Consider the following 72,089-nt stretch of genomic DNA (forward strand, 5'->3'; position numbering starts at 1 on the left):
AACCACTATACATATTGAACTTTTTTAAAAAATTGTAAAAAGAAATGGTCAATTTGACGCATTTTTCTGAACCAGGCAGTTTTACAAATCAACTTCGATTATTTGATTCGAATGGTTTTGGACGTTTTAATCTGTTTTTTTCGATTTTGACTCATTAGCGTTTTTGAAAGGTTGACCCAACCAGATTCATCTCTGGTTCCCGGTCCAAGCAGTTGAACCGGTCAATTCGATCTGATTTTAAACATTGATTATAGGTTTGTGCATTTTGAACTGCTAAATTTACTAATTACTTTTAAACGGTTTGCAAATAAGGGTTGTTCCACCCTTATGAAGATGTATCTCTAGAAGCACATTTTTTTAACATAAACTAAATTATTTTATCATTGTTAAATATAACATATGGGAGGAAATAACACAATAAGAGGTTCAACTCAAGTGGTAAAGTAGGCTATTTATTTCAAGGTGTGGGTTCAAAATTTTTATTTGTTCATTAATATTCATCAATTATTCAAAATTTCTACAATTAATTCATTCTTTAAAATTTATATAAAATAAATAATTTTAAATAATTTAATTGGATAAATAATTCAAATGGAAAATATTAACTTATGTTATTTTAAATAATATTAAGTTAGTATTATTTTTTAATATATATTTAAGAAATAAATAACATAATAATAAATTTTTTAAAAAAACATGAAATTAAATTTGATCATGTGTCATTGACATATAATTACTATCAATGTCACATCATTAAAAATTAGTCCCAAATTTAATAGAGAACTAAAATCCAAAACAAAATTAAAAAAAAAAATCAAAATTGTGATTTTTTAAATGGGGATCAAAACTAAAAAAAAAAAAATAAAGAGACCAAAATTACAATTATATTACTCAACCTTTTATATATCATTAACTATCGTATAATTTTTTTTGTTAGAGCATCAAATAACTAAATTATAAATTGTATTCTTAATCAATTTTTTTTGTCATGTATGTAGCCTAGTGTAGAAATGTAAGCGGGTCGTAGAAAATCGACTGAACCGATAATTCAAACTAAATCAAAACAATCTAATTGTTTTTGGTTTCGTCCAAAAACCCAATCGAACCAATGAAAATTGAGGTGACTCAATTTGATTCTCGATTTTAATTTTTAAAAACCGTCAAAGCGATGACTATAGATATTCACTTAATATTTTATTATTCAAATTTTATTTTGGTCCAACCTTTGTCCATCTTTATTTACGTTTCTTTCCTTCAACAAAACACGTAGCCAAAACCAAACTTAAAACATAAAAAGTAAAAACAACAAGTCAGCAAGTCACAAAAACTTGCCCTTATCGAACTGTTGCCATCACCGGTGAACCACCATTGTTGCTCTCTCCGTCATCGTTTAGATATGTTTTGGTCGCCTTCTTTGTGTTCAAGTTCTCTTCATTAATTTTTATATTTTTTTTTACCTTTTTTGTTTCTTTTTCAAAAATTGTTTCTACTCTTGTGACAAAGTAGTTTTGATTAGGTGTGAATCATGTTAATTTATGTGTATTGAAACCTTTTGTTGATATTGTTGCGTTTTATTTGTTAAGTTTTTGAATCTCTTCCCAACCTTCTGATGTCAACTGTCAACTTTTATATTTGATAGTGAACTTATTTCACGATGAATATAAATCACGTGACTGCTTCGTATCGATTAAAAACAACTTGTTGATTTGAAAAAAATAATAACATAAATACATCGAAAAATACGATAGAGGGTAATACCCAAACGAATTTAATGTTTGAAAAAAAGTATTGTAAACTGATCAACGAAACCAAACTAAACCGATTAATTTGATTTGGTTCCAGTTTTGAAAAATATAAAAAAAATCAAACCAAAACCAAATCGATGGAAATGTTCAAATATTATTTTATCAAAATTTGATCCAAACTAGTGGCCTGTTTGGTTTGGCGGTGGAAATATTAGATGCGTGTTTCACACCCTTTCCACCGTGAAAATGAAGAAGCAACAAAACATAGCTTCTGCTTTGCCGTAAAAATGCACCGTACTTTTAAGAATCCTACCGTATATCCAAACATCCTATAAATTGATTGCACCCCTAACTTAACGACTGAAGTTCCCTTTCTTAAAAATAAACAAGTGAGATGTGACAACTTTGATACAAAATAAAACATTTAATATTTTTGGAAACTTCAAATTAATCTTAAAAATAAAAAGATTTCCTATCAACCAATGAGAAAAATGTATAAATTTTTAAATTATTTACAAAATATAACATATAACATAATCATACATATTTTTATTGAATATCAATGTAAAATAATAATTTGAATTTGTTATTGCAACCACAGTAGTGAAATATGAAAAATGATCCAGCTAAACCCTAATTTACAGTGGTTAATAATAAACAGCACTTCAGCCTGAACCCTAGATTAATTTACACGACACACTAAACTATTTCGTGTTTATGAGATTGAAGAAGAACAACATGGGAAGAAGAAACGGTGGCGGCGGTGGCGGTGGCGGTGGAGGAAGATCTCTGCAATTCGCTCTTCGCCGTCGAGTTGAACTCTGCAAATCAAAGTACAAAACCGCCGAAGAAATCGTCGATCATCTTCGCTCCAATTACCCTGATTACCACCGAACTAAGTCTCAAACCCTAGTTCGATTCGTTGAAGACGCTCTTCAACATTCCAACAATACTCCCACACGGAAGCACAATCCAATCAACAATGCCGATGACGATGATGAGGAAGATGAGAATGAGAATCGAAGCGCTTCTCGAAAGAGACGTAAGGAAAGTAAGGATGAATCTGAAGATAGATTGCAAAAGATGGAAGCGCTTCACATTAAAGCACGGATGAGTAAACAGGTTCCATCAACTTCCTCTTCCTCCGATTCTGCTTCGGCTAGCGATGATGATGAAGAAGGAGCAGTTTCGACTTCGGAGGACGGGATTTACAGCGAGAAAGTTGAACCTGCTTTTGACTTGATGAAGGATATGCTGCGACATTCCTATACTGGAGCAACAAAATCAAAGTCAGTATCCGAGGTGGAAGAAAAAGAAAAAGAAAAGAATGTGGAATTGGATATTGGTAATTCGAGTAAGGCTACTATTACTGTCAATGTGGATGGTGGTAAATCAAAATCGACAGCGACAGAAGGGAAACACTCGAAGGGTTCGGTTTCGAATACCGGTGGTGGTGGTGAGGTTGAGGTGAAAGGGAAAGAGGGGCCGACGTTTAAGGATTTGGGTGGGATGAAGGCTATTTTAGAGGAGTTAATGATGGATATTGTGTCGTTGTGTAATCCTCAGTTGCCTAGACATTTAGGGGTGAGACCAGTTACTGGAATTTTGTTGCATGGACCACCTGGTTGTGGAAAGACTAGACTTGCTCATGCTATAGCGAATGAAACTGGTCTTCCTTTTCATCATATTTCTGCTACGGAGGTGGTTTCTGGAGTCTCAGGTATTGCTGAAACCATTGAACTTTGACTTGTGGATGACTAAATTAGGATCGGTCTGGATTAGGTTTTAGTCTATGCCAATTTTGTAACTCTTAAGCTTGGTTTGGATTAGGTTTTTGTTTGTGAGAGTATTCAATTTAAATAGATTTATGGTTCTTTGCTTATGAAAGTCCTTACAAGTCAGTGTTTATAGATAAGTTTGATGAGAGTTTTTGAATCAATTAAGTTATACCATATGTGAGGTTATTGTTTAAGAAGCTCACTAGTTATTGCGAGATTCCTTTAATGTTGCTTTTTCTATAAGTAATTGTGACTTTATTTATCCCAATTGGTGCTTAGTCTTAGATCACTCTTAACCTAAAGTAAACTGAAATCTGTTCATTAGAATGGACTTTCAATGTATCAATTACTTGTGGATACTTGAATTCCATTTTTGTTATTGTTAGGATCAGTTTGGATTAGCTTTTAGTTTCTGCCATTTCTTTTACTCTTAGGCTTAGTTTGGATTAACTTTAGTTTGTTAGAGTTTTCAATTTAAATTGATTTATGATTCTTTGGTAATGGAAGTCTTTATAAGCCGGTGTTTATAGATAGGGTAAATGAGAGTATTTGAATCAATTGAGTTATATTATACGCAAGGTTATTGTTTAAGAAACTCATAGTTATTGAGAGATTTTTTAATGTTTCTTTTTCAGTTTTTCTACTATTCTGTTCATTATAGAATGAAGTTTCAAATTATTTAGCTGGCAACTGCCGAATGCTTCTGCATTTTTTATTGCCAACTAGTGACTATCATTGCTCCACTTTACTATTGGATGATTTAGAACTGTTTCTTGAATAGTTGTTCCTTTCTTAATTAGGTGCATCTGAAGAATATATTAGAGAGCTTTTTGATAAAGCAAAAAGGACTGCTCCATCAATTGTCTTTATTGATGAGATTGATGCAATTGCTTCAAAAAGAGAGAATTTACAGCGTGAGATGGAGAAACGAATTGTGACCCAGTTAATGACTTCCATGGATGAACCAGAGAGTTCTGAGGAACCTCGTGGCTATGTTCTTGTAATTGGGGCCACAAATAGACCTGATTCTCTTGACCCTGCTCTCAGACGGCCTGGTCGGTTTGATCGTGAGTTTCTTGTTGGTGTTCCGGATGAATCTGCCAGGGTGGAGATCCTTTCCGTGGTTACACGCAATCTTAAACTTGATGGTTCGTTTGATCTGCACAAAATAGCCAGGTCCACGCCAGGATTTGTCGGTGCTGATTTGACTGCTTTGGCTAACAAAGCTGGTAATTTAGCAATGAAGAGGATACTTAATGAAAGGAAGCGTGAATTATCTCAAGATATCACAGATGAGGATACTCAAGAATGGTGGAAAGAACCTTGGTTGCCTGAAGAAATAAATAAGCTTGCTATCAAAATGTCTGATTTTGAGGTGCTTTGTTCACTCATTATCATTATTATTTCCCCCCTGTAGCCTTTTTCTAAATCAGTATTATTCTTATCCTCTAATTCTCTCCAGTTAACATCTTTCTCTATACAAGTCTTGTAATTCTAGTCTTTGATTTTCCTTGAACATTTATATGCCTGAAGAACGTAATCATATATATCTGGGAATTTATACAGGAAGCAGCCAAAATGGTGCAGCCTTCAGCAAGAAGAGAAGGGTTCTCTTCCATTCCTAATGTTAAATGGGAAGATGTTGGCGGGCTTGATTTATTAAGGCATGAGTTTGATCGCTATATTGTAAAGCGTATTAAATATCCTGAGTTGTATGAGGTAATTTTTACGTCTTACTCGTTTTAATGTTATTTCGATTAAGTAAAGTCAACTTGTGGATCAAGCAGTTTAGAGAAAACAAAATATCATCAAGTCAATTTGACTTTTAATATCTTTGTGATTGCCTCCATTATATAGCCAAATCATTCTGTTGGTTTTTTCTGTGTTCTATAAATAGAAAGATGTAGCCGTAAATAAAAAGATGTTGAATGAATTAAGGGGTGTGCATTGCATCTTTTGGATTTATTTATTTCAAAACCATGGGAATTATCCTAGATCAGCAGGTGAAAGTTGAATGTGAGAAAGAAATTCCATTGGACCCAAGACTGTTAGAAGAGATACCATTTGTTTTGGTGAGGCAGTCGTAGTGTACATAGGTTTTTGAGGAAATGTGTGAGCTGAGTTATGGAGTCCATTTTGAGGCTTGAGTTGGGAACTTTTTTTTTCTTTCATCTATGGGTGGTAGTCCTTTGGATGCCAGACCTTCCCGTCTTCTCTGTTTTGATGTAAATTGCAATCACCCAATTTCTACAATAATGCTCCTCGACTGAGTTTTGCTTTAAGTTTGCTTTCTATTACTATTTAATTCATTTTTGGTTATGTTGTCAATGGAGTGCTATAGCGGAATAGTGTAGTGGTAGTAAGGTTTGGTGTGGCGCTTTTGGCCCACGAGCTGCCTTCAACAATAGTGGTGCGCATATTGATTTTTAGTCTTTGCAATACTGTCTGTCCTGCCATCCACTATAGCATTTTAGGGGGTAGCTGTGCTACACGCCACTCTCCAGAATTTTCAACATAGATTTTTAGATGTAATTATTCTCATATGATGTAGGGAAGGGATTGATGGACGCAGGATCTAACATATTTAATTTATTTGTTTTTGTTGTTGTATTGTATGTAATATCTTGGGTCCGTAATACAAAACGATGAAGAACTAATAGAGGATATAAACCATCAAATTCAAGTTGGGTAGTTGGAACGGAGGAGAGCCTCTGGAGTTTTATTATGTAATATCTTGGGTCCGTAATACAGAACGATGGAGATTTAGTAGGGAATATAAACCATCATATTCATGCTGTGTGGTTGAAATGGAGGAAAGCCTCAGGAGTTTATATTAATCAAAAGTACCACTCAAGTTGAATTGAAGGGAAAATTTTATCGGACATGCTATGTTGTACAAGACAGAATGTTGGACGACTAAGAATTAACACGAGAATAAAGTAAGCGTAGCAGAGTTGAGGATGTTGCATTGGATGCGTGGCAAGATTAGACGAGATAAGATTAGAAATGACTATTAAAGTGTTGGAATCACACTTATAGTAGAAAAGATTGTGGAAAATAGACTTAAGTGGTTTGGACATGTAGAGATAAGTCATGTAGATTATGTTGTAAGGAGAGTAAGTAGATAAGATGGAGAAGAGTCAAACAACTAGAGGTAGAGTAAGACTTAGAAGAGTTATAAGAGAAACTATTAAGAAAGATATAAGATTTAATGATTTGGACAGAAACATGGTTTTGGATAGAAACATGGTTTTAAATAGAACATTAAGGCGTAATTTGATCCATGTAGCCGACCCACTTAGTGGGATAATGGCATAATGCTTGGTTGTTGTTGTACATTTGTACAGCCAAGACGATTGCAAATTGCAGCATTATCAATTTTTATATTTTTCTTAACTTAATATTTACTGTTCTTTTTTCGATATTGAACTTGTCAGCTGAAATTATGTTAAATTCAAATGAAGAAAATCTCAAATTACATTGATGAGCTTCCTTTTATTTTTTTATTTTTCAAAAATCTCCTATCAATAATATGGTTATGTTCCCCAATTCTCATACTGAACATTATCTTCTTATCTTAAAAATTGATCATTGATTTTGTCTTAACTATTTAATGAAAAATTATGGCAAGTTGTATGTCACAACTTCACAAGACGATCACTGATCAGTGTTATTGGATTTAACCATTTCAGGGAATTGGGATGAATCTCGAGTCTGGATTTTTACTATATGGACCTCCAGGATGTGGTAAAACACTTATTGCCAAGGCTGTTGCCAATGAGGCGGGAGCTAATTTCATTCATATTAAGGTGGTCTAAATATTCCATCTTTTATCATTAACTGTGGTTTACAGAAATTGTTCCTGTTTTGAATAAAGCATTTTTTTTTGGATATTTGAACTGTTTTTATTGAATTCTTAGGGACCCGAACTTCTAAATAAGTATGTCGGGGAAAGCGAGCTTGCAGTGCGGACATTGTTTAGTCGTGCAAGGACTTGTGCACCATGTGTACTATTTTTTGATGAGGTTTGTCTGTAGTTCTTTTTTCCTAAAAATGTTGTCTATGAAGGCCTGGTTATCCATGATTTATTTCATTTGTCTATGAAGGGCTTTCAATTTGTTGTGAGATAGATTGCAACGTTAACATAAGTTTCAATTCGTGTGAGATTTAACCTTTTCCATTTTCAGGTTGATGCTCTGACTACCGAACGCGGTAAAGAAGGTGGATGGGTTATTGAAAGACTATTGAACCAGGTCAAACAATTTCTAGTTTTTGAAACGGAAAAATGCTATCATAATGACTTATTCTTTATAACAAAATGACTAAAATGAGACAATTATATGAAATTGCAGTTGCTTATTGAGTTAGATGGTGCTGAGAATCGGAGAGGTGTATTTGTGATTGGTGCAACAAATAGGTACATTTGGTTTTTCTTCTCGGATCTCTAATAAGTCATTTGACTTCCACATCATGCTGTATTCACTTAGTTTCGTTCTACAGGCCCGAGGTGATGGACCGTGCTCTCTTGCGGCCTGGTAGATTCGGTAAACTGCTTTATGTTCCTCTTCCAAGCTCAGATGACCGTGTTTTGATATTGAAAGCTCTTGCAAGGAATAAACCTATTGATTCTAGTGTGGATTTGAGTGCCATTGGAAGAATGGAATCATGTGAAAACCTTAGTGGTGCCGATCTTGCCCAATTGGTATGTACTCTTTTTCTTTGTACTTTTGGTATTGTCTTTGCTCTAAGAAAAACAAGAGTACATTTCGGGATTTGCTGATTTTCTTGTGCATTCAGATGGGTGAAGCAGTAATGGCTGCCCTTGATGAGAAATTGAGCTCAACTGAGACAACCTCATTGATCATTAAGGCAAGTCATTTTGAGCTAGCACTAAGTAAAGCTTCTCCGTCTGTGTCGGACAAGGTATGGTTCATTCTGCGAAATTTCTTTTACTCATGATCAGATATCTTATGTTGGATAAATTAGTTTTACAAATTTACATTGTTTTTCCCCCCTTCTTTTTGTGGAGCAGCAAAGACAGTACTATGAGCGTTTGTCAAAGAGCCTAAGAGCAGCATGAACACGCGAAGCATGGTTATGTCTTCTTTTGTTTTATTACAGTAGATGATTATTATCCTGAGGTAAAAATGAGGAAGGAACCCATTTTTGATAGAGGAGTGAACTTAGGTTTGTATTTGCTTATTTATTAAAAGTACATTTTTCATTGTAATTTATTGTTCACTTATTCTTTCATTGTATGGAATTTGTTGCAAACAATGTGTACTAGAATATAAATATGAGAAATTACAGAAGTTGCCTTTTGAGTTTGAATTTGCATTATTTTACTATGCTTTTACCATTCAGAAATCATAGTGTTGTGTTCCAATGCTTTTCTCTTAAAAAAAATCATTTATTTTTTTGTGAAAATTCAAAGTTTTTGTCCATATGGATGGTTATTTATTTCACACGAACTTTGTGATGATGGCAACTAAAAACACAAACTTCATGCTTGGTTGCATTTCCCAAAATAATGCATTTATTTAGGGGGAAAAAAGGGGAACTACAAAAATAGCAAGTGTTTTGATTGCAAAAGCAAGTTTTCTTATTTGGTTTGCAAATTTTTTGTTACATAAGGGGGAATGACATACTGCATGAGAAAGGGATAGAACAGTTGCATTTGAAAACTTCCTTCTACTTAAAATAAAATGGTTCTTTATATTTGAACTAGTATACCAAATTCAAACTTGAAATGGTTAAGTTCAAGCTTATGATCATGAAAACTTTTTTATCCAATTACTTCTCTTTCTTAAACCTACCTGCCATATCCAAATGTTCCATCTCTGTGACACAATCCATTGCAGTGATAGCATTAATTCTCACATTACTTTACATTTGTTTCAAATCAACAAGTGTCTATCTTATTGACTATGTTTGTTATTTACCTCCTGATAATTTGAGAGTCCCTCACTCCCATTTTATAGAACACTTTAAATTGTGTAACTTTGAAAAAGAAACCATAGAGTTTCATACCAAAGTATTGGAGAAATCTGGTATTGGAGTCGAGGCTTGCATGCCAGAATCGGTTCACGAGCTCCCGCCTGATAATTCTATGAAGCATGCACAAGCCGAAACCGAAATGGTTCTTTTCACAATCGTCGATGATCTTCTTTCGAAACACAATGTGCATCCTAATAGCATTGACATCCTTGTGTCAAATTGCAGTCTCTTCTGTCCCACACCATGCATTACCTCAACCATCATTAACAAGTTTGGATTTCGAAGTAATGTGAAGTGTTTCAACTTAAGTGGAATGGGTTGCAGTGCTGGCTTGTTGTCAGTAAGCTTGGTGAAAGATCTTCTAAAAGTTCATAAAAATTCATTGGCTTTAGTTCTAAGCATGGAAGCTGTAGCTCCAAATGGATATAATGGCAATACGAAATCCAAACTTATCGCGAATGTGCTGTTCCGAATGGGAGGAGCAGCCATTTTACTATCCAACAAAAAGCAAGACAAAGGAATAGCCAAGTACAAGCTTCAACATCTTGTGAGAACACATTTGGGATCAAAAGACAAAGCATATCAGTCTGTTTATCAGGAACCCGACGAAAACAATATCGTAGGTGTTTCCCTTTCGCGATCGCTGTTAAGTGTAGCTTCTTCAGCTTTGAGGATCAATATAATAAACTTAGGCCCTCTTGTCTTGCCATATTCTGAGCAACTTCGATACGGGCTCTCAATGATTCGCAGGAAAATATGGGCAGCAGAGGATAAAGAAATGTATGTACCGAATTTCAAGAAGGCTTTTGAACATTTCTGTATACACGCAGGCGGCAAGACAGTAATAGATGGCATAGTGGAAAATCTGAAGCTGCAGAGAGAAGATGGAGAGGCTTCAAGGATGGCATTGTATAGATTTGGAAATACTTCATCTTCTTCTCTGTGGTATGAACTAAGCTATTTGGAAGCAAAAGGAAGAGTAAAGAAAGGACATAAAGTTTGGCAAATTGGGTTTGGAAGTGGATTCAAGTGTAACAGTGCAGTGTGGAAGTGCCTTTCTGATATTGATCCCAATGCAAAGAGTGCATGGTCTGATAGAATCCATATGTATCCAATTGAGATACCTGTGTTTGACTGTTGAAGTTGCTGTAGGTTCAAGAAGTATTAGAAGGGTCAACAAAGATGAAAATCCGGCACTTAATGATTTATGATTTTTCTTGTTTATACCTTATTGTCTTTCCAGCATAATCAGTATTTGCTATAAGTTACTGTTTCTGTCAACAATAATAAACAGCAAGTATTGCAAAAACATTATGCATTAGGTATGTTATACTAATACCATAATCTGAAGGTATGTTTGTTCAAAATCATTTACATCTGTTTATGTACAATCGGCGTTTTGCAACATTAGAATTTTAACAGGCTAAGGGAAAAAATGAACGAGGCAATGTATGGTGCATGGTTCTACAGATCTTGTGAAACTAATAGGATTTAATTATCGGTACAAACAAAGACTAGAATTATATAATCGATGGCAAAATTTCACATACTTTATCTACTGAGATTTTTGGGCTTTTAACTTAACTCGTTGCTTGGACAATACTTCCGCAATGAGCTGTCGACCAAATAAGTGTGAGTTCTTGAGGATTAGGTTCCTTGTTGATGGATCAACCACGTAACCTTGACCCGGCATCCATTGTAGTAAGTGCAGAAGCAAGTCTTTCTTCTCGGGCTGACCTAAATATCGTGATACAGCTATCTCAAATAAATCCTGCAACCAAGGAGAATATAATTAATTTTAGAGTAAACAGTTGAAACAATTAAGTTTAATATTAGATTTTCGTAACACGGTATATAGTTGTAAATGTTAGTGTGGATGAGGTTATTTGAAAAACAAAATAACGAAAAATTAAGCCATGAACTAATTGTGTTACTAATAACAGGAATCAAATTGCTAGACTAGCAATATTATTACCGGATCAATCTTGTAGCCACAACTATGGAGTGCCTTCATAACATCATTGATCAAATTGATGTTACCTGACTTCATAAATGCATATGCAAATTTTTTGGTGGTAGGGCCAGAAATAAATGTTGCATTATCCTGAATACGATAAGATCGATCAAATGAACCACAATGGTACGAGGAAAAAGGAGAGTAATATATTTCTATAAAACCTGCAAGAATACCTTGAATACTACATATGCATCTTTCAAAAGCTTTCCTGCTAGAAGAATGTGTAGAATCTTCTCATGGAGAGCCTTGCATATTGATCTCTTGCTATATTTCAGAATATTGTAAAGAGAAAACGCCTCTGGATAAGCTTTTGCTTGACCAAGGTGAAATATTAAAGACGTACAGAGCTCCTATAAAGAGAAGAACTTTTATTTGGTGACTTAACAAATAATAGATAAGCTTTTTCGCTTTGTTTTAATCAAGTTAGTGCAACTTTACATTTAGAATATTTTATTTTCTCGCTATCATTCGACATCAGTACGTATATAAAACAGCGTACCTCCATTGGTTGATAGCCTTTACTATGCATGTCTTCCACGGTTCGAAAAGCTAATAGATACATGTTTTTACTACAGAAGTATTTGATTAGAATATTGAAGGTATTGTAATCAGGACTGATTGCCAATTCATCCATCTTTCTGAGAGTTTCCATCACACTTTCCATTTCACCTGCTCTGCAGAAAGCACAGAGCATTGAATTCATTATAACCACATCATATTTTTTACCGGTAGTTTGAAAATCCTTGGCCAACTGCTTTGCCTCTTGAAAAAGCTTGGCTCGGCAAAATGCCGATATCATGATACTGTGAGCATAGCCATCTGCAAGTGGGAATTAAATCTGTATATTACTACTAGTCACTTAATCCCTTCAGAATAACGAAACATTTATGTAGATTTCCACATACACAGTGCTTTGTTTCATTGAAGAAAACTTCAAAATGATAACTTACCAGACCTGACTTGTTTTTTCATCATTTCATCAAAAATTACTTTGGCTTCATGTATTTGTCCTGTCTTAGCTAGGCCATCCATCAAAACACAGTACGGCATCTGCATATAGATCCAAACTATTCGGATAAGACACTAAAAAAGAGAAGACGTAGAAAAGGTTTAAAGAATGATATAGAATTTATGATATGAAATAAACTTTAGGCATTATTAACATAGTGTGGATAATGCTAGGAAATGATTTACAAATATTTCAGATGCAGAAAAACCAAAAAATCCTTTCTTTGTTCAATTGAGAGATTACTATTACCTCATCTTCAGCATAGCCCAAAGATTCCAGTTCGGCTACTAGTTCTCTTGACTTCTCAAACAATCCTCCTCTAACATATACCTTCAGCAAGGTTGTCAAAATGACCTGCAACCAATATAAAGCGACATGTATGATAAGCTACTCGTCACAAATTTTCGTCTAAAATTTTGTAACAAGACAAGGAAAACAAACCTTGTTTGGTACTAACCCTTCTGATTTCATATCTTGAATCAGCACATCAGCTTTTTGGAAGTTTCCACATGCCGAATAGGCATTGAGCAAAGAGCTATAGTGGTAAACATTTGGAGTACGACCTTCACTCTTCATCTGGTTAAAATACCATTCTGCTTCTTCCCATTTACCATTGGAAGCACACACTGCCAGAACTGCCCCATAAATTACATCATCCATTCGCAGATTATTGTCCTGCAATTCCTGAATTAGCTCTAGTGTCTTAGGATATCCATCTTTTACTTTAACGCAGCCTGCAATAAGCTGGCAATGTGAAAAAAAGTTAGACCGCAAGAAAGAAGTGAAACAAAAACACGACAAAACAATGGAGGAAAGAATTACATACAGTGCTATAGGTAACGAGATCTGGAACTAGACCATCTTCTTTCATCTGGCGAAAGAGTTTAATAGTGGTATCAAACTTGCCGTTTCGGAGTAGACAACGGAGAACAGAATTACATATATAGACATTGTCTTTGGCCGATGCATCTTCAATGTTGTTATACAGCTTTAGTATCGCGGAAGCATCAAGTTTATTGGCCATGAATTTTATATAATGGGAATAAGAATATGCATCAATCTTCTTGTTCTCTTGCATCCATAAAAAAAGCTGCAGCAAATACAGTAGTCATGGTAAATGAGTTTGGTATGAATACATGAATGATTAAAGACATGTTTGAACTAACTTATTTGAGCTTATCTACTATATAAGCACTTACTAGACTTTTTGGAAGAGCTTATAAAATAGCTTATCTACTATATAACTTATCTACTATATAAGCACTTACTAGAATTTGTAGCTTCTGAGTTTAAATGTGATTTTTACAATGAAATTTACTGTTCAACTCACTTTTACATAAATGTATCCAAACATAAATAAATTCTGCTAAACTCAATTCTGTTAAAATCAATTATACCAAATTAAATTATGTCAAAATCAATTCTGACCACTGACAATCCAAACACACACTAAAATTGTTTGAGAGAACTTATAAAATCGGCTTATGGCTTGTTTGTAAGCCGTTTTTCATGTATGTTTGGTTTAACTTTTGGAAGAGTCAAAAACAATTCTAAAACTGCGGAATTGATTTTGAGGTGTTTAGCTCTTTTAAAAAACAATTGATTCTATCTCCAAAATTGATTTTACTTGAAACTAGAATTGGTAGCTTTTGAGTTTAAACCTGATTTTTACAATGCAATTTCCTGTTCAACTCACTTCTACATAAATTTGTACAGCCATAAATCACTTTAACTTCAACTCACTTTTAACTAGAATAAATTTTACATAATCAATTCATTCAAAATCTATTCCTTTTACCGCAAAACCAAACACACGCTTCAACTTATTTTCATAAAGTCTCCAAGTTAATACAAATAATTGTATCTTTTATTACATGAGTAACTTATATATAAGCGATTATCATGATAAATGATAAACTCTTATGCTATAAGCCACAAATTAAGTTGATTACCCAAACAAGCTTATACATAAACATAAACAAGTGCTTATATTATAAGAACTTAATTTAGCTTAAAAGTTAATCCAAACAAGGACTTAGCAACAAACAAAGAAATGAAGCAAGCAATTACTTACCTGAGAGATATTGTTAAATTTGTTTGAATTACCGAAATGGTTCAAAGTTGCATTAAGTTCTTTCACCGTCAACATTTCACCAACCCTGAAACAATAAATTTGAATTGTGAAGTGAAGAATAGTAGTTATAAATTTGTAAGAAGAAGAAGAAGAGTACCTTGTAAGTGTTGAAGGCAAATCGGAAGCATGTTGAATTTGGAGTTTGGGTGATTTTCTTGCGGAAAAGGATTTGGATTTTGCGAATTTGATTGATTTGGGGGGAAACTGTGTTTGAGAAGATGGTTCAGTTGTTGACGCAGAAGAAGCATAAATGGTTGAATGGCGAAAGGGTATACCAAATGCAACGGTTGTTATCTCCATTTTTCAGTCACAGTTCTAAAGCTTGATTAAAGGAGGGACGTTTTATATATAATTAACATCGAGAGATATCCTATACCATATTTTTAGTGCAAACATGTAACAATATAAATTATATATTTTTAATCAATTTAAAATAATTTAGGGATAAATAATAAAAAAATATTAAAATAAGGCATGTGCCTTTATAATACTATAATTAGAAATATTTAATTAGTAATAAAATCATGTTTAAAATTCTTGTAGTTCAATTTTTTACTAATTTTCTTGCCTTATTTATTTCAGTGAGGACTTGAGGTAAAGACGGTTTCGTTGCAGGCAGAATGACTGATAGGACAGAGGCTCAGGCTCGAAGGGATGAGGCATAAGCTTCCCACCTACGGGATGGAAGACATCCTCCGAACGGTTCTCACTAAAAACGGTTGGTTGAGCATACGCAATATCGCGCACCCAGATGAACATTGGTAATTTGAAGGTCTAAGATTTGGTGAAGATGATTGAAGTTGTGATGAACATTGGTAATTTGATGTTTAGAATAATTAATCCATGTTAGAATTAGGTTAATAGACATTAAATCGCAGGAAATTAGTGTCTAAAACATGTTTTTTGGCAAAAGTTGGGACTGGTATGATGCATGTCACGCAGGATTTTCTGCAGAAATTACAAACCCGCTTAGCATGCTTTTGAGAAAAAAGAGAAAAGTCAAGTCAGTGAGGAACATGTTTAGCGCGACAGAGAGCCTGCTTAACGCGGTATACTGGGACATAAGTTCGAGAAGGACAGAAATCCGACTTGAAATTAGTTGAGCAATTAACACTGATTAACCAAGGTAAAGGAGGTGAATTATGAATTAACAAAAAATAGCGTGATGAGACTTGGTAATATAGTATATATTCTAGATGTTTCAGAAATTAAGAAGAGTATTCTTGAAGAAGGACAAATAAGTGGTTTGAGTATTCATCCGGGTGCTACGAAGATGTATCAGGACTTACAGTGATTATTTTGGTGGCCTGCTATGAAGAAAGATGTTTCTAAGTTTATTTATGCTTGCTTAACTTGTTAGAAGTCAAAGGTTGAACATTAAAAGCCTTATGGGTTAATGCAACTATTGAACATTCCAGAGTGGAAGTGGGATATCATTTCTATGGATTTTATGATGGGTTTAACGAAGACTGCCAAGGGCAATGATTCTCTTTGGGTGATTGTAGATAGGTTGACTAAGTCGTCTCATTTCTTACCGATGAAGATTAACCATCCTATTTATAAGTTGGCTGAGATGTACGTTGAAGAGATTGTGAGGTTGCACGAAATACCGTCGAGTATTGTGTTTGATAGAGATCCAAGGTTTACGTCGAGATTTTGGAAGAGTTTGCAAGATGCCTTGGGCACTACATTGAGGTTCAGTTCGGCGTATTGTCATACCCCAAAATTTACCTCCCACACTTCATCCACAAGGGTTGCATTAAAGAATTCTCTTATACAAGGTCCCCCTAAGACTAGGGTTTGAGTACTCTCCCAAGGAAATGGGATAAGTGAAGCCCAATGAAGTCTCCCCATGGTTCATCAGGCTCTAAGGTATTCACATAACAAAGTTCAAGATTCAACTCCAAAGCCTTGCTCACTCAATGATCCAGATAACCCACAGTCAAAGCATAATCTAAAACTCTCAATTTTGGGTCAACATCAAGTGAATTAAAGTATATCCATCATTTGATCAAAGATTGATCATGATTCCATTAATAGAAACTCAGAGATGAACAAGTGCAAAAAGGTTCAAATTAGGGTTTCTTTAGGAGAAAGTCAACCCAACTTTGACTGGGCATAACTTTCACATGGAACATCAAAAATTCCCCACTCAAAGCCTATTTTGAAGGAAATTGGATTCTCTACAACTTTGTGTCTCACAAGCCAAGGCTAGAAATGCTTCATTTGAGAGGTACAAAGCAAAAGATTACAGGTCATTTTCAGGCATCCTTCAAAAGCAGTTTTTTGTCAAAGAAGATATGATCAAGATAAAAGCTCCAAATGAAAAATATATTCCAAAGTGGCTTATAGAGGACCTCTTGAGGTTTCCAAAAAGTCTTAGAACTCCCTCATAGCTAAAAAATCGAGTGAGATATGCTTGATCAAAGTGGAGCAATTTTTGGGGGCAAAATGTGAAATAAGAAGGTTCAAATTGGAAAATTTTGCAAATGGGCCTATGGTATTAAATGGAAAAAATAATCATATTTTCGTGCATAATTAAATGGAAAAAATTTATGCAATATATGCCAAGCTTAGTAACTTAAAGATCAAGAAATAAATCAAATTTGGAAGATTGGCAAAAGAGATTCTATTGATCAATGGGCCTCCAATTCATGACCTAATAGAAGTCTATAAGTAAGTGAAGCTATGCACATGAATAAGGGTTAGAAAGTCTGGGCAGAACAAGTGCATTCGAGAACAAAAATTTCCTCACGAAGCTCAAACTCGGTTTCAAGGATTTAGGGCGTTTCAAAAGGATTTGAAGATTGCAAACTCTTCCTTGGAGAATTCTGAACGTGTTTGGATACTCACGCGTCATCAGCAACCCTAGAACTTCTCCATATAAGCCCAGGTACGTGGTTCTGAATTTTTGCTCGATGTGCATAATTGTTGCATTCATGTGTTAAATTATGTGTATGTTATGCTTGGTGTGATGACTGTGAACGTTTCTGGGTAATCTAATTAAGGTTTGTGTGGTTTGAGCGTGGTTCGCCATTAACGGCCGTGCTAGGGTTCGTAACTGGATTTTGGGGGTTTTTTGATAGGAGTAAAATTAGGGAGATTTAAGGATGCAGTCTGGTTCGCATGGTGCATACAAAGAGTTTGGATAGGTCGCGCCATGTTTATTGAAGAGCAGGGCCTATTCGTTATTTTTGTGTTTTGGGTTTGCTACGGACGATTCGTAGCTAATTCGTAGCTATAGTTGCAGAGATTTACAGGTCTGGGTGGGGAAGAAGGTGGCGTGGCAACGAGCCACTGGTCCTTTCAAATTTCGCGCGCTTATTTTCTTTTGGTTTTCTTGTTTCACATATTATGCTATGGACGCGCAGGGTAAACGCATATGCATGCGTGGTGTGTTGGTTGTGTGATGCGCTGGTGAGGGGGAGGTCATGGGTTCGAGCCTCCCCTTCGCCTATTTATTTTTCTGGATTTTCTAACAAGATCCTGTACGCCTATTCCCTTAGGGTGTATCATGCGCCCTACAATTCCAGCCATAGGATCACCACTAACACTAGATCTAACGTCCCAGGCCTAATCCTTATACCATAGTCTTTAGTAATAACCACACTGAATCACAACCCTAATAAAACTTGGATAATTTTAATTATTTACTTATTTTAATGGAAATACCTTTTAATATATATTAACCATATAACAATTATTTTTTTAATAAAATAAATATATAATAGTTATATTAAAAGTTTTAATTTGTTGTTCGTGCCGATTAAATCGATTAATCGCTATGGTCAACAATAATTTTAATTAAAATACTATTTAATTAAAATGCAAATTAAGTCATATTCGGTTAAACGGTCGCAACTATTTCATTAGTTGTGATGATTAACTTTTTCTTTTTCTAACTTCAAGTTCGTTATTCTTTTTAATCGAATCAATCGATTGCGAGGGGTAACGGTGCAAATCAATTACTAAGAAATTTATTAAAAAAATATCCTAATTCGTTATTAGTAATAATCAAATTAATTGACTAAAATTGGTAACGGTGCAACTTCTAATCTTTTAACTATGGCGATCGAATCCATCGATCGTTGCGGTTAATAGTGCAAAATTAAACTCGGGTTGTACGCCCAAACTTCAAAACACCTTTCAAAACTTCAAAATCAAACTACGGATAATCACAACTACGATAGGCCATTCAAAAAGCCTCTAAACTCACATACAATCAAATTTCAAACCTTAAGGGCGTACAACCCGTACCCCGAACTACGTAGACTCTGATCCTCCCTAAGGAGGTACGTAGGCACTTGGCAACAAGGCGAGTCCCCTTCCTTCAAATTCTAATCATGTCAATATAATTAAATTCTGTCTGTTACCCTTCTTTATAAACCTTGTCATGAAACCCTTATCTTTGAAATATTAGCCTTTAGGAAAGGGTTGAGGGTGCCTAATACCTTCCCTCAACCTGATTATAATAACTTACCCCGGATCTTTAAAACTGCGTAGGGTTTCCTATTCGCCCTTCAGAATAGGTGGCGACTCTAAACCTTCATTTTTAGGGCAGGTTGCTACAGCTGGCGACTCTGCTGGGGAAACACATTAGGTTAATTATTATGCTCCTAAGGCTTGAGAGGGTTTAGGTTTATGGCACATCTTTAGGGTTTGGCAAGTCTGCCATTTTTAGGGTTTGGGGGGAGGTTTATCTTTATAATAAATATTTAATTGTTTATTTATTTATTTATTGTTTTTTTTTGTTTTCATTAAATGTTATCTGATTGTATATTATATGCACTGTTGGTTATTTTTATGTTTGTGTTAAACCCTAAGTGTGGGAGTTAACCTTGAGATCAGGGGGGAATCGAATCGCCTACGAGTCTCATTGATAACTCCACTCGGAGTGGGTTGAATATTCGGAAATATCCAAAACGAGGCTTGACTTTGTTGAGGGCAGGACTGGATAATCAGCTGATCTCTCCGAGAACCTACCCCAAAAATTCGAACCTCATGGATAAAGTGAGTTGTTCTAAAATCCGAAGAGACAAAAAGTCTCGGAGGCTACGAACGACCACATGAGACCTTCTAGAAAAACCCCTATAAAAAGGTTGGCTCCCAAGAGCCGCCACGTCGAACCTATGAACTTAGGATTCTTGATCTGATTTGTTTTTTTGTGTATTATTTATGCTTGGGTTTTTTTGTTTATTTTTATTTTTGTTTGCTTGTTATTATATTTTGTGTTTGCATGCATCATCCCTCATTTGCATCTTCATCATGTCTCATCCACAAAAAAAATATACATATATAAAATATATACATTTTGTAAAAAAAAAATATATTTTTTGTTGGTGAATGTGTAGGAAGGATGAGTACCAAGAAGACAATTGTCCACCTTACAGTTTCTACTCCAGACATCAAAAAATTGAAGATAATCAAAGAAAAATTACCATCAGGTGCTTTGGATAGGTTTGTGATTCGCTATGGAAATATCTTGGACTTGCTAAGGGTGAAAGTACAAGAGGAAGCTATTACCGCATTGGTTCAATTCTATGATCCGCCGCTTAGATGTTTCACTTTTCAGGATTTTCAGTTGGCTCCGACTTTGGAAGAGATGGATGCTGAGTTGGGTTTCTCAAAAATTAAAAAGGAATTCTATACTGGTGTAGGTAAAGAAGTTGATTTTTCAGATTTGGCAAAAGCTTTGGGAATATCCGATACGGAATTGAAGTCTAATTACAAAACTGATGGAGATGTGCATGGGATCAAGAGATCTTATTTAGAAAATCCAGCTTTGATGTATGCTCAAAAGAAACAATGGGACATTTGTGGACATATGTTAGCTCTCTTGGTTTTTGGTGTTGTTTTGTTGCCAAAAAATATTGATTATATTGATCCTGCCGCCATTCATGTTTTCACCTCTTTTAGGATTTATGGAAAAGATCCAACTCCGACTATCCTCGCTAATATTTATTATGCTATCCATATGAAGTATGAAAAGAAGAGAGGAATGCTATTTTGTTGTATCCACTTGCTATATTCTTGGCTGACTTCTCATCTCTACAAAGCTAGTTGTTTTATCAAAGAATTGACTAGAAATGATTGGGCTCAAAAGCTAAGGGCTCTTAAAGCGGATTCTATTCTATGGTATGCAAAGAAATTAAATTCTGATAGGATTATTTACAAATGCGGAGAATTCGACAATGTGCCATTAATGGGGACTCTTGGTTGTATTAATTATAACCCCGTTTTAGCATTGCGTCAATTAGGTCATTCTATGGATAGTGAACCTTCCGAACAACAAATAGAAGAATTAATCTTGCATGATAATGGGAAAGGTGAACCAAGAACATTGAAGAAAGTAATTCAAGCTTGGAGTCATGTTCAAAGAAAATACTTTGGGCCAAAGAATGTAATTGCTAAAGCACCTTACACCGCATGGGTTCAAGAGAGAGTTGGAAAGATCTTGCTTCCTTTTGTTGTGGATCCCGCATACAAGCCTGATTCTCCTAATCCTGTTCCTCTATCCATCGAAGAGATAGAAGGGATCAAGGCTGCCCTAGAGGCGTCCCGAAAGGAAAAAGAGAAATTAGAACTTGATTTGCATCAACTTACCAACGAAAGGAGCCAACTACGCTTAGACCTTAAAGAAAAGAATCAAGAACTTCAAGCAATGAAGGAGGAGAATGATAGACAAAGGAGTAAAAGGAAACGTGCAACCGAAGGAGTTCTAAGTGCTAATTTTAATCTATAAGCACATAATGAGAGGTTGGCACAAGCGAATATAGAAATTGCAAGGTGGAGAAGGCGCTTTGAAAAGGATTCCCATGACAAAGCGGAACCCGAGAAAAATCTAGAAGCTGTGGTTTTTGAATTAACGGATAGGACTAAAGATCAAGAGGTAGAAATAAGAGACCTCAAATTTGATCTTCAAGAAGCCCGCAATTCTGGACAAGAGGAACACACAAGGAGATTGGCTGCGGAGGAAGCACTCTTACAACGCACCGATGAGCGCCTTAGAGCACTTCAGGCTATGGCCTTGCTTAGGCAATTACTTATAAGGCAAAGGGAGATGTGTGGGGCTGCAAGGGATGAAGGGGATTATTGGAAGAGACAATACACAATTGTTTCTACAGCTTATGAGCATGTGAGCATGGTTCCCAAGATGCTTGAAGACTACGAAAAATGCCGTGATAATTATGACAAGTTGGTTTATTTGTGCAATGACTTAATCCTAGACATTCCAAAGAGTTTGGCAAAGGCGGAATCATCTCTTGTTATCCTTCCTAAAGAAGTCAAGGAGTTCATGGAGCTTTGTAGAGACATGGTGGACAAGTTCAAAGAAGACATCCAAAGGCGTTCTTAGTTTTATTCCATTTTCCTTGTTGCTTTTTATTTTTCTTTCAAGTATTTTGATTTTCAATTTCAATTTCTATTTGTGAACCAACAATGGAGTAGTATTTTCTTTTTAATAAAGTGTGTTTCTTTTCTGTTACTCATTTGTTCCTATAATATTCACTTAAGGATTATTTCTCTAAAGAAAAAACATATATATATATATATATATATATATATATATATATATATATATATATATATATATATATATATATATATATATATATATATATATATATATATATGTATAAAAAAAGAAGAAAAAAAATATTACATATGTATATAAAAAAAATGTACATATATATATAAAAAAAAGAGAAAGGAGAATAAAATAGTATATAAATATATATGTATATTATAATAATGTGGATAAGACGTGAACATTGCATAATCATAACATTCATAGCATACATATCATATTTATTTTTCAAAACATAAAAAAAAACTATCTTCATCTCCAGTCACGCCATTGCAACTCGACCGCTAATCCAGACAAGATCCCAAAAGAAAAAAGCAATGGAACAATTGGAACAGAATCAAGCCGCCCTTCGCGAGGAAATGACCCAGCTGAAAGGCACTGTTGAGGACCTCAAGGGAGGAATGACCCAAATGCTGAGCTTCATGAAAGACCTCAAGGATAAGCAAGACAAGGCTAAGGAGGTTCAGGATCAGTATGAGGAGATACCTAACGATGGCAACCCACTGTTAGGGTATGTTAGAGGATGTGACCCTCATAAGACAAACGCTCGCTCCTTTAAGAAGGTCACCACTACTCAGGAAGAGGGAGAAGCCTCTCAAGAAGGATTTGTTCCTGTTGCTCCGAAGGAAGGGGCATCCCGCACAGTTCGCATTCCTGTCAGCAATCCTCTTAGGGATGAAGACTACTTGGACTTGCAATATGGGGACAATGATGATACAAATCAGGTCCCTCAACCCAAGTTGACTTCCCCTAACTCTGGGGATGATTCTAAAGATAACGGGCAAATCAAGGCGCTGGAAGAAAGGTTAAAGGCTGTGGAGGGATATGATGCCTTCGATGTGGATACCTTCGAGATGAGTTTAGTCCCAGATCTGACTATTCCACACAAGTTCAAAGTTCCTAACTTTGAAAAATACAAGGGGCTCACGTGTCCGAGGAATCACTTGCGCATGTATGTGCGGAAAATGGCTGCTTATGCTCATGATCAGAAGCTGATGATACACTTCTTCCAGGACAGCCTAAGCGGGGCATCCGTTGATTGGTACATGCAATTAGAGAAGTCTCACATCCGAAGCTGGAATGACCTTGCTAATACGTTCCTGAAGCAATACAAATATAATTTGGATATGGCACCTAACCGGATGCAGCTCCAAAATTTGTCGCAAAAGAAAGAGGAATCGTTTAAGGAGTATGCCCAGAGGTGGAGGGAGATGGCTTCCCGAGTCCAACCTCCCTTGTTGGAGAAGGAGCTGGTAGACATGTTTATGGCTACGTTGCAAGGACCATACTACGATAAAATGGTCGGAAGCGTATCTCCAGGGTTTTCAGACTTAGTAGTTATTGGGGAAAGGATCGAGAACGGAATTAAAAATGGGAAGATACAAGGGGCATCGTCTGGATCTTATCAGTCGAAGAGGCCTACTTGTAACACCCTTCTAAACCCCCCTCGAAATTATAATATAATCAGAGTAACTAAACAGCAAGGATGCTACAATTATTAAATAAATAAAACATCAAAGTCGATTGTCATGCTTTTATTGAAAATTAACCAATAACGAACAGGTGTTTAGCACAGCGGAAAACCAACAGTATTAGGAACATCTCCACATAAATACTCCATACATAAATCCATAGCCAAAAGACAACAAAGTTTAACAAGTAACGCTAAGACTAGTCGATCCCAGTGTTACAATCAGAGCATGACTCGACACGAACTACGGGCTAGCCTATAAGCTATCTTCACCCAATCAAAACGCTGCTACATCCTTAATCTGAAATCATCAAAGTAAGGGTGAGTTTCATTCGAATTAACAACCATTATACAATCATAAGCAATAAAATCTCATAGCAACTATCATCCATTCATCATACATATAATCGGAATCATTATAACAAACAAGCATCAGTGTATAAACATCATCTATCACACCACACAATCATCCAATTATATCATGTTATAATGCAATGAATGAAACGACACTTATGCATGTGGTACCAAAATTCGTGAATCATATCACAGGACTTCTCTCTTTGATACTGCCCTCTAGTCGCTCACACCCCACATGGGCACACGACTACTGCCTCATCGCTCACACCCCACATGGGCACACGAGGACTTCCCGCTAATCTCCGCACAATGGGAATTAGCCTTCCAATGCAAATGATTTATGAATAATGCACACATGACACATACTTACATCATCATACATCATCATCATCCCGATGCTTAACATCGCTTATTACCTCTTTCCAATAACGTCACAACAAGTATGTACATGTATAAACATCATTCAATCATTCACATACAACAGCACATCATCACAACAACATACACATCACATCAATGTTAATTGCCATCATACTCCAATTCAACAATATTTTAATTGAATAAATAAACAAGTCGGCAACTGCCCGTATTATCACTTCATCAGATAAAGCATCTCATTAGCTTCGCAACGCCCAAAACGGCACATAAATCGGACACTCAGATCAAAAGTTATGGGTTTTCAAAGATAAAACATTTTCAGAAAAATGCTGCAGAACCCGGGTTGTCCCTACGTGGGAACCGGTTCCTGGCAGCTTCAAAAGTCTCGTCTCTGGTTTTTACTATGGGGAACCGGGTTGTCCCTACATGGGAACCGGTTCCCAGCTGCCCAGAATCCATACTTCTCTGTTTTTACAAGGGGGAACCGGTTCGTCCCACATGGGAACCGGTTCCTACGTACCTGCACAGCAAAAATCACCATTTTGACAGCTTTTACCCTATCCCATAACCCCAATTTCAGGTACATACGAACATAGCACACAATTATCATTGTTTTTCACACAATTACACATTCCCAACAAGTTATTGACATGTATTAACATCATATATCACAAGTATCGACAAAATCATGTCAATTCATACAAGATTATCAAACCTAACAAAATTCCCAACCCGACACGTACAATTGAACTAAACGATAATCCTAATCAATCCTACTACCTACAATCGCATAAGGATCACTAACCCGAAGAATCCCCCCTTACCTCAGAGTCGAATCTTCGAAGTTCTCCTTCCCTTCAGGCTCTTCTCACTTTCACGTGTTCTTCAGTTCCAAAATCTGCTTCTACTGCTTCTTTCCCAATTTCTTTATTTTATGAAAAATAAAATAAAATATTCTTAATGGGCTTGCTTAGTTAACACCCCCCCTTCTACTAACTATCACACTCAGCCCAACACCATATTTTTATTATTTTCCAAATAATTCCCACAGATTATTAATTCTAATAATTTAATTAATAAAATAATTAAATTAATACACTAGAATTAACAGGGTGTTACAACTCTCCCCCACTAAAAGAGTTTTCGTCCTCGAAAACATACCTCAAACGAAGAGTTCGGGATAAGAGTCTTTCATCTGACTTTCCAGCTCCCACGTAACATTTCCACCTGCAGCTCCTCCCCAAGCTACTCGGACTAAAGCTATTTCTTTACCACGTAGTTGCTTTATCTTCCGATCTTCAATCCTCATAGGCAACGCCTCAACTGTCATATTATCTCTCACTTGCACATCATCTGCCTGGATTACATGAGACGAATCCGCAATATATTTCCTCAATTGTGATATATGGAATACGTCATGTAGGTTTGCAAGTGTTGTTGGTAAAGCAATACGATAAGCAACCTCTCCTACTCTTTCTGTAATCTGAAACGGGCCAATGAAACGCGGCGTCAACTTCCTTGACTTCAGTGCTCGACCAACACCCGTCGTAGGAGTTACTCTCAGAAACACATGATCTCCTTCTTGAAATTCAAGTGTTCTCCGCCTCTTGTCATGATAACTCTTCTGACGACTCTGAGAAGCTTTCATCTTCTCCTGAATCATCTTAATCTTTTCCGTCGTCTCTTGAACAATTTCTGGTCCAATCACTGCACTTTCACCAGATTCATACCAACACAGTGGTGTCCTACACCTTCTACCATACAAAGCTTCAAATGGAGCCATACCAATACTCGAATGGTAGCTATTGTTGTAAGTAAATTCAATCAACGGCAAGTAACTATCCCATGTACCACCTTTTTCCAATACACAAGCACGCAATAGATCTTCCAATGATTGAATCGTCCTTTCAGTCTGTCCATCAGTCTGTGGATGATAAGCAGAACTCAACCTCAATTTAGTACCCAAGGCCTTCTGTAACCCTTCCCAAAATCTGGACGTAAATCTTGGATCTCTATCTGATACTATGCTCGAAGGAATACCATGCAAACTTACTATTTTCTCAATGTACAACTGTGCCAACCTTTCCATCGAATAATCCATCCTCATCGGTATGAAATGAGCAGACTTCGTCAGTCGATCCACAATAACCCAAATGGCTTCATAGTTCTTAGCTGTTCTTGGCAATCCAGATACAAAGTCCATGGATATGCTATCCCACTTCCACTCAGGAATAAATAAAGGTTGCATAGTTCCATGCGGCTTCTGATGTTCGATCTTTGACTTCTGACAAGTCAAACAAGAATAAACAAATTCAGCTATTTCCTTTTTCATTCCAGGCCACCAGAATAACTTCTTCAAATCATGGTACATCTTGGTAGCACCAGGGTGGATACTCAATCCACTACGATGTCCTTCTTCCAAGATACTCTTCTTCAGTTCGGTAACATCAGGAACACAAACACGGTCGCCAAACCTCATTATGCCATTCTCATCAATTCTGAATTCACCTCCTTTTCCTTGATTAATCAAAGTCAATTTGTCAACTAGTCCCACATCATCTTTCTGCTTTTCTCTGATCTCATCAAGAATTCCACTAGTCAGCTTTAGCATACCCAACTTGATGCTATTCGAAGTGCCTTCACATACCAAACTTAAATCCCGAAATTGCTCAATCAAATCTAGTTCCCGCACCATCAACATCGACATATGCAAGGACTTCCTACTCAAAGCGTCAGCAACGACATTTGCCTTACCCGGATGGTAATTCAGCTCAAAGTCATAATCTTTAAGGAACTCTAACCACCTCCTCTGTCTCATATTGAGCTCTTTCTGATCAAATAGGTACTTCAGACTCTTATGATCACTAAACACCTCGAACCGTGAACCATAAAGGTAATGTCTCCACAATTTCAACACAAACACCACCGCGGCCAACTCTAAGTCATGAGTCGGGTAGTTCTTCTCATGCACTTTAAGTTGTCTCGACGCATAAGCAACTACCTGCTGATTCTGCATTAGCACACCTCCAAGTCCCATCAATGAAGCATCACAATACACCACAAAAGATTCTGCCGGATTCGGCAAAATTAAAATAGGAGCACTAATCAGCCTCTTCTTTAATTCTTGGAATCCTTCTTCACATTTCAAGTCCCAAACAAACGCTTGACCCTTCCTAGTCAACTTCGTCAATGGTAGAGCTAACTTTGAAAATCCTTCTATAAACTTCCGATAGTAACCTGCAAGACCCAGAAAGCTGCGAATTTCAGTAACGGACTTCGGAGCTTCCCACTGAGACACAGCTTCTACCTTTGCTGGATCTACGGCAATACCATTCTCGGAAATTACATGACCCAGGAAACTCACTTCCTTTAACCAGAAATCACATTTCGACAGTTTGGCATAAAGCTTCTTCTCTTTCAACACTCCCAGTACAATTCTGAGATGCTCTGCATGTTCTTCTTCATTTTTGGAATATATCAGAATGTCGTCAATGAACACCACGACGAACTTATCAAGATAAGGATGAAAAATTCTATTCATATATTCCATGAAAACACCAGGTGCGTTAGTAACTCCAAACGGCATCACAGTGTATTCATAATGACCATACCTCGTTCTGAACGCAGTCTTCTGAATATCATCTGCCTTCACACGAATCTGATGATACCCAGACCTCAAATCAATTTTACTGAATATACTAGCTCCGACCAACTGATCCATCAAATCATCAATCCTCGGCAGTGGATACCGATTCTTGATTGTAACTTTATTCAGTTGTCTGTAGTCTACACACAACCTCATAGATCCTTCCTTCTTCTTTACCAATAACACCGGTGCACCCCACGGTGATACACTTGGACGAATGAACTCCTTCTCCAACAATTCTTCTAATTGACTCTTCAATTCGGTCAATTCAGATGCCGACATTCTATAAGGTGCCATTGATATAGGACTGGTTCCAGGAACTAACTCAATAGCAAACTCTACTTCCCTTTCAGGTGGTAGCTCTCTAACATCTTCTGGAAAAACTTCTGGAAATTCTCGTACCACCGGTAATTCATTACTCACCACTCTTCCTTTCACTTCCATCGACGCAAGGAGCATAAACACGGCTGCCCCGTCTTGAATTGCTTCGCCCACTTGTCTTGCAGTCATTGCCAACTCATCAACATTAACTTCTTCAGGAAAGATGACCGTCTTTGTAAAACAGTTGATATGAACTCGGTTAAATTGCAACCAGTTCATTCCCAAAATAATGTCAAGTTGTTTGAGTGGAAGGCACACTAAGTCCATTCCAAACTTCCTACCAAATATATCAACAGGACAGTTCAAACATGCAGATGAAGTGGTCACTGAACCCGACGCAGGAGTGTCAATAACCATACTTCCACTAATCTTTGATATCTCTAAATTTAGCCTCTTAGCACAATCCAATGAAATAAACGAGTGAGTCGCACCAGTATCAATAATCGCAATTAAAGGTGTGTTATGTATGAAACACGTACCTTTAATCAGTCTATCCTCCGGAGTAGTTTCTGATCCAGACAAAGCAAAGACTTTCCCTCCATCTTGGTCCTTCTTTGGCTTGGTGCACTGCGGACTGATATGACCCTCTTCTCCACAGTTATAGCAAGTCACTGTTCTCATTTTGCAGTCAGCAGCAATATGACCCATTCTGTTACACTTGAAGCACTTCTTCTCTTCTTTCTTGCACTCATTCCTCTTATGTCCTGTTTCACCACAGTTGAAGCACCTAACGGGAGCACCAGAATCTCCCCCACTAGGTCTTTTCCAATTACCAGCTCTTGGGTTTCCCCTACCATATGGTGTACCTCTATCCATAGGCTTTTTGCCCTTCTTGTCAACTAGCTCGCGAGAGTGAGATGATTTCAGCTTAAGATTGTCTTCCTCAAAGATTCTGCTACAGTCCAGTAAATCAGCAAATCGGCGAATCCTTTGATACCTGATACCCTGCTTGATCTCATCACGAAGACCATTCTCAAACTTGATACATTTAGAGAATTCTCCAGCTGCATCGTTGGTGTAGTGCACGTAGTGTTTATCCAATTCCACAAATTTGGAGGCATATTCCGGCACTGTCATACTACCCTGTTTCAGTTCCAAGAACTCAATTTCCTTCTTTCCCCGCACATCTTCAGGAAAGTACTTCCTCAGAAATTCTCTCTTGAATATGGCCCCAGTAATCGCAATCCCATCTGAATCCAATTCAGTCCTAGTAGTAACCCACCAGTCATCAGCTTCTTCTGATAGCATGTGAGTACCGTACCTCACCTTCAGATTCTCTGCACAATCGATCACTCGGAAGATCCTCTCGATCTCTTTCAACCATTTCTGAGCACCATCAGGGTCATGAGTGCCTTTGAACAGTGGAGGATTGTTCCTCTGAAAGCTGTTCAACTGCCTGTCAGCACCAATCGCAGCTCCATTAGCATTCCCTCCCAATACACCAGCAATCATGCCTAGAGCCTCTGCGATAGCATCATCGTTCCTTCCACCTCTTCCAGCCATTGTTCTGCTAAATCACAAAACAATCTCATCAGAATAAAAGTATCGACAGTGTTTACCTTACACTAGTCGCATACAAGGGAACACTGACACTAAGACTCTGACTCTAACGACCGACTATGCTCTGATACCACTATTGTAACACCCTTCTAAACCCCCCTCGGAATTATAATATAATCAGAGTAATTAAACAACAAGGATGCTACAATTATTAAATAAATAAAACATCAAAGTCGATTGTCATGCTTTTATTGAAAATTAACCAATAACGAACAGGTGTTTAGCACAGCGGAACTTAAAACCAACAGTATTAGGAACATCTCCACATAAATACTCCATACATAAATCCATAGCCAAAAGACAACAAAGTTTAACAAGTAACGCTAAGACTAGTCGATCCTAGTGTTACAATCAGAGCATGACTCGACACGAACTACGGGCTAGCCTATAAGCTATCTTCACCCAATCAAAACGCTGCTACATCCTTAATCTGAAATCATCAAAGTAAGGGTGAGTTTCATTCGAATTAACAACCATTATACAATCATAAGCAATAAAATCTCATAGCAACTATCATCCATTCATCATACATATAATCGGAATCATTATAACAAACAAGCATCAGTGTATAAACATCATCTATCACACCACACAATCATCCAATTATATCATGTTATAATGCAATGAATGAAACGACACTTATGCATGTGGTACCAAAATTCGTGAATCATATCACAGGACTTCTCTCTTTGATACTGCCCTCTAGTCGCTCACACCCCACATGGGCACACGACTACTGCCTCATCGCTCACACCCCACATGGGCACACGAGGACTTCCCGCTAATCTCCGCACAATGGGAATTAGCCTTCCAATGCAAATGATTTATGAATAATGCACACATGACACATACTTACATCATCATACATCATCATCATCCCGATGCTTAACATCGCTTATTACCTCTTTCCAATAACGTCACAACAAGTATGTACATGTATAAACATCATTCAATCATTCACATACAACAGCACATCATCACAACAACATACACATCACATCAATGTTAATTGCCATCATACTCCAATTCAACAATATTTTAATTGAATAAATAAACAAGTCGGCAACTGCCCGTATTATCACTTCATCAGATAAAACATCTCATTAGCTTCGCAACGCCCAAAACGGCACATAAATCGGACACTCAGATCAAAAGTTATGGGTTTCAAAGATAAAACATTTTTAGAAAAATGCTGCAGAACCCGGGTTGTCCCTACGTGGGAACCGGTTCCTGGCAGCTTCAAAAGTCTCGTCTCTGGTTTTTACTATGGGGAACCGGGTTGTCCCTACATGGGAACCGGTTCCCAGCTGCCCAGAATCCATACTTCTCTGTTTTTACAAGGGGGAACCGGTTCGTCCCACATGGGAACCGGTTCCTACGTACCTGCACAGCAAAAATCACCATTTTGACAGCTTTTACCCTATCCCATAACCCCAATTTCAGGTACATACGAACATAGCACACAATTATCATTGTTTTTCACACAATTACACATTCCCAACAAGTTATTGACATGTATTAACATCATATATCACAAGTATCGACAGAATCATGTCAATTCATACAAGATTATCAAACCTAACAAAATTCCCAACCCGACACGTACAATTGAACTAAACGATAATCCTAATCAATCCTACTACCTACAATTGCATAAGGATCACTAACCCGAAGAATCCCCCCTTACCTCAGAGTCGAATCTTCGAAGTTCTCCTTCCCTTCAGGCTCTTCTCACTTTCACGTGTTCTTCAGTTCCAAAATCTGCTTCTACTGCTTCTTTCCCAATTTCTTTATTTTATGAAAAATAAAATAAAATATTCTTAATGGGCTTGCTTAGTTAACACCCCCCCTTCTACTAACTATCACACTCAGCCCAACACCATATTTTTATTATTTTCCAAATAATTCCCACAGATTATTAATTCTAATAATTTAATTAATAAAATAATTAAATTAATACACTAGAATTAACGGGGTGTTACACTACTCCCAACTTCCCAAAGAAAAAGGAAGGAGAAACTAATGCAGTGGTGCATCAGGATACTAGACCTCCTATGTCATTCCCACCGCAACAAAATAGGTTTCAAGGACCCCAAAGGAGATTCGATCCGCTACCTACTTCCAAAAAGGAGATACTGAGATACTTGATAAGCGAGTCCTTAGTAGAAGTCAAACCATTGGCGCCTCCTCCTCCAGGCAAAATCACACCTAATTACAAACCAAATGAGAGGTGTGAATATCATGCCAATTCTCCCGGGCATACCTTGGAGAAATGTTGGGCTTTCAAGCACATAGTTCAAGATCTGATTGAGTCAGGGGTAATCGCCTTTGACAAACCCAATGTGAAAACAAACCCGATGCCACACCATGATGGCGCAGTCAATGCAATAGAAGTCGTCAATGAGCAAGAGTTGGTTCAACAACGGAACTCCCCCATAGATGCACTTAAGAGGTATCTTCTTATAAAGGGGTTTATCCTAGAACATAACGAAGCTTTCAAAGACACTTTGCAGAGGCTCATGGATCACGGGTTGATCCAACTGAAGGAACACCCTAAAGAAGAGTATGTGGCTATGGTGGAAAGAAACGAGCCTTTAATGATACCCACACAAGGGGCAAGAAAGCCATTAATCATCCCATGCTCTAGACCACCATTGATGATACCTACGCAAGAACGCACTAAGATCATCCCAATCAGAGGACCATATCCTTTGGACAAGATGAAAGCAGTACCATGGGAGTACGAGGCTGATACCAATACTGCGATGTCGAGCATTGTTGGACCTGGGGGCATGACCCGTAGTGGGCGCATATTCAAAACTGCGCAAGCACAACCGACGTCTAATGAAAACTTGACACAAATCGAGTGAACAAGCTATTATGAGACCGAGTAATGAGGTTGAGCCTAAGGATAAAGAAACTGTTAACAAGGATGCTGTGGAGTTTCTTGCTTTGATTAAGAAGAGTGACTATAGGGTGGTAGATCAGTTGCAACAGACACCGTCTAAAATATCACTCTTATCACTACTGATACACTCCGAGAGGCATCGAGAGGCCTTGATGAAGATTCTGAATGCCGCCCATGTAACTAAGGACATCACAGTTAATCAATTCGATGGGATGGTGGCTAATCTGACTGCTGGGGCATGCCTAGGTTTCAGTGATAGTGATTTGCCTCCACAAGGAAAGACACACAACAAAGCCTTGCATATCTCCATACAATGTGGAAAGGCTCATCTGGCTAGAGTTTTGATTGACACAGGTTCATCATTAAATGTGATGCCAAAAGCTACACTTGACAAAATAGCCTTGGAAGGACTTGTGGTTAGGCCAAGTCGTCTGTTGGTTAAGGCTTTCGATGGATCGCAGAGTCCGGTGTTTGGAGAAGTGGACCTTCCTGTTATAATTGGTCCCCACACCTTCTGCATCAATTTCCAAGTGATGGAAATTGAACCAGCTTATACTTGCCTACTGGGGCGTCCTTGGATTCACGCAGCTGGGGCAGTCACCTCCACCCTCCATCAGAAATTAAAATTCGTGAATGGAAACTCCATAGTGACCGTCAATGGAGAAGAGGATATATTTGTCAGCAACTTGAATTCATACAGATATATTGAGGCTGGAGAAGGAGCATTGGGTACTGCATTCCAAGCACTAGAGATTGCAACCGCTGTTACACTACCTGTGGAGAAGGTGAGAAGGGCGGTAACATCATGGAAAGATCTACAAGACGCGGATATAAAGGGCTGGGGCAAGCTACCAGAGGTCTTGGAGAAGAAAGATCGCCTAGGGTTAGGATACCAACCAGCAAGGATCACAAGCACTAAGAAGGAGGAACAACAATTCCCCCCAATAATGCAGACTTTTGTGACCGGCGGGTATGAACATGTGGCTATGGTGTCCAACAAGGATTCTCAGGAAGGAACGTCCGACTTCATCCGAGAGACCAGACCAGGAGAACAGCTTCAGAATTGGACAAGCCTGGAGATACCGGAGATAGTTTTTATTTCAAAGTAATTTGCTTTTGTGTGTTTTATTTCCCTTTCAAAATAAAGAAAAACAATAACGCTCATGCCTCGCCCAAAGCATAGAGTTGGTTTGTAAGGGCCCCATTTACTTTCAAGTTTAAAAGTTTATTAATAAAATTGTCTTTGCATTTCGGTATTGAAAATATTGTCTCTTCACGCATTTATCTCTTTTCCTTTCAAAATGACAAATAAATTTCTTGCACAAAAAGCACAATCATATCTGCATACTAAAAATAAAACATAAAACATGTGCAGATCACCTTCTAACACTACCGATAATAATACTGCTGAAACTCTATACAAACTCGAGGCTCTCGCTAATCAGTCCGAAGAAGGGGGTGAAGAAGACGATGAACTTTCGGAGGAGTTGTCAAGGTTAATGGATAAGGAATCCAAAAGCATGCTCCCTCCTCAGGAGGCCATTGAAATCATAAATTTGGGTACAGACGAAGAACCCAAGAACATTAAGATTGGGGGAACACTGAACGAGGACGTGAAGGCAACGCTAATCAAGCTCCTCCACGAGTATGCAGAGATATTTGCTTGGTCATACCGTGACATGCCGGGGTTGGATACGGATATCGTGGTACACAGGTTACCTCTCAAAGAGGGATGTGCACCTGTCAGGCAAAAGCACAGAAGAGTTCGACCGGATATGGATAGTAAAATCAGGGAAGAAGTGCTCAAACAGTTCGACGCCGGGTTTCTTGCTGTTGTCGACTATCCACCATGGATTGCCAACATAGTGCCAGTTCCTAAGAAAGACGGGAAGGTACGCATGTGTGTGGATTACAGGGACCTAAACAAAGCAAGCCCAAAAGACGATTTTCCGCTACCACACATAGATAGCTTGGTGGACAATACAGCGCAAGCTTCGGTGTTTTCCTTCATGGATGGGTTCTCTGGGTATAACCAGATCAAGATGGCTCCCGAGGATATGGAAAAGACAACCTTCATGACATCTTGGGGCACCTTCTGCTACAAAGTAATGCCTTTTGGGTTGCGAAACGCAGGGGCAACATATCAAAGAGCCATGGTCACACTATTCCATGATATGATTCACAAGGAGGTCGAAGTATATGTAGACGATATGATCGCCAAGTCTTGCACAGAAGAAGAGCATATCACACACCTACATAAGTTGTTCGAGCGCTTAAAGAAGTTCAAGCTGAGGTTAAACCCAAACAAATGTACATTTGGTGTAAGGTCAGGAAAGCTATTGGGATTCATTGTGAGCCAAAGAGGCATAAAGGTTGATCTCGATAAAGTCAAGGCTATACAAGCAATGCCTGTTCCAAAGACAGAAAAGGAAGTGCGGGGTTTCTTGGGTAGGTTGAATTACATCTCAAGGTTTATTTCACATCTGACGGCTACATGTGAGCCCATATTCAAGCTGCTCAGGAAAGATCAACCTATCAAGTGGAATGACGATTGTCAAATAGCCTTCGAAACTATAAAGAACTACTTACAAGAACCACCGATACTCTTACCTCCCGTGCCAGGAAGACCGCTGATCATGTACCTCACAGTCCTCGAAAGATCCATGGGGTGTGTACTGGGGCAACAAGATGAAACAGGCAGAAAAGAACACGCTATTTACTACCTTAGCAAGAAATTCACGGATTGCGAATCTCGGTATTCACCATTGGAAAAGACATGTTGTGCCCTAGCATGGGCCTCCAAATGTCTAAGGCAGTATATGCTGAACCATTCCACATGGTTGATATCAAGAATGGATCCTTTGAAATACGTGTTCGAAAAACAGGCTCTCACGGGTAGAATCGCGAGATGGCAAATGTTACTGTCAGAATACGACATACAATACGTAACTCAAAAGGCAATAAAAGGGAGTGTACTGGCAGAACATCTTGCTCACCAACCCCTCGAAGAGTACCAATCTATGAAGTTCGATTTCCCCGATGAAGACATTATGCTAGTAAGAGACTACGAAATACCAAGACCCGACGAGGGACCCGAACCGGGTTTGGTATGGAAACTCATGTTCGACGGTGCCTCAAATGCACTAGGACATGGCATAGGGGCAGTATTGACATCTCCCGATGACCGGCACTTACCCTTCACTGCGAGACTATGCTTTGACTGCACCAACAACATCGCAGAATACGAAGCATGCATATTGGGGTTAGAAGCTGCGATCGACCTAAGGATTAAACTACTTGAGGTGTATGGGGATTCAGCGTTGGTAATCCACCAAGTCAATAAAGAATGGGATACTTGAGATGTAAAGCTAATTCCATATCGAGACCTTATACTGGAGTTAATGGCTGAGTTTGATACAATTACTTTTACTCATATCCCGAGGGAAGAAAATCAAATAGCTGACACGTTAGCAACACTTTCCTCCATGTTCAAAGTGACTTGGCCAAATGTTGAGGCGGTAAAGCGGCAAGCAACAAAAGTTTTGGAAATATTTATCCGGGAATTTATCGTGTCCACAGAGATTGGTGATACCGAATTGCCGTTCGACAGATTCTTAGTTATGAGTTTGGTTTTGAATGAATTTAAATAATGAAATGGAAAAGTAAATATCAACACAAAAAGAATACATTCTTCAAATAGAAGAAACTATCAAGTATTGCATATAATCTACTCTTCACAAACTTAAACTTATCGACCAGTTGCACTCAGTTTACTATACTCCTTAAACCATTCACGTGTTGCCCGTTGTCGGCATTCGTGTCCAAACACCGCCACGAGTTCTATCGTATGCTTAGTTGACGATTTCTCCACCAACCAAACATACGGTAGCTTACCGTATTGCTCGATCGACGATCTCTCCACCAATCAAACAACCCGGTAGCATTACGAACCAACACAAAGTGAACATTAACTCTTCATCTATCTCTACAATCAAGAAGCTAATGATTATCTCTCCTAATCAAGATTTGTGAGGTCTATTTCTACAACAACACAAACCCCTAACATCAAGATGCAAAACAACCCACCAAACATAACCCAAACATCAAGATGTAAAAAATCAGGAAAAACAACAAGTTTATATTGTAAAGCAACTTTATACAACACCATGGGCGACAAATATACATGAGATCAAAGTATATATATACAAAACCCACAAATGAAACCATAAAGAGAAGAAAAGAAGAAAAACCCAAAAATCTCACGGTTTGTCGGCTCCGATTGATGAAGGATTCAACCTCGGATCATCCATTTGACAGCTCCAATGTATTTTCTAGCATCTTTCCACTCAAAAAATGATATTGGATGGTTTGGAGCTCTAAAATATCCAATCATGCCCTAAAATATCTGATTTCCGCCTATTTATACAATTCTGGATCTGGTACAGCGCGCGTCGCGCGCAGGAGCGCGCATCGCGCCCAACTCGCTGAGTTGAAAAAAACAGCTTTTAGTAAAAATGGCGTAACTTGAGAACCGTAACTCCGATTTGCGCCCGGTTCGAAGCGTTGGAAAGCTTATTCAATTTCCTATCTAACAATGACAACATATCAACCAAATTGGTGATTTATTATTCTTTGATTTTGAGCTTTATTCCCCGAATGAATTGATTCCGCCGCTCAAAATCGCGCGTTTGAAGCCGTGTCTTCGACACGTTATTGCTCATGCTCCAAATACGCAAGAATACCTACAAAAAGAGTAGAAAACTATCAAAAAGTATAAAAGTGTATGAAAATATATCTATTCACAAAGTATACGTATTTATGCACAAAACGGGGAATTATTCAACGGTATTAACAAAAAGTATCGATAAGTGCCACTATTTACAAACACAAAATAACTACATTTTGGCACTTAACAACTCTCCCCAACTTGAATTTGTTTGTCCTCAAACAAGGCCAAACTCTCAAATCGCAAAAGTAAAAATCCAAAGAATCAAGAATCAACAACGTTTAGAAAAACGAAACAATTGTACGGTTCAAACAAAAATGTACGAACAAAGTAAATACTTACCACAATCCTACAACCACAACATGAAACAAAACGAATCCTAAGTACAAAAATCATACGAAACATTATAAAACAAAACAAGCTCAATCACGAATCACGCCTAGCAAAAACTCATCGGTAGATGAAAAACACCGAAAGGTGAGGACTTTGACACGCACCCAACAATCTTGCAAACAATAGACAAAATTATGCATTCATCCAAAAATAGTATTGAAAATGCAATGGCACGAATCACAAGGGCTTTAAAGGTTGTAATGTGGCTCGGTTAACAAACAAGTGATAAGTCCTAAAGCTAATCGAAACAAAAACTTGCCTAAACCTAAGGGAGTAATTACTTGCACAAAGTTTCAAACAATACAATTCCAATCAAACTTCTTCTTCATCACATGTTTCACACCAAACACAATACTTATTAACACAAATCTTATTCCAAACTCTTTTTGATATTTTTTTCTTCATATTTTTCTCTCTTTTTTTTTTCTTTCTTTTTCACATTTTTTTCTTTCTTTTCTTTTTCTTTTCTTTTCTTTCCACAACCTCATATCAACCACAACATAAGGAAGCAAACATCTTCTCCCAACCTTGAATTCAACCACAACATCAAGTGAATACTGCCTACTTTCTAAGGCAAGGTAAAAATCCAACCAAACATCATAGGTGAAGGTCAAGAAAACAAAGAATCAAACATCCATACACAAATGAAAACCAAACGCTCATAGACAAGCATTAAGCAAAAACAATATGGATATTGACAAAAAGGCTCAAAAGGGGTACTAATGATCACACACTCACAAGGTGAATTGAATATTTGGCTATGGTAGTTGTGCTCAAAATCGAACAAGTGCCTTGATCACTTTCATGCATTCACAAAATCAATACAAACGAAAGATTAAACATAATAATATCCAGTTAAAACAAGAATTGTCGGTCTCTCACATATATATACAATGGAAAGCCTCCTCACATTTATGGTAAAAAGGAAAAACTAATTGTGATTCAAGTCATGAGCAAGTTATGCAAAAAGAATGAGTAATATGAAATTTGTACAAATGAAAAGTCTCATAAACATGTTATGCTATAGAAAGCGATAAACGAGTACCTTGCGACGTACAAATTTGAACAATCATTACCGCACAATTGGCATGTTGAATCAATCAAAATTGGAGAATTACCAAATGCTACTTCAAGCGATCGGGCAAAAATTTGAATCTAAACACAAACAAAAGAATTAAAAATAAAACTATAAAATACTATACTATAAAGCCTTGGTGTAAGTGGGAAAAAGGCTAGCCAAGTGAACCATTAAAAAGAATTCAGTTGACAAAAGCAACACAGCGCGCGATGCGCCCTCAAGACCGCGCGACGCGCCCTATGTTCTTCCAAACCAAGCTCTTCAGCTCCTAGGCCGCGCGACGCGCCCTCTTTGCGCGCTACACCAGAAAAACCAAACCAGTTCAGAAAACCAGAATTTCCAGTGCGCCACCACTTAACACCTACACTACTCATTTAGAGAAAATTAAAACAGAAAATATACAACCGTTGGGGTGCCTCCCAACAAGCGCTTGTTTTACGTCGTAAGCTCGACGCCTTTTATTGTTTCGTGAATGGTAAGTAACTTCCCCGCGGTACGCCAATGCTTTCGCCTCAAACACAACCTAAAGAAAGCAACTTGCCCAAACACTTAACAAACGAATCAAAAGCAAAAGTATACACAAGTATGTGTAAAAACACAAATATACATAAAACGTAATATTTACAAAATCCTTAATTGGCTAAACAAATTGAAAAGTGAAGATTTAGAATTTACGAACTATCCGAGTTCAATTTGTTTAGCCAACTTCACCTTGCTAAATAGCAAAAGTGAAGAGGAACAAAATCAAACACACAAACATGTATAAGTATGAAAATATACAAAAATATACAAGTATGAGAATATGCACAAAATATACGATATTCACAAAACTCAAAAACAAAGAAACTATCGCAATGCGAATTCAATAAAAAACACCAATCCCCGGCAACGGCGCCATTTTGTTGAGGCGGTAAAGCGGCAAGCAACAAAAGTTTTGGAAATATTTATCCGGGAATTTATCGTGTCCACAGAGATTGGTGATACTGAATTGCCGTTCGACGGATTCTTAGTTATGAGTTTGGTTTTGAATGAATTTAAATAATGAAATGGAAAAGTAAATATCAACACAAAAAGAATACATTCTTCAAATAGAAGAAACTATCAAGTATTGCATATAATCTACTCTTCACAAACTTAAACTTATCGACCAGTTGCACTCAGTTTACTATACTCCTTAAACCATTCACGTGTTGCCCGTTGTCGGCATTCGTGTCCAAACACCGCCACGAGTTCTATCGTATGCTTAGTTAACGATTTCTCCACCAACCAAACATACGGTAGCTTACCGTATTGCTCGATCGACGATCTCTCCACCAATCAAACAATCCGGTAGCATTACGAACCAACACAAAGTGAACATTAACTCTTCATCTATCTCTACAATCAAGAAGCTAATGATTATCTCTCCTAATCAAGATTTGTAAGGTCTATTTCTACAACAACACAAACCCCTAACATCAAGATGCAAAACAACCCACCAAACATAACCCAAACATCAAGATGTAAAAAATCAGGAAAAACAACAAGTTTATATTGTAAAGCAACTTTATACAACACCATGGGCGACAAATATACATGAGATCAAAGTATATATATATATATACAAAACCCACAAATGAAACCATAAAGAGAAGAAAAGAAGAAAAACCCAAAAATCTCACGGTTTGTCGGCTCCGATTGATGAAGGATTCAACCTCGGATCATCCATTTGACAGCTCCAATGTATTTTCTAGCATCTTTCCACTCAAAAAATGCTATTGGATGGTTTGGAGCTCTAAAATATCCAACCATGCCCTAAAATATCTGATTTCCGCCTATTTATACAATTCTGGATCTGGTACAGCGCGCGTCGCGCGCATCGCGCCCAACTCGCTGAGTTGAAAAAAACAGCTTTTAGTAAAAATGGCGTAACTTGAGAACCGTAACTCCGATTTGCGCCCGGTTCGAAGCGTTGGAAAGCTTATTCAATTTCCTATCTAACAATGACAACATATCAACCAAATTGGTGATTTATTATTCTTTGATTTTGAGCTTTATTCCCCGAATGAATTGATTCCGCCGCTCAAAATCGCGCGTTTGAAGCCGTGTCTTCGACACGTTATTGCTCATGCTCCAAATACGCAAGAATACCTACAAAAAGAGTAAAAAACTATCAAAAAGTATAAAAGTGTATGAAAATATATCTATTCACAAAGTATACGTATTTATGCACAAAACGGGGAATTATTCAACGGTATTAACAAAAAGTATCGATAAGTGCCACTATTTACAAACACAAAATAACTACATTTTGGCACTTAACACCAAACCACGAACCACGAATAACGGTCAGACACTTCGATGAGCCTACCTATTGTCTCACGATTGAAGAGCAATCTGACAACAAACCATGGTACCACGATATCAAAAGGTACTTGGAGAAGCAAGAATACCCAGAGGACGCCTCTACAATTGATAAGAAAACATTGAGGAGATTAGCATCTAAGTTCTTCCTGAGTGGAAGCATCCTATACAAAAGGAACTACGACTCGGTGTTATTAAGGTGTGTGGATAAAAATGAGGCCAAAGAGATTATCAGAGAAGTACATGAAGGAACCTTCGGAACTCATATAAACGGACACTCAATGGCTAGAAAAATACTGCGAGCGGGGTATTACTGGTTGACAATGGAAGCTGACCGTTTCCAATATGCAAGAACATGTCACAAATGCCAGATTTACGCTGACAAAGTACATGTACCGCCAAATCCATTGAACGTTCTGAGTTCGCCGTGGCCATTTGCAATGTGGGGGATTGATATGATAGGGATGATCGAACCGAAAGCTTCAAATGGACACCGATTCATATTGGTTGCCATAGACTACTTTACCAAATGGGTTGAAGCTGCCTCTTACACCAACGTGACGAGACAGGTAGTCACCCAGTTTATCAAGCATAACATCATATGTCGGTATGGGGTTCCAAACAGGATTATCACCGACAATGGGTCAAATCTAAACAACAACATGATGAGGGAGCTGTGCGAGGAGTTCAAGATTGAACACCACAATTCTTCACCATACAGGCCTAAGATGAACGACGCTGTCGAAGCTGCAAATAAAAACATCAAAAAGATAATACAAAAGATGGTGAAAACATACAAGGATTGGCACGAAATGCTTCCTTTCGCCCTACACGGTTACAGAACCTCAGTATGCACATCCACAGGGGCAACCCCATTCTCCCTGGTTTATGGTATGGAAGCAATCCTCCCCATTGAAGTGGAGATCCCTTCATTAAGAGTCATAGCTGACACAAAGTTAGAAGAATCAGAATGGGTAACAACCCGTTTTGATCAGCTTAATCTCGTTGAAGAAAAGCGACTGACGGCTTTGTGTCACAGACAACTCTATCAGAAAAGGATGAAAAAGGCGTTCGATAAAAAGGTCCATCCTCGAACTTACAAAGAAGGTGATATTGTCCTCAAGAAAATACTATTACCTCGACTTGACGCCCGTGGAAAATGGACACCAAACTATGAAGGTCCATATATTGTAAAAACAGTGTTCTCAGGAGGGGCATTAGTTCTCACTACAATGGATGGGGATGAGCTACCGCACCCAATCAACTCTGATGCGGTCAAGAAGTATTATGCCTAGCAAAGACAGGATTACTGGCCATAAGCCGAAGGCAAACTACGAAGGATAGGGGTTCGTGCAATCATCTACTTCTAAGGTCGAAGGATTACTGGGACCCTCGATAACAAAAGAGCAACGGCAGTATTAATATCATTTCTATTTGTCATTTTCTTTTCTCGCATTTCTGTACACTCGCCAATTCAAGGCAATATTAATAAAAGTTCCCTTTTTTGCATACTACGCTTTCTTTCTCATTTCAATACCATTTGCAAAGGATAAATTGTTTTCATAAGCTTTAACTTGGATTTAATATGAGAAACTTGCAAACTTTCAATACAAAAGCAATAGGATAAAAACACGAAATCTCCGGAAGGCTACATGCGCCCTACGCTGCGATCACTCTGATTTGATATAGCTCTTTCACAAAAGATAATGTCAGTAGGTCATTCAAATACAATCCGAGCTAGGATTCACCAACACCTCAAAAGGGGCTAAACAAAGACAATGAGTGATAAGGAGATAAGACGTTGGAATTATCATACATGTTCATTTGCATACATGCAACATTTACGTGTGTAAACATTCATACATATACATTATACAAACAACAGGGGCATGCGCACAATGCATAAGCATGATGCATACGCATTTACAAAACAAACTTCTACGCAGGTAAACTTGCCCGAACCAGGGTAAGCAACCTAACGGTGCAGGTGAATTTATCCGAACAAGAATAAAAGATCCTAAATGGTGCAGGTGAATTTATCCGAACAAGGATAAATTGCCCTAATGGTGCAGGTGAATTTGTCCGAACAAGGACAAAGGATCTTAATGGTGCAGGTAAATTTGCGATAACCCTCGCAAAGGACCCTATTGGTGCAGGTGAATTTGCTATGAGCATAGCAAATGATCCCTCGGTGCAGGAGAATTTGTCCAAACAAGAACAAAGGATCCTAATGGTGCAGGTGAAACTTGTCCGAACCAGGACAGATGATCCAAATGGTGCAAGCGAGCTTGTCAGAGCTATGACAAGTAATCATTTTGGTACAGGTGAACTTGCTAGAACTATGGCAAGCGATCCTTTGGGGTTCATGAGCTACGGAAACTTACTAAAACTATAGTAAGTGGGGTCCACAAACTACGAAAGGTCGCTATCAATGATAGCAAGCTGATCATACAACTAACTGCAAGTCCTCGCTATGTAAGACTCAGGCGTTAGCAGGACGGTTCTTTCTCACACTCAAGCACGAGATAAATTTAGGGGTCTTCCATTATTTAATAACTCTTCGATCCGAAAAACGTGAGATCTACGTACTCTCACGCCATTCGATCCAAGGTAATTAAATAGGGGCAGCTGTCATACCCCAAAATTTACCTCCTACACTTCATCCACAAGGGTTGCATTAAAGAATTCTCTTATACAAGGTCCCCCTAAGACTAGGGTTTGAGTACTCTCCCAAGGAAATGGGATAAGTGAAGCCCAATGAAGTCTCCCCATGGTTCATCAGGCTCTAAGTTATTCACATAACAAAGTTCAAGATTCAACTCCAAAGCCTTGCTCACTCAATGATCCAGATAACCCACAGTCAAAGCATAATCTAAAACTCTCAATTTTGGGTCAACATCAAGTGAATTAAAGTATATCCATCATTTGATCAAAGATTGATCATGATTCCATTAATAGAAACTCAGAGATGAACAAGTGCAAAAAGGTTCAAATTAGGGTTTCTTTAGGAGAAAGTCAACCCAACTTTGACTGGGCATAACTTTCACATGGAACATCAAAAATTCCCCACTCAAAGCCTATTTTGAAGGAAATTGGATTCTCTACAACTTTGTGTCTCACAAGCCAAGGCTAGAAATGCTTCATTTGAGAGGTACAAAGCAAAATATTACAGGTCATTTTCAGGCATCCTTCAAAAGTAGTTTTTTGTCAAAGAAGATATGATCAAGATAAATGCTCCAAATGAAAAATATATTCCAAAGTGGCTTATAAAGGACATCTTGAGGTTTCCAAAAAGTCTTAGAACTCCCTCATAGCTAAAAAATTGAGTGAGATATGCTTGATCAAAGTGGAGCAATTTTTGGGGGCAAAATGTGAAATAAGAAGGTTCAAATTGGAAAGTTTTGCAAATGGGCCTATGGTATTATGGTGCAATCTTGATCCACAAGTCATTAGCATGCCTAAAATCATTTGCCACGAAATTTAGTATTTTTATTTGATTTTATATGACTTTTATTTCATTTTTTAATGATTTAATTAGGTGAAAATCAAATATTTTGGTAAAAAGATATATTTTGATTGTTTTCAATCAAAATTTATGCCTAATATATAATCATATTTTCGTGCATAATTAAATGGAAAAATTGATGCAATATATGCCAAGCTTAGTAACTTAAAGATCAAGAAATAAATCAAATTTGGAAGATTGGCAAAAGAGATTCTATTGATCAATGGGCCTCCAATTCATGACCTAATAGAAGTCTATAAGTAAGTGAAGCTATGCACATGAATAAGGGTTAGAAAGTCTGGGCAGAGCAAGTGCATTCGAGAACAAAAATTTCCTCACGAAGCTCAAACTCGGTTTCAAGGATTTAGGGCGTTTCAAAAGGATTTGAAGATTGCAAACTCTTCCTTGGAGAATTCTGAACGTGTTTGGATACTCACGCGTCATCAGCAACCCCAAAACTTCTCCATATAAGCCCAGGTACGTGGTTCTGAATTTTTGCTCGATGTGCATAATTGTTGCATTCATGTGTTAAATTATGTGTATGTTATGCTTGGTGTGATGACTGTGAACGTTTTTGGGTAATCTAATTAAGGTTTGCGTGGTTTGAGCGTGGTTCGCCATTAACGGCCGTGCTAGGGTTCATAACTGGATTTTGGGGTTTTTTTGATAGGAGTAAAATTAGGGAGATTTAAGGATGCAGTCTGGTTCGCATGGTGCATACAAAGGGTTTGGATAGGTCGCGCCATGTTTATTGAAGAGCAGGGCCTATTCGTTATTTTTGTGTTTTGGGTTTGCTATGGACGATTCGTAGCTAATTCGTAGCTATAGTTGCAGAGATTTACAGATCTGGGTGGGGAAGAAGGTGGCGTGGCAACGAGCCACTGGTCCTTTCAAATTTCGCGCGCTTATTTTCTTTTGGTTTTCTTGTTTCACATATTATGCTATGGACGCGCAGGGTAAATGCATATGCATGCGTGGTGTGTTGGTTGTGTGATGCGCTGGTGAGGGGGAGGTCATGGGTTCGAGCCTCCCCTTCGCCTATTTATTTTTCTGGATTTTCTAACAAGATCCTGTACGCCTGTTCCCTTAGGGTGTATCATGCTCCCTACAATTCCAGCCATAGGATCACCACTAACACTAGATCTAACGTCCCAGGCCTAATCCTTATACCATAGTCTTTAGTAATAACCACACTGAATCACAACCCTAATAAAACTTGGTTAATTTTAATTATTTACTTATTTTAATGGAAATACCTTTTAATATATATTAACCATATAACAATTATTTTTTTAATAAAATAAATATATAATAGTTATATTAAAAGTTTTAATTTGTTGTTCGTGCCGATTAAATCGATTAATCGCTATGGTCAACAATAATTTTAATTAAAATACTATTTAATTAAAATGCAAATTAAGTCATATTCAGTTAAACGGTCGCAACTATTTCATTGGTTGTGATGATTAACCTTTTCTTTTTCTAACTTCAAATTCATTATTCTTTTTAATCGAATCAATCGATTGCGAGGGGTAACGGTGCAAATCAATTACTAAGAAATTTATTAAAAATATCCTAATTCGTTATTAGTAATAATCAAATTAATTGACTAAAATTGGTAACGGTGCAACTTCTAATCTTTTAACTATGGCGATCGAATCCATTGATCGTTGCGGTTAATAGTGCAAAATTAAACTCGGTGTAATACGGTGAACTGACTTTTTATCGATCGAAAATGTCGCGGTAAGCAAGAGTCGCCACCGACTTTTATTTTATCCAAACAATATTCGGAAAGGCAAAAAGAAACAGAAAAAAAACCTTTTTAAAGAAATCTAAGTTCGGGGGTAATTTATGCAAAGGGAAGGTGTAAGGCACCCTTTGCATCCATGGTTTTCCATGGGCTCTTAATTGCTTTGCTTGCTCGTTTGTTTTTAGAAAAAGGTAGATGAAAGAAAAAAGTGGACTTTAGCTCGTAAATGAGCGTAGCCAGTTTTCGAAGAATTGTGAGAAAGAATATTAAAGATGAGCATTGCAAGGCAATTAGGGGCAATTACCTTAAACTCAGATGATAGGTCTCTTTTTAGCCTTTCAGAATGAAAGGATCTATCCTTGCCATAAGAGGGCAGGAAGCCTTTCGTTTGGAGGTTGAAGGGTCGTCGAAGCATCCTTTGCCATGAGACTGTCCCATGCCATAAAAGGGCAGGTAATCTAAGGCAAGGATCAGAATAAGCCATTTTCGTTAGGCAACCAGAAGATACCTCAGCCTTTTTCCGTAGGCAACTTCCGAGGGTCGAGGTCATTTGTGTATCGAAGGCAGCATCATTTAGGGTCGTGACCTTTAATTATCGAGGCAACAGGCTGAGGTATCCTCGTATTCGAGGGACATGGCTTATTCTGCAAAAACACGAGGCAACAGGCAACAAGGCAACAAGGCAACAAGGCAACAGAGGGGGTTACCCAAAAGTGTGCGTGTGTGCACCAATCACGTGATTCGATTCAGTTATTTATCTTGTAATTAGTCATTCTAGGTTTAATTCGAGGTTATCACTCCCTAAATTACTAGCCACGCAAATAATAAAAAGCAACAGTAATATGGGAGAGGGGACAATGAAACCAGTGGATCCCTTAATCAGGGTTTGATACAAGTAATAATAAAAGTCATAATATAAGGTTAAGGTTTAGGGTTACCAAACTCGACGCTTTGGCGATCAATAACCCTGAAAATGCAAACCAATAGACAAATAAATGAGTGTATGGCTAATTCAAAGGCGAACGGAATTGGCCCTAAAATAAAGAATAAACAAATTTAAAATAATAAAGTAGGCAAGGTACTTAGCTCTGATTTGATCTGATATGGTTGATAGGGCGCCTTTGAGGTTAGCCCTTCGGGTTTTTGCGTCAGGCGCGTAGTCGGGATTAATCCTGTTGCTAACCCTGAAAAATTGCACAACAAAAAGAAAATTTCAGTGTAGGCATGATCTTCGCAAACCCTGATTAGGGCACAAGTTAACCATGGTTAATAAAATAAATAAATAAAAAAACCAAATTAACTAATTATTGGTTAAAAATTAAATGGGATTTTAAATATGTAAATAAATACTAATAGAATTAATTAAAAAAAATTGAGTTTTCGATAAAAAATAACTAAGTATAAAATTGTCATATAAAGCTATTTTATTAAAGAAATAAAAATAAATAAAGAAAAAGGGTTATAATAAAAGAAAAATAAAAAGGATGGATAAATATATTTAAAGATAAAAGAAATAATGAAAATAAAATAAAGAAATAACTTAGCTTTGGTTCATGATGGCAGCCTTTGAGGGTGCATGGTAAACTTTCAGTTTTGTGTGCGTTAGATCTGGATGGTAGGAGATTGAAGATGAATTTGCGAATATTCGCAAGAAGAGCTCAATAACTCGAATGTACCTCGCAATAAACAAAAAATGGTAAGAATGATACATAGAATATGGATGAGAAAATGAACAAAATAAGAACAAGTATTTAAATTAACTAAAATAAATCTAGCAATTAACACATGAACTATAAAGAAGAAGCGTTTAAAAAGTAAGCAAATATTTTTTGTGTTTTTTAATATTTAAATTAAATGATTTTCTTTTAATAAGAATATATTTTTATTAATATTAGTAAACATATCCATAAAAAACAAAAAAAAAAACAAATAGGGAGAACGTGAAGCATGTCTCTCCCCATTGTCCCTCACACCATTCTTTATAAAAAAATTATAAGATAAAGGCCATACAAATGGCGACACATGGCACTAAAAAGAATTAAAAAAAAAAGAACAATAACTCAATTCTCTTCATCGTGAGACACCAAAAGGGAAAGATCAATTCCCTTCATCTCTCCTTCCTTGTCGGCCAACAATTTTTCAGATCCTGTGCAAAAGATAGTAAAACAGACACTAGCAGAGAACTATAATTGATTCAAAGGAAAAAGGGGCACGTTACCGACTGACCGCGGACGATGTGTGGGATGCGGTACCGGAGACGCTGCTTCAGACGGCGGCGAATGGGTTGTCGGACTTGTTGCGTTCCCGGCGGAGGTCGTCACGGTATTGGCTTGGCCGTGGAGGGACCTGGAGGAGTGCGAGGCTTCGCGTGCAGTCTACGGCGGCGTCGAAGTTTCGGTTTCCAGCTTCACTTCTTCCTCTTTATTTTCTGCAAAAAAAAACATAAACCACATGGATATTGTATGGTTAATCAATTTTTATGTTTACATAAAAAAAGCTTATATTTAATTATGATGATGTTGTTGTCTTGATTTGGAGTTCATGATTTGTGAGATTATTGGAAAGTTTTGTTATGGTGTTATGTTGGAAAGAATAGTGAAAAGGTTAGTGATGGATGAATACAGTGGATAGGTTACAAACGTGACAAGGGTTTATTTACAGAGTAGAAAAAGTAGGTTAGAAAAACTCCCCCGTTCTGTACGCAAAATGTTAGTTTATATAAGAATAAAAATTAGGTTAGAATAGAATAGAATAAAGTTTACTTCAATCAACATAATTAAAAATTTAAATCAAAATTAATTTGATTTTAGATTCTTACTATATTAATCGAATTATATTAATTTTTCCTAATTTATTATCACTAAGACAAAAATAGATGAAATAACCAATAAAAATTAAAACTTTCCTTTTTTGGTTTTTTGAACTATAAAATGCATAAAATTGTAACTCAAATGAAAAAATATATATATTTTTATAATACTATTTAAATAATGAAAAACTTATTTTTTGTGATTTTTGTGATTATTAAATAAATGAAAATAAAGTTAGGACTAAAATCAAAAAAAATTAAGAGAAATGTTAGAAGTGATATCCGAACCCGGGACCTCTCGCTCTTGCACCTTTGCACCTTTTAACCTTAAGTCCTTACCAACTATGTTGTGTCACTTATTCAAAATCAAATGACATTTGCAAATATATGAGGGCAAATTTTGGGGTATGACAGCTGCCCCTGTTCAATTGTCTTAAACCTGAAGATGTAGAGTGGTTTGTATGCCAGTCGGTATCTGAAGGTGGAAGATGATTGAACACTAGAATACCAAGAAATTTGCCCTAGCTGATGATGAAGGGACTTTTGTCGGAGATGGGTGTGAAGATGCCATCCAGGTTTTTGGAAAATATGTATGATGGGCTTAAAGATGCCATCCAACTTGATAGATTTGTAGAGTCAGAAAACGTCGTACGTTAGGCCGTTTCTGGAGAATAGACTTAGGTTGAGTCGTTCGTTAGACTGGGTCTAGTTTGCATCAGCAGATGTCTGGAAAACCGTGTGTTAGGCTGAGGGATGTGTCGTGCGTTAGACTGAATCCAATTTGCATCCGTAGATGTCTGGAATGTCGTGCGTTAGGCTGAATTTTTTTTGTATTGAGGAATATTTGTTGGAGATAGGCTTGAAGATGCCATCCAGGTGTCGAGACTGAAGTGTTTGAGAAGTAGTTGTTTGAATGTTGATCGTATAGTAGATGAATTAGATTTATGGAGAGTTGGTCGTGTCAGCACCGTTCGTAGTAACTGAATTAGACTTTGGAGGATGATCGTGTCTACACCGTTCGTGATGATAGAATTAGATCTCTGAGAGTTGACCGTGTCAGTACCGTTCGTAGTAACCGAATTAGATCTTTTGTCGTGTCAGTACCGTTCGTAGTAGCTGAATTAGACTTAGTTGGTCATTAATCGTGTCTACACCGTTCGTGATGATAGAATTAGATCTCTGAGCGTTGACCGTGTCAGTACCGTTCGTAGTAGCTGAATTAGATCTTGGAAAGTTGGAGATTTCGTTAATTTGTCGGTATCTGTATCCTGCAATAGGTGTAGTTAGTCTTTATGCAATGTCATGACGCATGTATTATGTAAAGAGTCCCTCAAAATAAATGAGAAACTTTGTATGTTATGCGTGAGTCCAGTATGTATGCGATGTATGAATATGTTTATGACACATGATATGTGAATATGATTTATGATGTCTTGATTGAGAAAATAAATCTATTTGTCTTTGATGTCTGATTTTATTTGAAGATGCTCAGCTGGGAATTTATGATCCTTGCTTGGGGATGATCAGTAACTTGATGGACCCTGATTGGGGACAAAAGTATTTGGAAGAGAGCAAAGTGTTGGAGAACCAGCAGTGTTGAAGATGTAAACTTTGTTGGGGAGCCATGTATTTGTCGAGAGCGTTTGAAGATATCTTCTTAATGATTACTCTGTGGGGATATGATCTTGTGAACCCGGCTCTGTGGGGGGACATGGGTGTCTTGAAAGTTGCCCCCAGTATTATAGTAACTACCATTCCTGGATTTGACTAGGACACACTGCTGAGTATTGATCAAGATGTCAAACTGGACTTGCACAGATTTGCCCTTGCTAGTAGGAACTTTGAAAAGATTCGCCTCGCGAGGACTTTATGAGACGTGCACTATGGGTGACATGCCCCTAGTGATCATTGGCTGAAGATAATGTCACATGTTGATTGGGGAGTAGCTTTAGATATACTTGGATGCGTGCCCCTAATTGTTCGAGCATCCATGAGAGATTCTCGGACTCTTGATTTGATTGCCCCAGATTGATTGGACAAAACATGTCATGCCCCTTGTATACGTAATCTTGTCTGTCGGGATAGCTTTCAGTCATTAGTTATACCCTGTGCAAGTTTTTTCTGATGCTAACATTTGAAATTATGTAGCACAACATGTTTAATAATGAATTCATGAGATGCAATGCATACGTTTGTCTTGGTTTTTTTTGAAAAACATTAAAGCATGAGATGTAAAACATGACACTTGTAAAAAATATGATATTTGTAATAATGTGATGTTTGTAAAAACGAAATATCAGCTCAGCATTTTTGGTAAACCTTAAGGAGTCGGGATACCTTTTGTTGTAACAATATGCTTTCGAACTAACCATGCTTCAATTAGGACTTTCAAGGGTTGTAACGTGGCTTGGTTCACGGTTTAAGAAATAAAGGATAAAGGCTCAAAATTTGATTGTACCCATCCCAATCTTCGTGATGTTCTTCAGTCCTAAGCTCAGTTAATCCAACTTATGCTTTCAGGTTCCAAGAAACTTTTGGATTTGCACCTTTGACAATGATGATGGTTCGGAAGTAAAGAGAACTTTTTGGGATGGCAATCACTTCTTCCTTTTGGTAGTCACAACATTGTGTTGTTCATGAATTTATTGGCTTTTTCATTTTTTTGATATCCCTAACTTTTGCCTGAACTGTTTATTTTGAGCTTACAGTCAGCGGGATGCCTTGATTTTTTTTTGCCTAAGTCATCTTTTGATTTTGACTTAGCAGGCTTTTCTTTGTATATATGTTTTTTCATTTTTTTTTGAAAGATATTGACTGCCTTACTTAATGATTGATGAACCATCATTATCTTTTGATTGACATCTCCAACACTTCTTTGATGTGTGCGGATGAACGCTTGTGATTGAAACCTTTGTTGAAGGGAATTGAATATTTCTCTTGAAATAGAATGCACAGCCAAATTAACTAAGAACTACCCTGCCCCAGGTTATGATCAAGGGTTTTGATTAGTACAAGAAAGACACTTCTACTTCTTAGGCTCAAAGGGGTTGACGAGGGATTAACATCCTTATATCTCCACTGTTTAGGAATTGAAACAATGCCTGTACATCGTCAGCATAGTCTGTTCAAAAGCATATTGTATGAGGTTGCGGTATTGTTTTCGTCATCCTCCCTCAAAAGGCTTACAGCTTTAGCAGGAGTTGAGTATCGTAAAACATATGCAAAGTAGAGATGCAATTAAAATGAGTGATAGCGAAATAATTTTTTCAAGACAAATATATGCAATGCACTGATGATGATTACTAAAACAGATAATGTCTATCATGAGTCAAATGTTTAAACAAACAAAAAGGAGACTTGCAAACGAAAGTATATCTAATGATCCAAAAGTTTGTCCGTCTAGACGTCAATTAGTCTTGCCATGAGTAGGCATAGGAGCGGGGATCACCACAGGGGTTTCAGGAGGGTTGGATTTGATTTCTCTGTCATTGATCAGATCTTGAATCTTATTCTTTAATGTCCAGCAATTGTTTGTGTAATGTCCAAGACTGTTGGAATGGTACGCGCACTTCGCATTGGGTTTATAGTAGGTGTTAGAATTCGTTGGTTCGATTGCCCTGAGCTTCTGGATCATATGAGTGAATCGATTGTTGTGACTCAGTTGTCGTGATTCCATTATCGTGACTAAGTTGTCGTGATTTCATTGTCGTGGTCTTTTCTGATTTGAGTGTCATGATTAAATCTTTAATGGCACGCCTCAATGGTCTACCATCCTTTACACCATAACCAGGATTGTTCGAATAATAAGCGCATCTCGTATTGTAATTGTACCCCAAGAATAGGAGCGCCTTTAATTCTTCTTGCCCCTTGGACAAGTTCAAGATCAAATCTTGAAACTGGGCATTCTGAGCTTGAAGGTCTTTGACTGATTGCTTGAGATTCATGATGCTGAAATAAACAGCGAGGAGGTGAGAAACCTGTGGTGGAAACCTGTAATGCAATGTTATGAATGCAGATGCAATTATTTTCAAGGATCTCTGGAAATTTAGTTAGCAACGTTTAAAAATGATCTGGTCGCTTCTTCGTTTGAAGAACTCTGATTTTTGGTGTTCTTCTATGGGAATCAAGCTCACCATATCCAGTGGGTCATAGCCTCTGATTCGGGATATCTTTGAACTTGAAGGTATATGGCTAGAGGAAAATAAATCCTCTTGCCCCTTGGTAGGTGTTGAACCTTCTGAATTGGAAGGTATGTGGCCAGAGGAAAATAAATCCTCTTGCCCCTTGATAGGAATTCAGTCTTTGATAAAGGCACCTGAAATTGTGCGCCCTAAATTCCTACGATTCTTGAAAGGGTTAGTTAAATCATGTTATGCTTATGATGTCATGATGTCATGATGTTATGCGAATGGAGTTCATTAGACTTGGTGCGAGATGGTAAGGACAAACAAATCCTTTCAACAAAACCTGCGAGGAAATGAAGGTTAGTAGTAAACACAAACAAGTCACACAAGTCACACAATTTTTGGCCTAAGGCTTGCATGGGGTCTGATCAGGTGTCCTTCCCAAGGGTATTTCTATGGATAAGGAGATTTCAGCAGCGGGTTCTACCAAGTGACCCAGAATTGTCAGCCCTTCTAAAGCACCCTCGAACATGATACATACATACCATGCAATGATACTTTGAGAAAGAACCTATCTGAGTTGTAGTATCGGGTAGCGACTATGCTCTCAACATACATCAAGAGTAGTCCCCCCACTACGTTCCTAAAAGTCAGGATGGGTTAAAGGTAACTAAAGGTCCTTAAGCTCCGACTCACCCACAGACATCGGCACGAACCTCCCTCATACAAGAGAAGCATGCAAACACCCATAGAGGCCTAACTTAAGCGTGAACTCTCATATTGACCAATCCCAAGCATACACAAGGGAGGTCGCCATGACTATGCCACTTCCTATCTTAGATGTACTTGAATCCGGGAATAGGATTCGTCCTTCAGTTAATTCCCAAAACGCCCCTGAAAAATAAAACAAACAAAGCAAACAATAGGAAACATTTAAAGTGAATCCTAAACTTTTAAGGTAACCCCTCTTTTAATCGAAAGCATCCCCAGCAGAGTCGCCAGTTCTGTAATACGGTGAACTGACTTTTTATCGATCGAAAATGTCGCGGTAAGCAAGAGTCGCCACCGACTTTTATTTTATCCAAACAATATTCGGAAAGGCAAAAAGAAACAGAAAAAAAACCTTTTTAAAGAAATCTAAGTTCGGGGGTAATTTATGCAAAGGGAAGGTGTAAGGCACCCTTTGCATCCATGGTTTTCCATGGGCTCTTAATTGCTTTGCTTGCTCGTTTGTTTTTAGAAAAAGGTAGATGAAAGAAAAAAGTGGACTTTAGCTCGTAAATGAGCGTAGCCAGTTTTCGAAGAATTGTGAGAAAGAATATTAAAGATGAGCATTGCAAGGCAATTAGGGGCAATTACCTTAAACTCAGATGATAGGTCTCTTTTTAGCCTTTCAGAATGAAAGGATCTATCCTTGCCATAAGAGGGCAGGAAGCCTTTCGTTTGGAGGTTGAAGGGTCGTCGAAGCATCCTTTGCCATGAGACTGTCCCATGCCATAAAAGGGCAGGTAATCTAAGGCAAGGATCAGAATAAGCCATTTTCGTTAGGCAACCAGAAGATACCTCAGCCTTTTTCCGTAGGCAACTTCCGAGGGTCGAGGTCATTTGTGTATCGAAGGCAGCATCATTTAGGGTCGTGACCTTTAATTATCGAGGCAACAGGCTGAGGTATCCTCGTATTCGAGGGACATGGCTTATTCTGCAAAAACACGAGGCAACAGGCAACAAGGCAACAAGGCAACAAGGCAACAGAGGGGGTTACCCAAAAGTGTGCGTGTGTGCACCAATCACGTGATTCGATTCAGTTATTTATCTTGTAATTAGTCATTCTAGGTTTAATTCGAGGTTATCACTCCCTAAATTACTAGCCACGCAAATAATAAAAAGCAACAGTAATATGGGAGAGGGGACAATGAAACCAGTGGATCCCTTAATCAGGGTTTGATACAAGTAATAATAAAAGTCATAATATAAGGTTAAGGTTTAGGGTTACCAAACTCGACGCTTTGGCGATCAATAACCCTGAAAATGCAAACCAATAGACAAATAAATGAGTGTATGGCTAATTCAAAGGCGAACGGAATTGGCCCTAAAATAAAGAATAAACAAATTTAAAATAATAAAGTAGGCAAGGTACTTAGCTCTGATTTGATCTGATATGGTTGATAGGGCGCCTTTGAGGTTAGCCCTTCGGGTTTTTGCGTCAGGCGCGTAGTCGGGATTAATCCTGTTGCTAACCCTGAAAAATTGCACAACAAAAAGAAAATTTCAGTGTAGGCATGATCTTCGCAAACCCTGATTAGGGCACAAGTTAACCATGGTTAATAAAATAAATAAATAAAAAAACCAAATTAACTAATTATTGGTTAAAAATTAAATGGGATTTTAAATATGTAAATAAATACTAATAGAATTAATTAAAAAAAATTGAGTTTTCGATAAAAAATAACTAAGTATAAAATTGTCATATAAAGCTATTTTATTAAAGAAATAAAAATAAATAAAGAAAAAGGGTTATAATAAAAGAAAAATAAAAAGGATGGATAAATATATTTAAAGATAAAAGAAATAATGAAAATAAAATAAAGAAATAACTTAGCTTTGGTTCATGATGGCAGCCTTTGAGGGTGCATGGTAAACTTTCAGTTTTGTGTGCGTTAGATCTGGATGGTAGGAGATTGAAGATGAATTTGCGAATATTCGCAAGAAGAGCTCAATAACTCGAATGTACCTCGCAATAAACAAAAAATGGTAAGAATGATACATAGAATATGGATGAGAAAATGAACAAAATAAGAACAAGTATTTAAATTAACTAAAATAAATCTAGCAATTAACACATGAACTATAAAGAAGAAGCGTTTAAAAAGTAAGCAAATATTTTTTGTGTTTTTTAATATTTAAATTAAATGATTTTCTTTTAATAAGAATATATTTTTATTAATATTAGTAAACATATCCATAAAAAACAAAAAAAAAAACAAATAGGGAGAACGTGAAGCATGTCTCTCCCCATTGTCCCTCACACCATTCTTTATAAAAAAATTATAAGATAAAGGCCATACAAATGGCGACACATGGCACTAAAAAGAATTAAAAAAAAAAGAACAATAACTCAATTCTCTTCATCGTGAGACACCAAAAGGGAAAGATCAATTCCCTTCATCTCTCCTTCCTTGTCGGCCAACAATTTTTCAGATCCTGTGCAAAAGATAGTAAAACAGACACTAGCAGAGAACTATAATTGATTCAAAGGAAAAAGGGGCACGTTACCGACTGACCGCGGACGATGTGTGGGATGCGGTACCGGAGACGCTGCTTCAGACGGCGGCGAATGGGTTGTCGGACTTGTTGCGTTCCCGGCGGAGGTCGTCACGGTATTGGCTTGGCCGTGGAGGGACCTGGAGGAGTGCGAGGCTTCGCGTGCAGTCTACGGCGGCGTCGAAGTTTCGGTTTCCAGCTTCACTTCTTCCTCTTTATTTTCTGCAAAAAAAAACATAAACCACATGGATATTGTATGGTTAATCAATTTTTATGTTTACATAAAAAAAGCTTATATTTAATTATGATGATGTTGTTGTCTTGATTTGGAGTTCATGATTTGTGAGATTATTGGAAAGTTTTGTTATGGTGTTATGTTGGAAAGAATAGTGAAAAGGTTAGTGATGGATGAATACAGTGGATAGGTTACAAACGTGACAAGGGTTTATTTACAGAGTAGAAAAAGTAGGTTAGAAAAACTCCCCCGTTCTGTACGCAAAATGTTAGTTTATATAAGAATAAAAATTAGGTTAGAATAGAATAGAATAAAGTTTACTTCAATCAACATAATTAAAAATTTAAATCAAAATTAATTTGATTTTAGATTCTTACTATATTAATCGAATTATATTAATTTTTCCTAATTTATTATCACTAAGACAAAAATAGATGAAATAACCAATAAAAATTAAAACTTTCCTTTTTTGGTTTTTTGAACTATAAAATGCATAAAATTGTAACTCAAATGAAAAAATATATATATTTTTATAATACTATTTAAATAATGAAAAACTTATTTTTTGTGATTTTTGTGATTATTAAATAAATGAAAATAAAGTTAGGACTAAAATCAAAAAAAATTAAGAGAAATGTTAGAAGTGATATCCGAACCCGGGACCTCTCGCTCTTGCACCTTTGCACCTTTTAACCTTAAGTCCTTACCAACTATGTTGTGTCACTTATTCAAAATCAAATGACATTTGCAAATATATGAGGGCAAATTTTGGGGTATGACACTCGGGTTGTACGCCCAAACTTCAAAACACCTTTCAAAACTTCAAAATCAAACTACGGATAATCACAACTACGATAGGCCATTCAAAAAGCCTCTAAACTCACATACAATCAAATTTCAAACCTTAAGGGCGTACAACCCGTACCCCGAACTACGTAGACTCTGATCCTCCCTAAGGAGGTACGTAGGCACTTGGCAACAAGGCGAGTCCCCTTCCTTCAAATTCTAATCATGTCAATATAATTAAATTCTGTCTGTTACCCTTCTTTATAAACCTTGTCATGAAACCCTTATCTTTGAAATATTAGCCTTTAGGAAAGGGTTGAGGGTGCCTAATACCTTCCCTCAACCTGATTATAATAACTTACCCCGGATCTTTAAAACTGCGTAGGGTTTCCTATTCGCCCTTCAGAATAGGTGGCGACTCTAAACCTTCATTTTTAGGGCAGGTTGCTACACGTATCATCCATAGACGGATGGTCAGACCAAGATGACTATTCAATCATTGGAGGATTTGTTGAGGGCTTATGTGTTAGACCAAGGAGGAGCTTGGGATAGCCATTTGCTATTAATTGAGTTTACTTACAACAATAGTTTTCATGCGAGTATCGGTATGGCACCGTATGAAGCGTTGTATGGTGGAAGGTGTAGAACTCTGTTGTATTGGTATGAATCAGGCAAGAGTGTTGTGCTCGGACCTGAGATTGTGCAAGAGACGACTGAAAAGATAAGGATGATTCGTAAGAGGATGAAAGCTTCTCAGAATCGTCAGAAGAGTTATCAAGATAAGAGGAGAAAAGCACTTGACTTCCAAGTGGATGACCATGTGTTTATAAGAGTTACTCCAGTAACCGGTGTCGGTAGAGCTTTGAAGTCGAGGAAGCTTACGCCATATTTTATTGGTCCGTATGATATTTTAGAGAGGATAGGTAAGGTGGCTTATCGAATTGCTCACCGCCGTCATTTGCGAATCTCCATGACATGTTTCATGTATCTCAATTGAGAAGATATGTTTCGGATCCTTCGCATGTGATCCAAATGGATGATATACAAGTGAGAGACAACCTGCCTATTGAAGCGTCACCAGTGCGAATAGAAGGAAGGGAGGTGAAGCAGTTGCGAGGTAAAGAGATTTCCTTGGTGAAGGTGCTGTGGGGTGGACCAGCAAGTGAAAGTCTGACGTGGGAGCGAGAATACCAGATGAGAGATTCTTATCCGTTCTTGTTTCTGTTAGGTAATTTTCGAGGGCGAAAATTCCTTAATTGGGGGAGAGTTGTAACACCCCAATAATTAGATTTAATTATTTAATCTATTATTTGATGTTTTTATGCGATTTTATGAGTCAATGTGAATTATCTATGAGTTTATGTGACGTGTGATGCTTATGTTGATATGTGTGGGGGATAGTGGAATCAAGGTGTTAGTTAGAATAATAAAATAATATAGTTCTAATTAGCATTATTTTTTAACTAAAATAAAATAAGGAGATAATGTGAGGTGGAGTTAGTGAGGGTATATTAGGAATATCATAATACGGGTCCTAAGGCTAACTATGTAAAAAGAGGAAAAAGAAGAGAATATTCATTCATCGTAGAATTTTGGAGAAGCATGAAAGAAAGAGAGAGCTAGGGCAAGAAGAGGAGAAGAGAACCAACCTAGAATTCGGGAAGAGATTCAAGCCACCCAATAATCTAAGGTAATGAGGGGGTTATCCTAGTTATTATATTTTATTTAAAGGGTAGATAATTGTATGTTGGGGTTTTGAGATACTTTGATGAATTTCATGAATTGTAATGATTGTTTGTTTGAATTTTGTGAATAATATGATGTATGATATTGTTGATTGCTATATTGGTGAATGATAACATGATCTAAAGTAAAATCTACCATGTTTATGGATTCGAATGTCTAGGGTTTGGTGAAGATGATTGAAGTTGTGATGAACATTGGTAATTTGACTGTAGAATAATTAATCCATGTTAGAAATAGGTTAATAGACATTAAATCGCAGGAAATTAGTGATTAAACATGTTTTTGGGAAAAAGTTTGGGACTGGTTTGATGTAGGTCGCACAGGGTTTTCTGCAGAAATCACAGACCCCGCTTAACGCGCTTTTGAAAAAAAATAGAAAAGTCAAGTCAGTGAAGAACGCGCTTAGCGCAACAAGGAGCCCGCTTAGCTCGGTATACTAGGACGAATTTGATATTTTTGAAAAATGATTTCAGATTATGTAAGCTTATGATTTGTAATGATTTTTGGTAATTTTCCAGAATTTAATGGATGAATTTGGATGGGTTTAGGAGGCTTTTATTATGGAACTTGATTATGTGATTACATGTATATTTGTACTTGTTGCAATTAGAGGTTGTTGTGATGAATGATGAATAATGATTGTGAAGTATGTGTTGTGTTGATTGAGGTGTTTGTGATGTTTTTATAATTGAGATGATGAAGTGATTTAATGAATACATGAATGATGATGCCATTTTGACTAGCAGTGGTCATTGATTATTTTGAAATTGTGCATCATACATTTATAACATAATTGTAGGATGATAGTCAAGTGATGTTTGCAGGACATATGGTCCAGTGATGGTCTCAATTCCATTGTGTGGATCAGATGCAATATTGTGAAGTACTCCGGTTCCAAGCGGTAATTGATCTTATTGGTGGGGATCTTTGCAGAATGATGACTAAGTCATCATTGAAGTATTGGCACCCCATGCATGAGTCTATTGGTGTCGCACTGTATTGTTGTGACATTGCATGATTGAAAAATGTTTGATTATTTGTGATTTGAATGATTTAAATGATTATTGTGATTGAATGACATGACGATGTTATGAATAGATGATGTTGTGCAAGTGTGAATAAGTATGTGAAGCATGAGGATACGTTGTATCGATATATGTGTGGTTGTTGATTATTTGTGTGCCACTACTATATTTATCCCTTATGTCTTATATAATAATTATGAAATACTCACCCCTTTTGTTTGAATGTTGCCTCCACGTGGGTAGCGAGCAGGTAATCAAGAGTCGTCCGCTAAAGTTAGAGGATAGCTTCGTGGAGTCTTTTTTATCGCTTGTTTAAAATAAATGGAGTCTTGCTCTGATATGTAACATTGGAGTCAGGATCGTGTGTTTTGGAACTATATGTTCGTTTTGAAATTTTTTAGAGTTAAATATATAAATCCCCTCTGTAATGTTAGCGAATTTTGTTTTTAGCTCCTGGTAAAGTTTTTTTTTGGAATCTCCCCCTTGCAATTTTCAGATTCCCTCATAGACTCCCCTGACTGTCACATTTCAGCAAAGATTCTCGCTTGCAGCGTATGTGACAGTCCACTTGAATTTTCTTTTAATTTTTAATTATTTTTGAAGTCCAAGAGAAAATATTAAATTTAAAAAAAAATTGTAAATTTGTATTAACTTTTTTAAAAATTTTTCTTGAAAAGTTTTTTTAAAATAATTTTATTACTGTTTTTATTATGAACACCCCCTGTAATATTAGCGAATTTTTATTTACCCCCTCATAATAAAAGCAGTAACAAAATTATTAAAATAATAATAATAATATTTTTTTAAAAAATAATAAAAAAAATTATTCCACGTGGAATCATAAAATAATTAAAAATTAAAAGAAAAACTCACGTGAACTGCCACGTAGACAGCAGGAGAGAATCTTTGCTGCAATGTGGCAGTTAGGGGGATATTTGAAGGAATATGGAAATTGCAAGGGGGGGTTGCAAAAAAAATTTTACCAAGGGCTAAAAACAAAACTCGCTAACATTATAGGGGGTTTATATATTTTACCCTTGTTTTTAACATGATGAAGTGTTTTTATAGTTTTATGACGTTTGGTTTATGAAACATGAATGTTGAAGTATTGAATGAGGTTTTATGAAGTCTTAAATGATGTTTTTAAACTATGAATTCCACTGCGAGTAAGGTGATGATATTATTGTTAAGTTTTAGGAAGCAATTGAACTATAAACCTTTGAGAACTCGTGTTACGGAGCATGACTTGTTACTGTGAAGTTTTTATGAAGGTGACACCCTTGTGTGAATGTTTTATTTTGATTTAATTCGTATTATATTTGAGAATATTATTTGTGGGTTAGAAGGGTATTACATTATGCCGACAAACATTTGATACAAGCAGATATAAATATTAGAGATTTTATAGGTTGATCTTAATAACCAAACAAAATGTTTGTAGGCTAAGTTCTAGAATAAAACAAAGATTTTAATACTGGTTAATCTCAAAAACCTAACTCAACTCTTCAAGAGTATTGCATTCTTGAAAATAACAACAGTGACACGACACTAGTACAATCTTTTCTCACATGATGTTTTCAGTCACAGTGCAAGGCAATTTTCACGAAACTAAAATATTTAGAGAGAGAAGAGAGATATATTGTAAATAATTAGAAAACCCCCAAATTCTATTGTAAAATGAAGAGAGGAGGTGCCTCCTTTATAGAGGAAAATAATTGACTAAAAAGGAAACAATCCATGAGCCAATTAACTCACCTAATCTATTAGGTAACATAAGGTTTAAAAAATATTTTAAGTGTGTGTGTGAGTTGCCTTAGTATCATAGAAGTTACTCTCATATTTTTACAAGACTCTAGTCACTCAAACAGACACGACCAATCGAGCTTTCATCCATTTTCTCTTTCATAACTTTGAGGCTCTCAAGTTCATTTGTCAAATACATCGATCATATAAGCATTTAATGGAACCTTGAGTCTCCTTCTTAATGAGGCTTGGATCTCTTCAAGTTAATCTCCATCATCAGAGAGTGAAAAAAATATTACCACCGACTTCAACAATCATTAGTGTTGTCATCATCAAAACTTTAGGAAGATTGTCAACATGATCATCAACTTCATATTTGCAAGCACATAGATCTACAATGCTCACTTATAATTATGGCACGATCCAACATCAATGTAACATCCCTATTTCTCAAAGCATGAATAAATTAGTGAAACCTAATGACTAATAAGTGTCAATATACTATTAAGCATCATTAAGAATTGTTAAGAGAAGGTTTTATTTGGAATGGTTAGAATCAAAGGGTATAGTTAGAATGTGACTACATGGCAATTGGTAAATATGACTTGGTTGGAGGGTATATTGGACTTTAGTCTTTATTGCATGAACTTAAGACATTGTTTGGTGTAAGATTATTCCAAATCATATTTTATAGTGGAAGTAGAGTAAGGGAAGCTTATGTTCATCCCCATCCCCTTCATTTTCGCAACAATGGTGCAGCCTTCACAAATCATGTCGTAACTTTCTGCTCACAACTCCGATTCAGGTAATTCTTGAAGACTTAGATTCTACATGAAATTTACTTCAATTTGATATATTAATTCGTTCTTGGAAGTGTTTTATTGAAGGAGAAATATGAGTTTGAAGATTGGTGAATTATGCTGGAAATGAGTACAAGAGGGTTACGGGTTTGTTCATGTTAGAGATGAGGTTTTGGTCAAGAAGAAAGTTCCATGGAAGCAAGAACAAATTTCTAACCTCCATTAAGTCCAAGGTGAGTCCTTAGTTAGATACCTTGGAGAATTTGTATGCAAGGGTTTATGTTGGGATTTAGGGTTTGAGTGATAATCCATGATAATAAACATGTTTATGTGCAAATTGTTGGTTCTATGTTATACATCCTAGCTGGATATACTGTAAATTATTACATGCAGGTGGTTTGGAGGGGTATATACACCCCATTGTAGAACTGATATGTTTTGAGTTTTTCTGAGAAATCGCTATCTCGCTAAGCGGACTAAAGGTCGCTTAGCGAATGTTGTTTACATTTTCAGAAAATCGCGAGCCCGCTAAGCGGACTCAGGTTGCTTATCGGATGCTGTATGATGCAGAAATTCTGTTTCCTTCCCCTGAGTGCAGTTCTGGTTCCTTAATTAGGACCGGACTCCTCCCGACTATTAGCACACACCTGTTGAATATATGCGCGGTGTTTTATGGCATGCAATTCGGAATTTAATTCTATTACTATGTATGCATATTATGCATAATATTGATAAATGTCAATTCAAATACTTTTGATCACTTGCTCATGTATAAAGCTGAAATACAATTATATTGTGATAAATCATGGATGATTGATGACGCCCATTGTTTCGGTTAAACATTTAGGATTGATTGGATTGTATGATTCGACGCTTGTCATGCTTGTGTATGCTTGAATAAAAGCGGACCAGGTACTAGGTTGTATCATGACTCGAACCTTGTGATCAATGAGTCGTCCGTGGGACAGCCTTGATCGTGGATCAAAGGGCTCACACATAAGCTGTCGTTGCAGTGTTCTTGTGAGGGTCGCGTGGCTTTTTCCACTTAGCGTTAACACACTTGTGTGCTCGGTATGGTGGGGTTATGAGGCCATATAGGCTAACACATAACAGGTAACTTACCTCTAGTGAAGTTAAGTAGACTAAGCACTAGGCTTTTGCCCGGTGGGCTCATGTGTCAAGATGGCGTTTTGTACTCGGCATTAACACACGTGCGTGAAGATGGTTAATGGGACAATGACGCCATTTAGGCTAAGGTCATCTCGCGGCCATTTAGGCTTGTGCGAGCCCGTCTAGTCATTCTTGCAGTGTTCTTGTACAAGTCTCTTGACGATAAGACATGGAAGGTAACCCATCGATGGTGTGTTTTGTAACCTAGTGGTGGTATTAACGTGCTTCTGGATTCCCCGTACATGGGTGCGGGTTTGCATACGTGTTTGTTGTACTATTTGTGTACTTGTGATATGAGGACTCCTATGGTGGACGATTCATGTGTTTGTTCCGTACTTGTACCGGATGTGAGGATAAACCCCATATCAATGGTGGATTCAATTTTGTGATGCATGTACCCTATAAAACCGAGTGGACCTATAGGATAGGGGGACTCACTGAGATTTAGTAATCTCACCCCAATCATCTTATTTTTTTCAGGTGCAGTTTAGAAGCGTCTGATTGGTAGCAGGTTTGGATTGAAGAACATAAGTGGTGATGGCTCGAAGACCTTGTTAGATCTCCTTTTTCGCTGTGCAGATCCATTGGAGGCACATGTATTATAATTCTTAGTAGATTTTCATGTTGTATTTTATTATGGATCTCCTTGTATCTTGACTCTTGTATGTACTCAATATCAATTTTAACGTTTTATGAATAATATACTAGTCAGTTATGTATGGGGTGTTACAATCAAAGTACACATTAACAAGTGGAATTAATAAAAAATCACAATGCAATCTAACCTAATAGTGGTGCGATCACTCCCGGTGAAGACATCCTTATGAAAGGAAAACTTTGTATTGATTGGGGTTCATAATTTTCACAAAAGGCGGAACCAATATTTTTATGGATAAGCATTAATGTTTATATACCATTTTACCATTGAACCTCAATTGTCATATTGTAATTCATGTATTGTTTCTTGAACCTTTTAGCTAAGAATAATTCTATTATGAATAGATAAATTTTCCTTTGGATATGTCTTTTAAATAAATTTATCTTAAGCTGCTTGAGCCATAAAATTTTCATTACTAATTTATGATCAAATGATTAAAACTTATAGCAGGCTCGACTTGTATGTAAAATTTTCACTATACTTGCATATGACTTTCACGTTTAGAGATGTCAATGGGGCAGAGAATGTTCGAAGGATGCTTCCCCGCTCTCCGCCTTCAAATTCATTCCTCATTCTCGTCTCCAATCCCCACCAAGGGAGAATATTTTTTCTCATTCTCGCAGATCTCCACGGAGATCCATAAAAATCAAATCTTAGAAAATTTTTATACTTTTCGATCAAAACTATAACACTAGTATTTTGTTATTTTTCCCTTTTTATTATTTTAAAAAACACATATATTTTGCATCTTTATTTATTTTTAAAATAAAAATAAATCTTGCATCAATAACAAAAAAGCAAAAGCACCTGTTGTTGCTAATATTTTTTCTGTAAAAATAATAATAAATATTAACAAAACTTGTTGGTACCATGCTTCCACTAATTTACTACCACAACACCACTTTAGTCCAACGCAAATGGTTGATTAAGTGTGAGTCTATAACTACTAATTTATTAATCGAATGAAGAGCAAGTTAGGAATGGAATTAAAGTGAATTTGAAGAGTAATTACCATAAGCGCAATGAACAAAAGAGAGTGGTTATTGTGATGATGAAGAGAACACATGACTTGATGTATGGAGGAGACAAAGATAATTGAGAAAAAAATATGAGACAGTGTGTACATTAAATGTATTGGGTACACTTTCTAGGGTTGGGTACTTGGGTAGTGAAATAATATATTATACAATAAAACATAAAAATAAAATGATCAACTAATGACTCTTCATTTTCTAATACATTAATATTTTTATGTAATATATAAAATATAAAAGTTAAATAATATGGTCGGAGTCGGGGAATCCACGGGGTGGAGGGTATTTTCCCCATCCCCGCCTCAAAGTATCATCAGGGAAACTTTTCACTCCATCACCATCTCCGCGGGAAAAAAATCTCCAACTTCAGTGCTCTCTGCAGATAATTCCTAGAGGAATCCCCATTAACATATACAAATCGAGATCCCTATCCATGTTGCCATTACTATTATTTAAAAAATCCTTTATCTATCATCAAGATATGAAAAGATAATTAAAAACGAATAAATTCTACTCCCTTTGTCTCAAAATAAGTGTCATGTTTAGAAAAATTATTTGTTCAAAAATACTTGTCACTTTTAGTTACCAATTGTAATTTTTATTTTTAATTTTTCAATTATACCTTCTAATAAATATTTTTAATTTATTATTTTCTCACTTAACATTAATATTAATTTGATTACACCAACAATTAATAAAGATAATTTGGTAAAGTTACTCTTCTCTCTCCCTTTCATTTATTAAATTTTTTGATCGGTGTAAAAGTGTTAACTATGATATTTAGTTTGAAATGTAAGAATTTCTAAATACTCAATTATGTACGTTATCCCTGTTTAATACAGGTGTTAAAGAGTCAAACACGACACAATAATTAATTTAAGAGACAACAAATAATGATTATAGTTTTAGGATCCTTAAGAACTAAATTTAATTAATTGTTTTTAGCTCATCATAAGCTTTATACAATATAAATTGATCATAGAATATTTGTTATATGCAAGATAAAAAAATATGGCTAAAACATTCGACATGTATATGCTATGATTATATTTAAAAAGGATGAATCTAATTATAAGTATGCTAAAGAGACAATACCTATATTTTTATAAAAAAAAGAATGATGTTCTACTTAAGAGACATTAAACAATGATCATAATTTTAAAGATGTTTTTCATAAATCAATAAGCACTAAAAATATTCAATTATTTTTAGCATAGCACGAGCTTTACACACTATAAATTAATCATATCATATTTTATTTACTACAATACAAAAAAAGAAAAAATATGGCCAAAACTCTCAAAATTGTATATGCTATTATTTTATTTATTTCTATATTTATTGTTACAAAGAATGTTGAAGGTAGACTATTTTTCACCCATTTAAAAAAAAAATTACTTTGTATTATAAGTACACAATCTTTTATCTTATTTTAGTAACATTGTTTTCTTCTCTTTTTTATTGCAGCATCTTATAAATGTAAAACAGATGATGATTGTCGAAAAAGATTACCTTTAATGTGGAAGTGCATTTACTACGAATGCACATATGTTAAAAAAACAATAAATACTATATGACTATAAAATTTAAGAGAGAACACAAACACCATGAAGAGAAGGAGAAGAATATTCCATAGTTATCAATTAGTTATTGTGATGGCACCAAATAATTGTATTTTTATTTATTTTTCCATTTGAAGTTTGATGGTCCATGAAAGTAATAAAATTATATGAACATTAATAATCTTATAATTAGATTGTCTTCTCTTTTAATTTTAGATGTTTTGTCATAACCTTCAATTTAGGTTAATCACATTTTATTTCAATCCTCACTATTTATGAAAATATTTTTATATTTTTGTTGAAAAAGTAATTTTATTTCAAAACCCATAGCCTAGTTTTATGTCCCAATTATGATTTTTCAAACAATTCAATTTTGATTTATCTTCAACAAGAGTCAATATCTAATACCCCATACATATTATTGCCTAGGATAACATGCATATGATATTAAATAGTATATGAAAGTCATACATAAGCAACGGAAAATATAGATGGTATTAGTACAAGTACAAAAGTCGAATGTGACATGGCCAAAATATACAATACCAAAATGTACTAATACGTAATCGAACACAGAACATAAGATGAACGACACAAAAGAAGAAATCCTCGCCAAGAAACAGCGTCGCAAGACTAAGCCATCTTACCCTTGCCTTTATCCTGCCTCGAACCACCTGAAAATATAATAATTGGAATGAAGTGAGATTCCCAAATCTCAGTGAGTCTCTCCATCTTACGGGTTCACCCAGCTCTACAAGGTGCATACAACCAAACGGTTCCACCGAGGATCCAAGGTTTCCCTTACGGGCGGGTACAACAAAACATATGGGGTCACAACCCCATCAATCACCTATACGCAGATGTGTTAACTGCTAGTGCAAATACGCCATCATGACTACATGAGCCCACCGGACGAAAGCATAATATTATTTCCTATGTGGCATCACTTGCAGTTTGGACATGTGCAGATGATACCGATGTCACCGTTTGAGGCTGCTCCCGACACAGTTACCCGAGTGGAGCTCACTGCCATATTTGAGGACTGGGAACATCATTTGGTCTCGGAGGAGTATCGTCGCATGCAGGCCACCAAAGAGTGGCATTGTGTAGAGGGTTACATGACATAGTTCTATCGGGTGTCACATCCTCTGATGACACCCGACGCTCCCGGAGCTCCTAGATCAGTATATGAGGAGATCTTAAAGAACTAGCAGGCCGAGGATGACCATGCCATTGATCTCCTGCCGATATGCCAACGGATAGAGATGCTTGGGCGGGACGCATTAGACCGAGGTATCATTGCGCACAACGGTCCAAAGGCGGTTGCAGTCATGGAGAGGATGGTCGACGACGCGGGCGGTGCGGCGGCATATACCAGGCAGAGGAGGTCCCAGGGCGTTAGGGTTAGACATACTCAGTAGGGGGTTCCGGTTTATTTTTCTTGGATTTTATTATATTCGGTTTGTATTTCTTGACATTCACGTACATTTTCGCACACTAGTAGTATTTTATTCGGCTTGTATATATAATTTGGCTTGTATATATAATAGTAGTATTTTATGTTGATATGTTGCTTATTTTATTCGGGTTATATTTTATTTATAGTAAGCGTTTTTGTTTAATTAAAAATACGGGACTAAACGTTGTTTAGAAAAACATAAAAAAAAAACACAATTTCTGCATATTTCGGAAGTGCACTTCCGAAAATCCCCAAAAATGTGAAAAAGGTGTTTTCGGAAGTGCATCCATGAAAACACCCCCCATTTGATGTTTTCAGAAGTGTACTTCCGAACTCTGGAAAAATCTAGAAAAAAAATTTACTTTGGAAATGCATTTTCGAAGTAGGGGTATTTAGGGGTTTTCGCTGGGGGTCACCCCCATAGGGGGGTCAGGAAAGAAATTCTCTTCACTTTATATTTGTTAATTGGGCTTAAAGGTGGATTTGATAGAAGCCCATTCCGGTTTACTCTTCCACACCCTATATCTGACGCCACACACTCCCCCTGTATTAAATTTATCCGACTTTGGGCCAAGCTTGGAAGCCCAACACTGGATTTCTTGTTGTATTTACACACTCTTCTCAGCGCACCTCCCCTTTGTATTGAAATTGTTTTGTTTTGGGCTTAACTGCTAATGGGCCCAACGCCCCTCACTCTTTGCACCCCATGTTTTTTTTACTGTTTGTAGCCCATTTTATCTTTTTGTTACTAGTTCTTTTTCTTAATTGTTTTATTTTCTTATTAATGTTTGATTTTTAAATGTTGATTTTATTTTCATTATTAAAAAATAAAAAATATTTTAATTAGTTTCTATTCTCCTATTTGATTTTATTTTACACATTTTAATCTTTTAATCAATTAGTTAAATATTGATTTAATTAGTTGATCCTTATTAAGTAAAATCGATTAGTTTACTAATTAATTTTTCTTAATTTTGGTTAATTAATTTAATCAATTTTTAATTAATTGATTAAATGGTTAACTTGTTTATTTTCCTTTTTAGCTACTTATGTTTGTATATATTCATCTTTTATATTTTCTCTTCCTTTCAAAATGCTTTGTTCGATTTTCTTTTCTTTTTTTTTTAAGCACGTGTTAATCCCGTTCCACGACAATTGTGTAAGTCTCCAAAGGTCGAGCAGTAGTGGAATGCGACGTTTAATATCACACATTCACAAAATCTTTTGAGCTGAACTACGGCTGCTCTGATTCCTTAATCGGGATACGTAGGCATTAGGTCTCGGGGCCTGAACGAGCACAATCTTGTATATATTTTCTTTTTTTCCCCGCGTTTCTTTTCTCTTCTTTCTTCGAGCGTTTCCCTTTAGCTTTTTGGTTTAGATTTTTAGATAACACCCCTAGATTTAGACTAACAAGAGCGGATCCCGTCGAGTACGACGGACGTGAGGAGTGCTAACCCCTTCTCCTTGTGTAACCGACACCCTTACCCTTTTCTCTGGGTCGTAGGACCTTTCGTTTGTTTTCTCTTATAGGTTTTAGTCGATGTTTTCCTTTCCCTATTTGGGATAAATAAACAATCGATGGCGACTTCATTGATTTCATTTGATGATTTCGATCTAGTTGTTTCAATAAGTTTCTAGGAAAAGACTACCACCTTAGTAGGAAATAAAATCTTCATGATGAAGGGTAGACACAAATTAGAGGAAGGTCAAGAAGTAACTGATCCTATACTAGAAGCAAGGAGAAGAAAATAAGCCGAAGAGATCGAGTAAATACCATCCTTACTATGGCCCCACCACTAGAGATCACTTTAAAAGGAGAGGATATTCCCTGGGAGAAATTGAAGTAGCTTAGCAAGTAACTAAATTTACCAAACAAAAAGGCCAATCCTCCACTCAAAACCTTACAACACGACTTTATCGACTTATCCCCTACTTTCTGTCATACCCCAATTTAGTCCGGGCGTTTTATCATTATATGGTTTTTCGTTCCATTTTATTTTGAATAATTGTAATAGCCCACTTAGTAAAGACTTGAGTGTAAGGAGATATAGAGTGAGAGGACCCGAATCAGAATCCTACCTTTCCCAATTTTTTAATGCATTTTTTTGTTGTTATTTTCTAACATGATCATTTTCGTATAATTTATTATTAGTATTTTTTTAGCATAATTATTATTATATGTTTAGTTGTTATTTTATCATTAAAAATAAAATAAATAAATAAAAGGTACATTTATTTTTAATTTAACATTTTTTATTGTTTCCAATTTTTTATGCATTTTTTAATATAAAAATTTAAAAGAGTGAATTTAAATTTAAATTTCATTTTTCTATTTTAGATATTTTTAAAATTATATTTTTTCATTGAATCATGATTTTATGCATCTTTTAATCTTAAAAAATAAAAAAAATTATTTAATTTGAGTTATTATTTTAATAAACAAATAAAAAATTATTCACACAATGAATATTTTTTATTTAATTTTTTATTATAATTTTAATCTTTAATTTAATTTAATTTTAGATTTAATTAGGTGATTTCATTTTTAATGTCTAATTTAATTTTAACCTAATTTTCTAAAATATAAATAGACTTACAATTTTTTACACAACCATCCACTCTCACTCTTACACAATTCCACACATTCACTAATCCACCCACATTTTCTCCAAAAAAAAATAAAAAATCTTACACTCTATAAACCTCTTATTCTCACGTGTAAAAAAGTTCATGAACCATCTTTACCTTAATATTACAATTCTCCCCTACACTACACTACCACTTTATACTACCATATCTCATGAACTCAATAAAAAAAAACACCATATTACTATTTCATACAATACATAAACCATCATCTTCTTTCAAATCCATATTCCATCACTAACTTAAACTTGCCTAAAATTTGCCAAA

General features: G+C 36.6%; 3 protein-coding genes across 3 annotated transcripts; 2 read left to right on the forward strand and 1 right to left on the reverse strand.

The window, feature by feature from the left end:
• The first annotated feature begins 2,379 nt into the window (after positions 1-2,379).
• On the forward strand, positions 2,380-8,854 carry LOC131645151 (cell division control protein 48 homolog C-like). Its single transcript, XM_058915811.1, has 10 exons — positions 2,380-3,465; positions 4,324-4,898; positions 5,090-5,242; positions 7,216-7,332; positions 7,444-7,548; positions 7,711-7,776; positions 7,876-7,940; positions 8,024-8,225; positions 8,321-8,446; positions 8,556-8,854. Exons 1-10 carry the CDS (start codon positions 2,463-2,465, stop codon positions 8,601-8,603), a joined length of 2,460 nt encoding a protein of 819 aa, XP_058771794.1. The 5' UTR covers positions 2,380-2,462; the 3' UTR covers positions 8,604-8,854.
• Positions 8,855-8,973: 119 nt separating this feature from the next.
• On the forward strand, positions 8,974-10,687 carry LOC131645154 (3-ketoacyl-CoA synthase 7-like). Its single transcript, XM_058915813.1, has one exon. The coding sequence runs from the start codon at positions 9,273-9,275 to the stop codon at positions 10,659-10,661; it is 1,389 nt and encodes a 462-aa protein (XP_058771796.1). The 5' UTR covers positions 8,974-9,272; the 3' UTR covers positions 10,662-10,687.
• A 131-nt stretch (positions 10,688-10,818) lies between these two features.
• LOC131645152 (pentatricopeptide repeat-containing protein At1g10910, chloroplastic-like) lies at positions 10,819-15,010 on the reverse strand. Its single transcript, XM_058915812.1, has 10 exons — positions 14,778-15,010; positions 14,621-14,705; positions 13,373-13,636; positions 12,988-13,290; positions 12,796-12,900; positions 12,488-12,587; positions 12,037-12,356; positions 11,711-11,887; positions 11,496-11,624; positions 10,819-11,291 (listed from the first exon to the last, which is right to left on the reverse strand). The coding sequence occupies exons 1-10, from the start codon at positions 14,978-14,980 to the stop codon at positions 11,076-11,078; spliced, it is 1,902 nt and encodes a 633-aa protein (XP_058771795.1). The 5' UTR covers positions 14,981-15,010; the 3' UTR covers positions 10,819-11,075.
• Positions 15,011-72,089: the final 57,079 nt, after the last annotated feature.

The sequence above is a fragment of the Vicia villosa genome, linkage group LG1 (assembly GCF_029867415.1).
Source record: "Vicia villosa cultivar HV-30 ecotype Madison, WI linkage group LG1, Vvil1.0, whole genome shotgun sequence".
Lineage (NCBI taxonomy): Eukaryota > Viridiplantae > Streptophyta > Magnoliopsida > Fabales > Fabaceae > Vicia > Vicia villosa.

Coding starts and splice junctions, on each gene's coding strand:
- LOC131645151 (XM_058915811.1), top strand. CDS start 2,463: ATGAGATTGAAGAAGAACAACATGGGAAGAAGAAACGGTGGCGGCGGT. Junction 4,899..5,089: donor TCAAAATGTCTGATTTTGAG/GTGCTTTGTTCA, acceptor GAATTTATACAG/GAAGCAGCCAAAATGGTGCA. Junction 8,226..8,320: donor GTGCCGATCTTGCCCAATTG/GTATGTACTCTT, acceptor TTGTGCATTCAG/ATGGGTGAAGCAGTAATGGC.
- LOC131645152 (XM_058915812.1), bottom strand. CDS start 14,980: ATGGAGATAACAACCGTTGCATTTGGTATACCCTTTCGCCATTCAACC. Junction 13,291..13,372: donor ATCTCGTTACCTATAGCACT/GTATGTAATTCT, acceptor TCACATTGCCAG/CTTATTGCAGGCTGCGTTAA. Junction 11,292..11,495: donor GTGGCTACAAGATTGATCCG/GTAATAATATTG, acceptor CCTTGGTTGCAG/GATTTATTTGAGATAGCTGT.
- LOC131645154 (XM_058915813.1), top strand. CDS start 9,273: ATGGTTAAGTTCAAGCTTATGATCATGAAAACTTTTTTATCCAATTAC.